Source organism: Mercenaria mercenaria, chromosome 6 (assembly GCF_021730395.1).
Source record: "Mercenaria mercenaria strain notata chromosome 6, MADL_Memer_1, whole genome shotgun sequence".
NCBI classification, from domain to species: Eukaryota; Metazoa; Mollusca; class Bivalvia; order Venerida; family Veneridae; genus Mercenaria; species Mercenaria mercenaria.
In genome coordinates, this window is record NC_069366.1 from 30,779,455 (window position 1) to 30,851,543 (window position 72,089).

A 72,089-nucleotide genomic window follows, 5' to 3' on the forward strand; every position below is an offset into this window, starting at 1 on the left:
GACAGTTAAACAGCACATTAAATATATGATATAATTGATATATAAATTATTTACAAAATGGTATGTACAATTCCAAACGACCCAATTTTAAGTCGAAGCTATTGCGTCAATTACTATGCATGTTTGACGTTTCGTCTTTTCTCTCACAGGTGATTACAAAGCTCTCCAGTGTACGTCTGCTCATTGCGTTCCTTGTAATATCCGGTTTCCCACGTGCACCGGACTTCCGGACGGATTGAACCCCTGGGTTGGTCGTGAATGGACACCAGATTACGTCATGTGTGAAGAAGAAAGGGTCACTCTCCAAGGACAATGCAAAAGTGAGAAGGAACCACGCGTTTTTCATCCAGATGAAAAGACATGCGTTGAATATGACGTCAAAAAGATTGTCGGATAAGAACAAAAGGACACTCTCACCTGCACCGAATCTCAACATACTCATTGAACACTTAAATTAAGTTTTATAATACTCGATGAATAAATTATTGTTCATAGATTCAAAAGTTTTATCTTTCTAATTCCCTTGCAAATCTATCATAATGTTTTCAATCTAAGACATGCTTATTTGTATAAAAAACTGTCTAACTTCAGGCGGTTTTATATTAGTACACAAGTAAAGGCCAACAATTTCATTACTCAAGCAATATCAAAAGTGTCCATTGCTGGTTGTAACCATCATCAAATTTTCTTGCACGCCAAGCAGGACTTTTCGTGTTTTACCTGTTCTGGAAAATGTGCTGTGATGTATAAACGAATGCGTAAATTCGTATATACAATAATAAGATAGTGTTTAAAACAAACATATTCATTTTATTTTATTATTTTTTTGTAATATTTGAACAATACGATATGCAAGAAAAAGAATATGTCCCTGATTGAAGGTTCATACGGACATATATAGCTCTCGGGTAACTGTTTTTGTGGTAACTCGTTACCGATAAACAATGGTATTTCAATCCGCCCCGTCGACGAGTGAAATATTCTTATAACCTTGATGTAACAATTGTTTAAAGTCATTTAAAGAATAGCAAATCTAATTATTTTTGAAAGAAAGATGTCTTTAAAGGCATCGATTACATATGTATATGATCTTTTTGCTTGCTGATATATGTTTTACAAAAGCATTTTTGTTGATTTACATACAGGTGACATCATTTAAATTGGCATCTTTTTTGTAACAAGGTATTGAGTTGATACAAAGGCAGAATAGGCACAGTAACTCTATAGTTACTTATATTGAGAAAGAACAAGGACCAGTAGTCGTTTTACATAATAACTTAAAAAGCCCAGAAGTTTAGCTCATTCATCCCAATTTTTGCAATACTTTAACATGTGAGCCGCGACATGAGAAAACCAACAAAGTGCGTTTGCGACCAGCATGGGCAGTCTGGTCAGGATCCATGCTGTTCGCTAACGGTTTCTCTAATTACAATAGGCTTTGAAAGCGATGCACTATGTTGGTTTTCTCATGGTGCGGCTCATATGTAGAAATACTAAGGTTATTACCTATCCGAGGCATATCTGTCCAGTTTTCATTTAAACTTATAACCAGAAGATACGTTAGACCGTTGAATTCCAACCAGACACTAGAAGGTGATGTTTCCCTTATAAAGAAGATGATAAACAGTACATGTAACATCACCAAATCTACATCAGAGTTTCAATCAGTATGTAAAATAAATATGAAAAGCTATGAAAAGAGTAACAAAAGATTAACAGTAAGGTGATTATCTTAACTAGACAACGTTTAAACAGTCAATTTCGAAATTAAATTTTAGGGCATTTCTCTTTGAAAAGGGAATATCTGAACGTTGTTTAAGTTCCTTCTGAAACAGATTTTTAGATGTCAAAGGGGTAAAAATGCTTTCTTCCTTACTTTTTTCATCTTTGATCCTTGTTATGGATAAAATATATCTACTGCACATGTAGTGTAAAACGAATGTAAATAAGTAAATCCACGTTGATGATAATATTTTCATTAAAAGTTAATTATATATTACATATTTTTGCAGCGTTCCTTCCTTCAGCTGTACATTTTTATATAATAAAAATATTAGGTCGTCTCTATGAAAATTCTTAGCATTTTACTATAGTTTTATGGCAGTAACAAACTGGTTGTACTTTTTAAATACATAACACCTACAGAGATAGAAATTATGAAAAAATGTTTTACTTTAATTCAAAATTACAAACATCTGTAATAGTATGCAAAATATCAATGGCATTATAGTTTTTCTTTCAACTACAATTCAGAACTATTTCCATTACAGTTATTCTTGTATGTATGGTGCAACAAGGCATGAGCGCAGACGAAAAAATAGCTAAATCCTTTGCTGAAAGCCTTAAAGATTTCAGGAATTCATGAAAACAGGGCTCTAGTAGACTTCCATAAACTAGAATGGTTTATCGCTTGCTTCTTTGGTGTCTCTTACTTTGAAAAAATACATAAATGTAGTTTTTGATGTGTACGTGAAGAATACACCCACCTGATGCAGACGTTTATGTCACTATAAACCCTATACGATTACAACAAGAAAACGTCAAAACCCAGCAATGAATATCAACAATCAACACCAACGTGGATGGTAAAACTTTTTCTATTTGGTTCCGAAAAATCACCAGTGATGAATATTTTAAATCATCACATTATACGAGTGCCATTCTGCAAATAATGACAATCGTGCTGGAATATGGTACACAGTCTGTGTACAAACTTCAATTTAGTTTATCCCTTCAAAGCATTCACCCTTGACTTCCACTTCTGCAGTCGAGAGATCTAAGAGGTGAATGCTGCAGAGTAGATTCCCCGTGGTATGGTTTAAGAAACTGTAAACTACCTCTTCCAAGTGCTATATTCGATAAATTTTTCCACCCAGCCAGCATCCTTTTTTTTAGTTCTTTTTGCGATTACTGGTCTACGGTCACTTTGTCGCAGCCACTGTCTGTTGTCGATACGACACTGTTGCTCATAAAAATATATCCAGGTCTCATGTCCTGTTAGCAGTTGTGACATTGTTCGATCTTCTAAATTTGAAAACCTTTTCACCGTTCTCTGGCACATTTAACCCTATTGGCCTTTTGCTCCTCTGTTGACATGTGAGGCAACAATCGGCCAAAACCTTTCTTAAACTCAAGTACTTGGTGAGAATCTTGTGAGTTCTCCCTGTTGACATGCCAAGAAAAGACGCTATCTCGGACACCGTGTACCTGACGTCTTCATCAATCACACGTCTTACAGCAGCAATGTTCTTTGACGACATTGCTGATTTGGGTCTGCCAGGACAATCCCTGTGTTTAAGGACTGTCTGACCATTTTCAAATTCACGTACCTAACTGTACACAGTTTTCTCTGATACTGCAGACTTCCCGTATGACCTAGAACTATGAAACTTAAATTGAATTTATTTCACTATAATGTGGTAGTGCACTCTCAATTTCATCAGGATCTCTTAAGTAGCTTCAGAGTTATTGCCCTTTATTTGTTTAAAAATCCACATATTTGTACATAACAAACTAACCAATTGGTATAATTTCATTAAATTTCTTTCATTTTTTTTCGAATGAACATTTATTATCAACATTTGAAGTTGTGTACCCACACCCGGGCACACCCTCCCCACCCCCACCCCACATTTTTTTTTCATTTTTTCTTCCTTTTTTAAAAATTTGTTTAAATCTTAAATGAATATTTAGCAATATGCAAGGTTGTACCCTCCCCCACCTCGCTCCTCCACCCAGTCACCCCCACCACCCCGATCATGTCCCCGCAACATTTTTATTTATATTTTATTTTCATCAATATTTGATATCAACATGTGAAGTTTTGTACCCTCACCCGGTCACCTTGCTCAATTGAGGGGGTGGATCATTGATACAGGACATAAATCGAATGCCTAAATAAGCAACTGTAAATACAAATGTCCCACTTTATGCTCATTGGAGTGAGTATATGTTTGTTGGTAAGGGTTTCTTTTCCTTTCAACCAGTTTGAGCTTCATCCTTCAATAATATCTTTGTATATACATCACGTTGAATTTCTGAAATGTTTTACCCAGAAAATTATGTATAAAACGTCATAAAAGATTAAATTAATATTTTAGCTAGGGATTGCATAAGGTACCATAAGTCGTGAAAATATTTTCCTTTCAGAATCTTGAAAAAAGAACCTTTAGTTATTTCTGCAAAGACATTTACCATTTCATAAGTGACTTTTCTCTGTGCAAACAAAGCCTAACTTATGAGAACGAAAACTTTAGCTTTGATACAACTACTCATACGCAATGAATAGTAATTATTTTCTTAATCATTTCAAGTCTGCTTGAGATTCGATGTCCGTAGGCGTACTATGATGGTTCTCCCCACCCCACTAAAGCTATAACGTGATTAACCCTTACCCAGCTAAATTTCTATTATGAACTCGTCCATCTTTCAATTTGGACAGTACCACTGACTATTAAAAGGGGTGCTTACCCAAAACATTTTGACTGAATGGCCAACTGTGCAGATCCTGATCAGACTGCACGATGTTCAGGCTGATCATAATCTGCACCCTTCGCAAAGGCAGAATCACTTGCCACCAGCTGGCTAAGGGTTAAGGAATGTAACGATTAATTTATATTTCTGAATGCAATTTTTAACTGATGTAAATAAAAGTTGTCATCGTAAGTACAAGTTATAACTTCCATAGGAATTTGATGACAGTAAAGTTGGTAGGCAGTTGGTAGTTGGTAGTTGGACATTCGAATAACCAACTACTTACTAGTTGCCAGTTGGTTATTCAAAATGTATAAGCAAGTCTGATTACCTTTTAAAACATAATGATAAAAAATCATTCTAATCCATGTTTTGTTCTTTAATATTAATCTTCATTTCTTAAAATGCATTCAGCAGTCCCTAAAAGTACCTTAAGAGCCAGTTGCCAATTCGCGATATGTTTCAGAAAAGCTTTTTTCAGTAACAAATGGATAAAATCATTCAATATGATATTTTATATTGTTTTTCATATAAATATCTGACACTTTCAACATAAAGATCAGTCTTGGAAACACTTAGGAGAGCCAGTTGCCAATTCGCGTGCGAATAACCAACTGCCTACTGGTAGGCAGTTGGTTATTCGACATTTTACTGACAGTCAGTGTTTTGGTAGAACATGATAAAAAAATTATTCTAACCCTTGTTTTGGTGTTGTTTTATGTTAGTATTTATTCTTTTAAATGCATTCAAGAGTCTTAAAATGCACCAGGAGAGTCAGTTGCCAATTCGCGATATGTTTCAGAAAAGCGGATTTTTCAGATACATATGAATAAAATATTTCAATTTTACATATATTTTGTTCTTTCATATCAATATCCAACACTTTCAACGTATAGGTCCGTCTTGGAAACACTCGGGAGAGCCAGTTGCCAATTCGCGTGCGAATAACCAACTGCCTACTGGTAGGCAGTTGGTTATTCGGCATTTTACAGACAGTCATAGTTTTGGTCGAAAATGATAAAAATATCAATCTAGTCCTTGTTTCGTTCTTTAATGTTAATATTTATTCCTTTCAATGCATTCAACAGTCTCAAAATGCACCAGGAGAGCCAGTTGCCAATTCGCGATATGTTTCAGAAAAGCCGATTTTTCAGACACATGCATAAAATAATTCAATTTTACATATATTTTGTTCTTTCATATCAATATCCGGCACTTTCAACGTACAGACCAGTCTTGGAAACACTCAGGAGAGCCAGTTGCCAATTCGCGTGCGAATAACCAACTGCCTACTGGTAGGCAGTTGGTTATTTAACATTTTACTGTCAGTCATTGTTTTGGTAGAACACGATACAAAATTCATTATAACCCTTGTTTTGTTGTTGTTTTATGTTAGTTTTTAGCTCGACTATTCGAAGAATAGTCTAGCTATTCTACTCACCCTGGCGTCGGCGTCGGCGTCGGCGTCGGCGTCACACCTTGGTTAAGTTTTTGCATGCAAGTACATACAGCCATCAATTAAAGGCATATAGCTTTTAAACTTATTTTTTCTTTTTCTAGGTCAATTACCAACCTCTCTGGGTCAAGTCCCATAACTCTGACATGTATTTTGAGCAAATTATGCCCCCTTTTGGACTTAGAAAATTTTGGTTAAAGTTTTACATGCAAGTGACTATCTCCAAAACTGATGCAGATATTGATTTGAAACTTCACATGTGTCTTCGGGGTTAAAAAACTAGTTGATAGCAGCAAGTCCCGTAACTCTGACCTTCATTTTGGCCAAATTATGCCCCCTTTAAGACTTAGAAAATTCTGGTTAAAGTTTTGCGTGCAAGTACATACAGCTATTTCTAAAAGGCATTAGATTTGAAACTTATTTTTTCTTTTTCTAGATCAATTACCAACCTCACTGGGTCAAGACCCATACTCTGACATGTATTTTGAGCAAATTATGCCCCCTTTTAGACTTAGAAAATTTTGGTTAAAGTTTTACATGCAAGTGACTATCTCCAAAACTAATGCAGATATTGATTTGAAACTTCCCACATGTGTCTTCGGGGTTATAAAACTAGTTTGATAGCAGCAAGTCCATAACTCTGACCTTCATTTTGGCCAAATTATGCCCCCTTTAAGACATAGAAAATTCTGGTTAAAGTTTTGCGTGCAAGTACATACAGCTATTTCTAAAAGGCATATAGATTTGAACTTATTTTTTCTTTTTCTAGATCAATTACCAACCTCACTGGGTCAAGTCCCATAACTCTGACATGTTTTTCGAGCAATTATGCCCCCTTTTAAACTTAGAATATTTTGGTTAAAGTTTTACATGCAAGTTATTATCTCCAAAACTAATGCAGATATTGATTTGAAACTTCACATGTGTCTTCCGGGTTATAAAACTAGTTGATAGCAGCAAGTCCCATAACTCTGACCTTCATTTTGGCCAAATTATGCCCCTTTGAACTTAGAAAATTCTGGTTAAAGTTTTGCGTGCAAGTACATACAGCTATTTCTAAAAGGCATATAGATTTGAAACTTACTTTTTTCTTTTTCTAGATCAATTACTAACCTCACTGGATCAAGTCCCATAACTCTGGCATGTATTTTGGGCAAATTATGCCCCCTTTTGGACTTTGAAAATTCTGGTTAAAGTTTTACATGCAAGTTTCTATCTCCAAAACTATTGCAGATATTGAATTGAAACTTCACATGTGCCTTCGAGGTTATAAAACTAGTTAAGAGCAGCAAGTCCCATAACTGATATGCATTTTGGTCAAATTATTCCCCCTTTTGAACTTAAAACTCTTTTGATATTTAACCTTTTTGGGTAATATTTTCCTGCTTCTGGGACAATATTTCGAATAGTCGAGCTTGGCTGTCTTACGGACAGCTCTTGTTATTCTTTTAAATGCATTCAACAGTCTCAAAATACACCAGGAGAGCCAGTTGCCAATTCGCGATATGTTTCAGAAAAGCCGATTTTTCAGAAACATATAAATAAAATAATTCAATTTTACATATAATTTGTTCTTTCGAACCAATATCCGACATTTTCAACGTATAGGTCAGTCTTGGAAACACTCAGGAGAGCCAGTTGCCAATTCGCGTGCGAATAACCAACTGCCTACTGGTAGGCAGTTGGTTATTCGACATTTTACTGACAGTCATTATTTTGGTAGAACATGATAAAAAATTCATTCTAACCCTTGTTTTGTTCTTTTATGTTACTATTTATTCTTTTAAATGAATTCAACAGTCTCAAAATGCACCAGGAGAGTCAGTTGCCAATTCGCGATATGTTTCAGAAAAGCGGATTTTTCAGACACATATGCATAAAATAATTCAATTTTACATATATTTTGTTCTTTCGTATCAATATCCGACACTTTCTACGTATAGGTCAGTCTTGGAAACACTCAGGAGAGCCAGTTGCCAATTCGCGTGCGAATAACCAACTGCCTACTGGTAGGCAGTTGGTTATTCGGCATTTTACTGACAGTCATTGTTTTGATAGAACATGATAAAAAAATCATTCTAACTCTTGTTTTATTCTTTTATGTTAGTATTAATTCTTTTAAATGCATTCAACAGTCTCAAAATGCACCAGGAGAGCCAGTTGCCAATTCGCGATATGTTTCAGAAAAGCGGATTTTTCAGACACATATGAATGAAATAATTCAATTTTACATATATTTTGTTCTTTCGTATCAATATCCGACACTTCGAACGTATAGGTCAGTCTTGGAAACACTCAGGAGAGCCAGTTGCCAATTCGCGTGCGAATAACCAACTGCCTACTGGTAGGCAGTTGGTTATTCGGCATTTTACTGACAGTCATAGATTTGGTCAAAAATGATAAGAAAATCAATCTAGTCCTTGTTTCGTTCTTTAATGTTAATATTTATTCCTTTCAATGCATTCAACAGTCTCAAAATGCACCAGGAGAGCCAGTTGCCAATTCGCGATATGTTTCAGAAAAGCGGATTTTTCAGACACATATGAATGAAATAATTCAATTTTACATATATTTTGTTCTTTCGTATCAATATCCGACACTTCGAACGTATAGGTCAGTCTTGGAAACACTCAGGAGAGCCAGTTGCCAATTCGCGTGCGAATAACCAACTGCCTACTGGTAGGCAGTTGGTTATTAGGCATTTTACTGACAGTCATAGATTTGGTCAAAAATGATAAGAAAATCAATCTAGTCCTTGTTTCGTTCTTTAATGTTAATATTTATTCCTTTCAATGCATTCAACAGTCTCAAAATGCACCAGGAGAGCCAGTTGCCAATTCGCGATATGTTTCAGAAAAGCGGATTTTTCAGACACATATGAATGAAATAATTCAATTTTACATATATTTTGTTCTTTCGTATCAATATCCGACACTTCGAACGTATAGGTCAGTCTTGGAAACACTCAGGAGAGCCAGTTGCCAATTCGCGTGCGAATAACCAACTGCCTACTGGTAGGCAGTTGGTTATTCGGCATTTTACTGACAGTCATAGATTTGGTCAAAAATGATAAGAAAATCAATCTAGTCCTTGTTTCGTTCTTTAATGTTAATATTTATTCCTTTCAATGCATTCAACAGTCTCAAAATGCACCAGGAAGCCAGTTGCCAATTCGCGATATGTTTCAGAAAAGCCGATTTTTCAGACACATATGATGAAATAATTCAATTTTACATATATTTTGTTCTTTCGTAATCATATCCGACACTTCGAACGTATAGGTCAGTCTTGGAAACACTCAGGAGAGCCAGTTGCCAATTCGCGTGCGAATAACCAACTGCCTACTGGTAGGCAGTTGGTTATTCGACATTTTACTGACAGTCCTTATTTTGGTAGAACATGATAAAAAATTCATTCTAACCCTTGTTTCGTTCTTTTATGTTACTATTTATTCTTTTAAATGCATTCAACAGTCTCAAAATGCACCAGGAGAGCCAGTTGCCAATTCGCGATATGTTTCAGAAAAGCGGATTTTTCAGACACATATGCATAAAATAATTCAATTTTACATATATTTTGTTCTTTCGTATCAATATCCGACACTTTCAACGTATAGGTCAGTCTTGGAAACACTCAGGAGAGCCAGTTGCCAATTCGCGTGCGAATAACCAACTGCCTACTGGTAGGCAGTTGGTTATTCGGCATTTTACTGACAGTCATTGTTTTGATAGAACATGATAAAAAATTCATTCTAACTCTTGTTTTATTCTTTTATGTTAGTATTTATTCTTTTAAATGCATTCAAAAGTCTCAAAATGCACCAGGAGAGCCAGTTGCCAATTCGCGATATGTTTCAGAAAAGCCGATTTTTCAGACACATGTGCATAAAATAATTCAATTTTACATATATTTTGTTCTTTTGTATCAATAACCGACTCTTTCAACGTATAGGCCAGTCTTGGAGACACTCAGGAGAGCCAGTTGCCAATTCGCGTGCGAATAACCAACTGCCTACTGGTAGGCAGTTGGTTATTCGACATTTTACAGACAGTCATAGTTTTGGTTGAAAATGATAACAAAATCAATCTAGTCCTTGTTTCGTTCTTTAATGTTAATATTTATTCCTTTCAATGCATTCAACAGTCCCAAAATGCACCAGGAGGGCCAGTTGCCAATTCGCGATATGTTTCAGAAAAGTGTTGTTTTCAGACACATATGAATAAAATAATTCAATTTTACATATATTTGGTTCTTTCGTATCAATATCCGACGCTTCCAACCTATAGGTCAGTCTTGGAAACACTCAGGAGAGCCAGTTGCCAATTCGTTTGCGAATAACCAACTGCCTACTCGTAGGCAGTTGGTTATTCGACATTTTACTGACAGTCATAGTTTGGTAGAACATGATAAAAAATTAATTCTAACCCTTGTTTTGTTCTTTTATGTTAGTATTTATTCTTTTAAATGCATTCAACAGTCTCAAAATGCACCAGGAGAGCCAGTTGCCAATTCGCGATATGTTTCAGAAAAGCAGATTTTTCAGACAAATATGAATAAAATAATTCAATTTTACATATATTTTGTTCTTTCATATCAATATCCGACACTTTCAACATATAGGCTAATCTTGGAAACACTCAGGAGAGCCAGTTGCCAATTCGCGTGCGAATAACCAACTGCCTACTGGTAGGCAGTTGGTTATTCGACATTTTACTGACAGTCATTGTTTTGATAGAACATGATAAAAAATTAATTCTAACCCTTGTTTTGTTCTTTTATGTTAGTATTTATTCTTTTAAATGCATTCAACAGTCTCAAAATGCACCAGGAGAGCCAGTTGCCAATTCGCGATATGTTTCAGAAAAGCAGATTTTTCAGACAAATATGAATAAAATAATTCAATTTTACATATATTTGGTTCTTTCGTATCAATATCCGACGCTTCCAACCTATAGGTCAGTCTTGGAAACACTCAGGAGAGCCAGTTGCCAATTCGTTTGCGAATAACCAACTGCCTACTCGTAGGCAGTTGGTTATTCGACATTTTACTGACAGTCATAGTTTGGTAGAACATTATAAAAAATTAATTCTAACCCTTGTTTTGTTCTTTTATGTTAGTATTTATTCTTTTAAATGCATTCAAAAGTCTCAAAATGCACCAGGAGAGCCAGTTGCCAATTCGCGATATGTTTCAGAAAAGCCGATTTTTCAGACACATGTGCATAAAATAATTCAATTTTACATATATTTTGTTATTTTGTATCAATAACCGACTCTTTCAACGTATAGGCCAGTCTTGGACAGTGATCGCTAGTCGTTTACCAAGGATATGAAAAAAATGATACCGTCAGTTGCTAAGCATTATTCGGATAGAACTGACTCTTCTCTCAACTAGTAATCTCGCATAAATGAGATGTGGAGATTGAACTCTAAAATTATTGAATTTTTGTTACGATTCACCTAAATTAATTATTGTAAAAATATCGGATATAGGATGTCATAAAATTACATTTGAACGAACTTTCTAAATGTTTAAAACATACTGAAGTACCTATTTTCACGAAATTAAATCGAAAACGGGCTTCATACTAGTGTTTTTTCTTTTTTTTTTTTTTTACAAAGCTAAGTTAGTATTTTGAATGACTGTGTGAACGGTTTGAGGTATGTACTAGGATAAAAAGTTAAAGGTAAACCGATAGTAACAGAAAAGACAACTATTCTTCAAGCTTTGAATTTTCATGTTAAAATCATCAATAGGAAATAAACAATGTACAGTATATTTTGTCCGTAAGTATTGACCTGGCAGTCATGAAAATTCCGTGTATTTCCATAAATTAATGTCCAGTGTCAGAACCTATATAGCGATATAACTATTACATATCATTATATTTCTTAAATGATATACTGTCGCATGTGCAGGTAGCTATGCGTACAAAGCGTTCAGCTGCCAATATCAGTGTTGTGTGTTCGAGTCCTACGTCTGACCATATCCCCAACACCCGCCCCCTGCTGCAATTTTATGTGCAAACTACCACTTATTGTATCAAACGTATAGATCTTATATTTATGGTTCATTTATTAAAAGTTATCATATTTAGATTTACCCATTTTAAAGAAGTGGAATAAAATTGTTTTATTTAAGTATCTTAGATAAAAAGACAAATTACTTGACACCAGCATCCCAGAAAAGAAAAAACAATTAAAATTTATGAAATATGACACATAAAATAATGTAAATATTGCGTAAATCAATGAAAACGCCCGGAAATATTTGAGAAGATTAATTAGTGCCAGGTCAATACTTACGGACAATCATGGATATATTGTCCGGAAGTATTGACCTAGCTGTCATGTATATTCCGTGTATTTCCGTAATTAATTCTCTGTGTCCGAATCTAAATAGCGATCTAATTATTGCGTAAATAATATCGCTTGTGCAAGTAGCTACGGGGACAAAACGGTTAGCCATCGATCTCGGGCTTGTGGGTCCAAGTCCTCAGTCTGATCATCGTTTTTTTTTTTTGTTTTTTCAAATTTCATCTCCAAATTTTACAGGCAGGAAAATTGATACATCTATCTCATCAAATTTTATGGTTCATTTATTGAAAGAAATACACTTGTATTCAAGATATTATGTTATGATAATTTTGTATTTTTATTGATATGGCATTCAAAGCGAAGGAAAGGAAAAATGCCGAGAGCACTCGGAACTGGGCGTTGCACGAAAAGTGACGTCAGGGGCCATGTTTCTAACACAATAGCAAAAATCTCGAACAATATGGCGACAAAGTAAAATCGGAACTCAATCGCATATATCCTGAATTTTGTACAGTAATAAACTTACTAACGGGTTGTTATTTATTCATAAAATGACGCAAGATTTTGGTTATTGCTTTGATATTTTCAATAACTAAATAGTCGAGTTGAAGTGTTTCAAATTCATGATTTATATATATTCTACATATCATAATGAGCCGCGCCATGAGAAAATCATGAGAGCCGCGCCACGAGAAAACCAACACAGTGCGTTCGCTAACGGTTTCTCTAATTGCAATAGACTTTGAAAGTGAACAGCTTGGATGCGCAGTCTGGTCTGGATCCATGCTGGTCGCAAACACACTATGTTGGTTTTCTCATGGCACGGCTCATATAACCATGTTTTTGTTTTACACATTCCTTCTAATTATTTCACACACTGTCCAGTGTAATTACCAAAGTTAACCACTGCCGTAATCTATAGTCCCGCTGCTGAGTGTTAATGTCCATTTTATTGACTTGGGAGTAATATTAATGACATGCATCGTCTTAGCAATCTAGGACCTGATATATGATGTGGTAAATGCACTTCCGAATTTGACCTATTTATACAAAGACATAACTACTCTATATAATGAACAATCCACTACGCATATTTTTATTTTTTTTATTTATTTTTTTTTGTCAAGTATCCGCTTTATATAAAGAAGTACTTACTTAATGTGATGGTATTTGAACGAAGTCCGTATAAACAAATATGTACTATATATAAGGATGAAACCACTTAATATAAAAAAAAAAATGTTTGCACTTTAAATAATGCCAAATCACTATATGTAAAGAAGTGTGCACTTTATATATATAACATAATCACCCTATTATAATGTATGCTTTTAATATAATAGCACAAACAGACAATACAAATGCATTTCACCAAGATAAGAACATGTCCGCACTATATTATATAAATATTGCATTCCTGAGAGGGTGGTATCAAAAATGTTCATCGCGAGATATATGAATATCGACCGAGGCGCCAGCCGAGGGCTATATTCATATTTCGAGGGGTGAACATGTTTCATATCAACCTCTCAGGAATGCATTATTTATTTTATTATATCGAAAGGATATAAAGGTCAAAACATTTAATGGAAAATCAACATAATAATTTAGGCCTAAATGATTTAATTAACATTAAAAAGTTATTATTAACCAAAATGAAGACAGAATTTAGGAATCTTTACTTGTTAGCACTGAGAAATTGTGGCGACATTGCTATTAATGACTTCTTTTGAAAGATTTAGCCGAAACGTTTACATATCACTGACCCCTACATTTATGCTCATATTTCAACATTGCGTCAGTGCTGAAATCGACAGCAGTAACATTCGAAAAACGGCGATAACTTTCTTATTTCTAAAGGAAACACATAAGTGTGACCATTCATTTTCTGAGTTAGATCATTTCCATTCTGATGGTAGAGCTAATGGTTTCAATTCAATATTTGATAAAAAGTTGTTTTCGAAATTTTTGGCACGTAGAACAAATCATTAAAAAAGAAGATCGGCCGGATTCACACATGCAGGAACATCAGAAAAGGTAATTTGCTGAGATTTTCAGTATTTTAATCAATGCGATAGTATCATTATCTCAGCGGGAGATATGAAAAAATAATATCACATGCGCAGAAAAATAAAATAGCGTTGTTGCGCATGTGATATGAAAGAGTTAGATATTGATATGTAAAAACAAGTTAAACGTTAAATTCAATGCTTTAACCCTTTTAGCATGTTTATTAGTGAAAAAAATCGAAATTGCAACTGTTTTCCTGGTCCTTACGACGAATGCATGCATTTAAACGGTTAAATGTTTTAAACATTTCAGAACAAACCAACAGTTTAATTGAATGATTTTTTTTTTCATTTTCAACAGAAAAACAGATATTTTGAAAAAATGTGAATAGGCAGTTGTTATCCAAAGGCGACTTTTTTATGAGGACCGGTAAATAGCGAAGAGAAATAGTACTTTAGGTTGGATTATTTTAGAGTCTTCGAAACAATCAGAAGACCCAGATGCCAATTCGGTCGCGAATAAGAAACTGTCTACTAACAGTTTGTTTTTCGGCATTTTTCAGGAAGACCAGTTTTTTGTTTATTTATCCTTTTTTGTCTTTTTTCGTTTTCAACATTTTTTCCAATTTGGAAGGTAAATTTTCTCGCGGGTTGAGCAACTGATTTGATCGGCCTTTAACTGAAAATCTTTCAAATTTACAATGCCTTTTAACCTGTTCGAAATGAACTTAGACATTTTAACCCCAGTCAGATGTTCGGCCCTGATGAACTCTGCACAATGTTTACATTCCGATGCGTAATATCCCCATTAGCACAACCGATTTATGACCTAAGATTCCTCGTCCAGCTTGATTTATGACTTGAAACTTCTTGAAACTCGATCTCATGAACGGGGTTATTGAACTTGATCTGCAGCTTTGTTTTCCCGAGGATTTTCATTGGTGACTTGCTGCCATGTGAATATATCTACTGGTAGGCAGTTGGTTATTTTACATTTGTCAAAAATTCACTATTTCGGTCGAAAGTCATAGAAGTATTCAATATTAATAGAAATATCCATTTAAACATTTAGTGTTTACTTACAAATCAATATCTGACACATTCATTTGGAAACATTCAGAAGAGCCTGTGGCGTGCAAAAAAACAACAACAACAAAAAAAAAAAACAAAAAAAAACTGCCTACTTGTAGTCGGCATTAAATCTCACGCATTGAGTTTACGCATACATTGAATGTACACTAGTAAAACCTATGTTAAACCTAACCATAACCTTTAGTCAGTATATAGAACACAATAGAACACACAATAGGTGCGTATATTAAATATAGGCGATTTAATGTTGACGCGTACATGTAGCAGTAAGATTGTTGATGCCATTTACAGAAATTCATTTTTTCAGTCGAAAATTAAATATAAATATTAATCCGTTTAAATACATTTCCTAGTCTTTGCAAGACCAGGAGAGCAAGTTCTCGTTTCATAAACAATTTTTTTCGGACATAAGGCGTAAAAATGCCGAATAACCAACCGCACTGGCTCTCCAGAGTGTTTCAAAGACAGACATATCCGTTGGAAGTGTAGGATATTGATATCAAAGAACGAAATATATGTAAAATTGAATTATTTTATGCATATGTGTTTGAAAAATCGGCTTTTCAGAAACATATCGCGAATTGGCAACTGACTCTCCTGGTGCATTTTGAGAATGTTGAATACATTTAAAGGAATAAATATAAAACAAGGACTAGATTGATATTTTTATCATTTTTGACCAAAACTATGACTGTCTGTAAAATGCCGAATAACCAACTGCCTACCAGTAGGCAGTTGGTTATTCGCACGCGAATTGGCAACTGGCTCTCCTGAGTGTTTCCAAGACTGACCTTTACGTTGAAAGTGTAGGATATTGATACGAAAGAACAAAATATATGTAAAATTGAATTATTTTATTCATATGTGTATGAAAAATCCGCTTTTCTGAAACATATCGCGAATTGGCAACTGGCTCTCCTGGTGCATTTTGAGACTGTTGAATGTACTTAAAAGAATAAATACTAACATAAAACAAGAACAAAACAAGGGTTAGAATGAATTTTTTATAATGTTCTACCAAAACAATGACTGTCAGTAAAATGTCGAATAACCAACTGCCTACCAGTAGGCAGTTGGTTATTCGCACGCGAATTGGCAACTGGCTCTCCTGAGTGTTTCCAAGATTAGCTTATACGTTGAAAGTGTCGGATATTGATACGAAAGAACAAAATATATGTAAAATTGAATTATTTTATGCATATGTGTCTGAAAAATCGGCTTTTCTGAAACATATCGCGAATTGGCAACTGGCTCTCCTGGTGCATTTTGAGACTGTTGAATGCATTGAAAGGAATAAATATTAACATTAAAGAACGAAACAAGGACTAGATTGATATTTTTATCATTTTCGACCAAAACTATGACTGTCTGTAAAATGCCGAATAACCAACTGCCAGCCAGTAGGCAGTTGGTTATTCGCACGCGAATTGGCAACTGGCTCTCCCGAGTGTTTCCAAGACGGACCTATACGTTGAAAGTGTCGGATATTGACATGAAAGTACAAAATATATGTAAAATTGAATTATTTTATTCATATGTATCTGAAAAATCCGCTTTTCAGAAACATATCGCGAATTGGCAACTGACTCTCCTGGTGCATTTTAAGACTCTTGAATGCATTTAAAAGAATAAATACTAACATAAAACAACACCAAAACAAGGGTTAGAATAATTTTTTTATCATGTTCTACCAAAACAATGACTGTCAGTAAAATGTCGAATAACCAACTGCCTACCAGTAGGCAGTTGGTTATTCGCACGCGAATTGGCAACTGGCTCTCCTGAGTGTTTCCAAGATTAGCCTATACGTTGAAAGTGTCGAATATTGATACGAAAGAACAAAATATATGTAAAATTGAATTATTTTATGCATATGTGTCTGAAAAATCGGCTTTTCTGAAACATATCGCGAATTGGCAACTGGCTCTCCTGGTGCATTTTGAGACTGTTGAATGCATTTAAAAGAATAAATACTAACATAAAAGAACAAACCAAGGGTTAGAATAAATTTTTTATCATGTTCTACCAAAATAATGACTGTCAGTAAAATGTTGAATAACCAACTGCCTACCAGTAGGCAGTTGGTTATTCGCACACGAATTGGCAACTGGCTCTCCTGAGTGTTTCCAAGACTGATCTATACGTTGGAAGTGTCAGATATTGATATGAAAGTACAAAATATATGTAAAATTGAATTATTTTATGCATATGTATCTGAAAAATCCGCTTTTCTGAAACATATCGCGAATTGGCAACTGGCTCTCCTGGTGCATTTTGGGACTGTTGAATGCATTGAAAGGAATAAATATTAACATTAAAGAACAAAACAAGGACTAGATTGATATATTAATCATTTTTGACCAAATCTATGAATGTCTGTAAAATGCCGAACCAGTAGGTAGTTGGTTATTCGCACGCGAATTGGCAACTGGCTCTCCTGAGTGTTTCCAAGACTGATCTATACGTTGAAAATGTCGGATATTGGTTCGAAAGAACAAATTATATGTAAAATTGAAATATTTTATTTATATGTGTCTGAAAAATCGGCTTTTCTGAAACATATCGCGAATTGGCAACTGGCTCTCCTGGTGTATTTTGAGACTGTTGAATGCATTTAAAAGAATAAAAACTAACATAAAACAACAACAAAACAAGGGTTAGAATGAATTTTGTATCGTGTTCTACCAAAACAATGACTGACAGTAAAATGTTGAATAGCCAACTGCCTACCAGGTAGTTGGTTATCCGCACGCGAATTGGCAACAGTGGCTCTCCTGAGTGTTTCCAAGACTGATCTATACGTTGAAAGTGTCGGATATTGGTACGAAAGAACAAAATATATGTAAAATTTAATTATTTTATTTATATGTGTCTGAAACATCGGCTTTTCTGAAACATATCGCGAATTGGCAACTGGCTCTCCTGGTGTATTTTGAGACTGTTGAATGCATTTAAAAGAATAAATACTAACATAAAACAACAACAAAACAAGAGTTAGAATGAATTTTGATATCGTGTTCTACCAAAACAATGACTGACAGTAAAATGTTGAATAACCAACTGCCTAACAGTAGGCAGTTGGTTATTCGCACGCGAATTGGCAACTGGCTCTCCTGAGTGTTTCGAAGTCTGATCTATACGTTGAAAGTGCCGGATATTGATATGAAAGAACAAAATATATGTAAAATTGAATTATTTTATGCATATATGTCTGAAAAATCGGCTTTTCTGAAACATATCGCGAATTGGTAACTGGCTCTCCTGGTGCATTTTGAGACGTTTGAATGCATTGAAAGGAATAAATATTAACATTAAAGAAGGAAACAAGGACTAGATTGATATTTTTATCATTTTCGACCAAAACTATGACTGTCTGTAAAATGCCGAATAACCAACTGCCTACCAGTAGGCAGTTTGTTATTCGCACGCGAATTGGCAACTGGCTCTCCCGAGTGTTTCCAAGACGGACCTATACGTTGAAAGTGTCGGATATTGATATGAAAGTACAAAATATATGTAAAATTGAATTATTTTATTCATATGTATCTGAAAAATCCGCTTTTCTGAAACATATCGCGAATTGGCAACTGACTCTCCTGGTGCATTTTAAGACTCTTGAATGCATTTAAAAGAATAAATACTAACATAAAACAACACCAAAACAAGGGTTAGAATAATTTTTTTATCATGTTCTACCAAAACACTGACTGTCAGTAAAATGTCGAATAACCAACTGCCTACCAGTAGGCAGTTGGTTATTCGCACGCGAATTGGCAACTGGCTCTCCTAAGTGTTTCCAAGACTGATCTTTATATTGAAAGTGTCAGATATTTATATGAAAAACAATATAAAATATCATATTGAATGATTTTATCCATTTGTGACTGAAAAAAGCTTTTCTGAAACATATCGCGAATTGGCAACTGGCTCTCAAGGTACTTTTAGAGACTGCTGAATGCATTTTAAGAAATGAAGATTAATATTAAAGAACAAAACATGGATTAGAATGATTTTTTATCATTATGTTTTAAAAGGTAATCAGACTTGCTTATACATTTTGAATAACCAACTGGCAACTAGTAAGTAGTTGATTATTCGAATGTTCAACTACCAACTACCAACTGCCTACCAACTTTACTGTCATTGGAATTTGAGGTATATTTTATATTCTCGTACCGGTTCCGAGCAATCAAAAATGTCAAATATCATATTCAGTAAGAATAATGTAAGTAATAAATAAATAAATATCAAAGGTATTACTTTTTCAACAATGTGAATGTGACTTTTGTCCGCTTAATCTCAAGCACTAAACGTTTTTCCATTAAGGGTGCAGCCATGTGGAATAGTTGATGGTGTATCTGCCTTAAACAGAAACCATATTTTTTCCTGTTATCTTTTGGACTGTATAGTGCAACTTATTACATACTCGTTTCTATTTCCCGTTAAGTTACACTGGCACCGGAAACGTCAATATTTTTCCATACACTGACGCCTGAATTTCATATCGGGTGCGTGACGTAATTCAGTACGTGTTGTTGCACTATTTTTTCTGTTTAGTTCAGTATTGTCAATCCTATTCAGGCTATTGAAAAAATTTATGATATTTACATTATATTTATACGTGTAGATGCGTATGTAATAAAAAGGTTATTATCTTTGCATCGGGAAGTATGCACTCGTTCTTCGGCGGAAGAATACTGCGCTCCTAAAGTCGCGCAATATTTCTGCTGAAGAACTTGTGCATATTTCCCGATACAAAGCTAATAACCTATAATTATATCTCATGCAGACGACATTAACTGGTTTGATATCCGTTTTGTTTTCATCACTGACCATTCCAAAGAGGTGCCCTACTGTGTTCCTTTTATTGTTCGAGCAGTATGTTTTGCTTAGCGTATGCCTTTTGTGTTAGTTTATACTAATTTGTTTTAGCTCGATTGTGATGAAAGCTTCAAGCTTATTGGAACCACTCTCGAGTCCGCTTTCTGGAAAAACCAATACTGGTGTCATATGAGAAGTCGTTTTGTGTTCGTACTTGCGTATGCGTGTTTTATGTGTATGTGTGAGTGAATATACTTGGACTCAGTGTTGTTATATTTTCTGGTCCTTTATGATCATGGGAGCCAATTCAATATTTATAGATAATAGATTTCCGCTTAAACCGGTGCTAGGGGGCATGAGGGGTGTTGCAAATTTCATCACCTCTCATGAACAGACTCAATACCACCGAGTCTGAAATTATCTTTGCTTGGTTGCGTGCTCTGCTAAGGATCGTTTTAAAAATTTTATTCATCAGATTTAAATTAATTTTGATAGCAATCTTAGCGGTGCTGAGTTATCTAAGTTTCTATTGCAGGTCATTGCCTCCAGTTTTTACAGACTTGTTATAATTGATCGTTTCGAAATATTTATTCTAAATGTTTTTGCAAATGTTCACAATTGACTACAAATACTAGTTAAAACCCTTACAATTCGCGCATTTTAAATTAGAATTACATTAGTGTGATACTAACTTTTTGTGAAATTTGATATTTTACATTTAACTATTGTATAATTTAATCGTAATAAATACTTTCCGTGAAAGGTAAAAGATCATAAATGTTCTTTTGAATCACATAGAGCGTTTAACCTACCAGCTATGTATTTACCCAGTTTGGATGGAGGTGGTGATTTAAGAACTTTTCTGAAATAGCCAGGTAAGGGATGGGTGGTGTTTTCTGCTCGGTTTACGTTTGGGGAGTCTGTGTTTTTAGAACGTGGCTTTCCCTTTTGGATATTCATCCTTGTTTCTCTGTGGATTCATTTGAAATTGTCATTGCATCATTTGCAATTATTAAAAAACCGGTTATAATTTTGCCAAAAACGATATCAGCGGTGTAGTATTTTAAGTCTTGCAGAAACAACTGGAAATTTGCAATTTTCGGCTACTTTTGTAAACAAGTTAAATTTAGTAATTTTTCCGATGAGATCAGGTTTTTTTCATGTTTCACCCTCATCACACTTCTAGTGGTGAAATTAGACTTTTTGGGATTAGTGAATCGTTTCTTTTAAAACCCTTTGATAACTTTTAGCTTCCCATAAGAATCAGTTTATAAAAACGCCCGTCTGCAAAACTATACACATTTGAACAACAACAACTTCCTGTTTGACCAAGGAAAATACAAACAGCAGATTTCTCGACAGATGTACAGAAACTGGTCACTCAACTTGAAAAATTTCGGAATTGAATTAAAAATGATATACAATTAGCTTAAATTGATGAAATGTAAACACGCAGTTTCTATTTATAGAAAGTATTTGAAAAACTATATGCGTCATGTTTGACACACCTATGATTCACCTTATCAAAACGATACGAAGCACAGTACAGTGAATCCATTAACTGAATTATGATATTAACCTTTACCCTTCCTAATTTCTAAATTGACTCGTCCATCATTCAGTTTGGACAGTACCAATTTTTTATTAAAAGGGGCGGTCACTAAAAAATTACTGGCTGAATAGCGAACGGTGCTGACCATGGTCAGCCTGCACGGCTGATCTTGGTCTGCACTAGTCGCAAAGGCAGATCACTTGTCGTCAGCAGGCTAAAAGTTAACATATTGTTCAAAACTGACCTTTCTAAGAATATTTGAGAATCTGAAATGAATTACAGCTTCATAGTTCCTAAGACGTCAGTAAGCGCAGCTTCCAGTATGGCTATTTCAGTGCGCATTTAGTTTATAACTGTTGAAATATAACACCTTCACCGAAAAAAATATAACTCTTTTTGAATTTGAAATATTGATCAGTCCCGGTTAACGGAGCATTAAAAATGCTTTCATTACATTTAAAGAGTTCATCATGCGATTTTCTTTGTCTATTTGTTTCTTTGTTTCAGATGATGTAATGCATGAAGTTAAATAAACTGATATATTACGGGAAATGGTGTGGCACCGCAATGAAAACACAACTGCATTCATTATCCAATCCATGCTCCACAGTTACAGAACAGTGAAAAATAAAAGTTATCCCCACCAGGTGAATCCCTTGCAGACATATTGGTAACTAGATGCACAATATATAAAACAATAAAACACAAGAAAAATACTTGTGTAATAAGGTAAATCTTAAGTACCAGATACACATGCACTCTATATCTTTGTAAAAGGCACAGCAACCAGGGAATACTATCAAGGGTCCGACCAAACAGGCAAAAAGACAAACGTTATAGCAGCTCTGTCCCGGAAGGGTTTCAGAACTGCCCGTCATGGGAGTCCTACGCCTATACCATTAGGAAAGCGTAGCTTCCAACTAAAAAAGGGCTGCATACCAAACAGGCGGTGTAGGTTAAAACAATATTTTCATACTTTTTATAACTAAGACAAATTTCGATACCCTAGATACTTACAAAGTTATGTGAATAGCAACCCCATATCACATGTATTCAAAAACTACGAAATTTGTAAACCAAATCTGAATTCCGGTCGTGAAATTTAATAAAATATTTACAAAGCTTACGATAGCGTAGCGTTGAAGGAGCATTTTGGTAATATATTGATTACGTTCGTTGATTAGAAATCTTCAACATGACTATAGCTCTTGCAAATCTGAACCCACCCGCTTAGTTCAGTAGGTAGAGCGTCGGTCTGTGGATCGCGGGGTCGTGAGTTCGATCCTCGGGCAGGGCGTATGTTCTCCGTGACCATTTGATAAACGACATTGTGTCTGAAATCATTAGTCCTCCACCTCTGATTCATGTGGGGAAGTTGGCAGTTACTTGAGGAGAACAGGTTTGTACTGGTACAGAATCCAGGAACACTGGTTAGGTTAACTGCCCGCCGTTACATGACTGAAATACTGTTGAAAAAAAACGGCGTTAAACCCAAAACAAACAAACATGCAAATCTGATTACTTTGAAAATATATAGATCGGGTAAGATGTACATTCCCATCTACACTCAAGAACTTTCAGATCGCTTTTACTTAATCCCCTTTCTTTAATCATTCCGCGGCCAATATCGCAGTCAGAATTTACCATATTTATCGATCGGTGCTCTTTTCAGGTACAAGCGATTAGAGCGTAATATATACTTGTATGTTTGCGTGTAGCTTTGTGCTGAGTGTTCCTGTACTTAAATGTCAATAACATTACAAACTCGTGTTTTGCAAGATGCTTAACCTTTAGACTGCTGGCGGCAAGTAATTTTGCCTTTTCGACCAGTGCAGACCAAGTCTGATCATGGTCTGCACTTTTCACTATTCAGTCAATTTTCAGTGAACATTCCTTTAGATAATAAATGGTTACTGCCCAAACTGAATGATAGAACAGTCCATTTAAAACATTTGGCAGGGTAAAGGTTAAAGCTTGACCACTTGTTGTATTAAATATTTTGATGTCATAGACAAGAATTAAACTATAGATATTCGGGGAAAATCACACACAAGTGTGTAACAATTACAATAAAATATAAATTAATCCTCAGTCAAAATGTCATAGAAAACATCCGTATCGCGATTTTTTTTTGTTGTAATACTTTACAGTAACATTTGTTGAATACAAGAGGAATGGAATTTAAAAGTATAAACAGTTTGTCTTAGTAGATATGTAACATGGATATCAATAAATATTGAGCAAGTATTGTGGTCTCTAGTTAGATATTATTAAAATTGTTGCTGAGACATGATCACAAAAGGTCTCCTTATCACAGTTAATTAGATAATTTTGATTAAGTACAATTGAAGTGTACAGATATTAAATTTTGAATTTCTAGAACGTTCCCTAAACTGATCTGACATCGCAAAATAACACGATTCGTAAGACTTTACTTCGTCAATTTTTACTTTCATTATATATCATACCAAGCATTACTCCGTTGTTTAGATTTTAATCATTAATCGGAATAAGCCTCCATAAAATAAATACAGGTAGGTCATTTGCAAGGGATGCAGTTAAGCTGCATCGCAGATTTCACACTTGTGTAATCACTAGTGCATCCGATGACAATGCTCAATTGAGGGGGTGGATTATTGATACAGGCATGTTCTGAATTGAAAATTTGGAGAAAGTTTAGCTATCTTAATTAATTATTACACTCCTTTGTTAAAGAAAAGGTGTGGAATTTTCGGAAAGTAGGCGTACGTGTACTAGTTTTTCAAATGGTAGAAAAAGAACGCATGCATTCTTAATTCAGTATTAAGTCTCAAGCAGTATAATAGAATTTGTTAATTTAATTTCTTTTGAACATAAAGTATTTCTCTATCTTATTTTCAAAATGTTTAGAATGGAATCATCGCTTGGCATTACTTTTGCGGTTTTACTTTCATGTTCTTTTGTTCTGTCAGAATTATGTGAAAAGACATTGGACACTAATATAAAATGGAGCCGCCATCCGGACGACTGCTCGACAGCGTATATGTGTTTGCTTGGAAAAGTTGTGTCATATAGGTGTCCTGAAGGACATGTCGTTGGTTTAGACGAGGTGACGTGCATCCCTGCAGGTTCACAATTTGACGATTGTAAGTATGTTGTTCAAAATCCAATAACATTTTACAAAATAGTTTAAACTACTTTCAATTAGGTTAGGTTTCAAGGGTTAACTCTTAGCCTGCTGGCGGCAAGTGATTCTGCCTTTGCGACCAGTGCAGACCAAGATCAGCCTGCACATCCGTGCAGTCTGATCATGGTCTACACTGTTCGCTATTCAGTCAGTAAATTTTTAGTAAACACCCCTTCAAATGATAAATGGTACTGCCTAAATTGGAAGATGGACCAGTCCATTATAGAAATATAGCAGAGTAAGGGTTAAAGTATCTCAACTTGAACCTTGTCAAATATTTTTCCGTTTTAGCTATTGCGATAAGTCGATGTAAACACACGTTATAGTTAGTAGTTAATATATGTTATTTAGCTCTATGGCATTATATGGAATTTATTGGATAGTTATGGAGTTATAACTGTATCCAGTGAAATGACGTTGCTTGAAGATGTACCTAGTAGCAGAAGATGTACATAATAACATCAAAACGTACTTATATTTACATTTTTAAGCTCTTGAAAATTATCTTTTTCCCATTGCTTAAGAAATTGACGAAAAGCTTTCTGACAGAAAATGAGAGTCACTCTTTATCAATAGTGTAATTAATCACAGCTTGTATGCCTGTGTAATATTTTGTCTTATTCTCCATTTAAGGTACTGAACTAGAACGTATTAATTTAGAAGACGTTGAAATTGAGCCAATGAATGTTGCGTCATCATGTAAAGAAGGGGAGACGGTGCCTGACGAAAATAATTGTGCCATGTATTTCGAATGTATAGCTGTTGCGGATGGGAATACCACGATGCTCTCTCAAGAGTGTGCATACCCGTTTCTGTTCGATAAACAGTCCAGAAAATGTGAGCATTTCAAAGATGTAGACTGCAAACCAGGTCAGACTGTACCAAAAAGTCCATGTAAGTTCATTTTCTAGCCGATATACATAAGCCCAAAACATTTGTTATAACTTAATTACCTATAAGGCAATTCACGCTCTATTCAATTCCTCGGATAGTATCATCAAAAACGGGTAAGCGTTAGAAAACTATTTATAAAAGTCTTTTTATATATATTATTCCGAATTCAAACCGGCTTGTAAATTACAAAGATACATTTTCTGTAAATGAAGCAATAAAGCACCAGAGCACTTTTTCAAAGTTGAGTGGTAAGTCAGATGTAGGGATTTAAGAACTGAATACATGTCTGTACTTAGGTGCCGTTTTTGCAAACTTTAAGGTTTAAATTCATTACCAAAAGTAATATCTCTTTAGCCTGAATTTTGGAAAAAATAATTTGCAACCTCGAAACTTGTCAGAAAATCTGATCTTTGAAAACAAGCATTATTATTGTTGATAGAAAACAGGTCTGATTGTTACATTTAAAACACTTAAATAACGCATCCCAATCTTAAATTTTGCAATGAAACACGTTCACAAAAGACAAAATTTTGTCGTAACCAGATATCAAGAATGGCTAAAATTTGATTTTAAACCTCCTGCATCAGGAGATACCATTTACACATATGCCACAGGAAAATTATATATTAGCATACGATCTGTTTAGTCCTAAACGACCACACTTTTCATGTTTTGTTATATAAATCGTGTCACATATTTATTGTGTTGATCAAACCGTGTGTTTGAATGTGTCCACAGGTGAATACAAGGCCCACCAGTGTTCGTCTGCCCATTGCGTTCCTTGCAATATACGATTTCCCACGTGTACCAGACTTCCAGATGGAAAGAATCCCTGGGTTGGTCGGGAATGGTCCCCAGATTACGTCATGTGTGAAGAAGAAAGGGTCACATTCCAAGGGCAATGTAAAAGTGAAAAGGAACCGCTCGTTTTTCACCCTGAAGAGAAGGCTTGCGTTGTTTATGACGTCAAAACGATTGCTGGATAGGAGCAAAGAAACAAACTGACACTCATACTGGCATGGAATCTCGTTATACTCACTGAAACACTTAAAACAGTTTGTAATACTCGATGAATAAATTATTGTTCATATCATCAGATTTTTAATGTTTCTAATTCCCTTGCAAATCTGTCATAAGTATTTGAACACACAAACATGTATATATTTTCCCATAGGAATAAAATCCAGGTTTATTTCATATGGATTTCTGTGCGTAAAGGCCAACATTTGCACTACTCAAAATCTTCATCACAGTTCACTGATGGTTCTGACCAAATACCTTGATTTAACGATGATTATAGTTCAGAACTAAAGTATTTTTTTTTCAGAATTGTACAATGAATTATAGTTATAGCCCTACCGGGCTCGGGCACCAACTAATCCCTCGGTTGTTATAACACGAAAAAAAAAAAAACAAACATGCGGTATCCCAACATCATCATTCCCTAATGAAGGCATGTAGTCGAAACATTGGAATGTTAGTAAATTGTAAATTGACGTAGTGTCTGTTTTTTTTTATCTACTACCTTATTTTTAATAAATCTCAGAAAGAACAGAATAATGGAAAAATAAGATGTTGCTTAAATGTTATTGACCACCTTTTTTTAGCCAAAAAGAAAAATAAACTCGATCTTACCTGCTGCCTGACGTGTGGCGAGCAAATAATATGTAATGTCGCAAAAACGTTAACAGACACTTGCCTGTAACTTTATTTATAGGGGTAGTCTGCTTGCAAGCAATCCATACACCAGCTAGATAGCTAAGCTAAATGGGTTTAACTAAGTCGAATCCAAAAGTAAAGGTTAACATTGAAAGCACTCGATCTAACACTAGCAGCGAGAGGCAGTAACAGTGAATAGTGAAAAAAAAAATGCCATGGGACTGTTTCGGTTTCTTAAATGTATCTGAAATTGGGTATAATGAAATCGTTTATTTGTATATTTAGACGACCAAAACTTATACCAGTTTATATTAATATGTTTACAGATTTAGAAGAAACTTAAACGCTTAGAAATATAAAAGGTGGTGCTTAACTCGAACAGAAAATAACATTTCATAAAAAAAAAACGGTTATCCGTCTTTATTGTCGTATTTCATAGAAGCTTACTTTGAAGTACATGCGCAAACCTTTACATTAATCATATACATATATTATTATATTTACAACTGAAATTGTTTGACAATGGTCCTGCATCACTAAGTATCAGTTTACCTATTAGCGCATGCAAAAGCTTTAATTTTATTCAAATGATAAAAAGAAACATAATAAAGGGGTAACTGTACATTTTTTAGTAAAACATTTATTCTTTTTTATTCAATTGTTTATTGCAAACAGAAAGAGGTTGCTTCCTCGACGAACGCCGTCTAAGAACGAATTCGTGACCTGAACTAACCCGTGCCACGTGACTGAAGTTTGCAAATCAGACTACTTGATAACGCATTATAGATAATTTATCAAAATGAAAGATTTATACAACACTCTGCCTGACTGGACGAGGGTGTCTTTTCTTTTCACTCTGCTGATGGTTCAACGCTGAGTGAAGTGACAGACGAAACGTTTGTCCTTGTTTATAGTTAAAATCCTGTTCAAATACCAACATATGTCAATTTAACGAAACAAAACTGAATACGGTCTGCACCCATTCGAAATCTTTGTGAAAAATTAAAAGAGAACAATTTAAAGTGTAAAAGTGTGGTGCTTAGTTTTGCTATTTGAAAAATGTTAGATAGATGACAGGACAGAATAACACAAACGATATGTGAACCTCATAAACTTCTTGTGTTATTACAATATGCCGACGATCCTATCTTAAAGATATTTTTTTGTTTGGAATTAAATCTAGCTGTAAAGGTCGATATAAGATTACATGTGAAGTCGCGAAAACACATAACAAATCGACATGAAAAAAGTCTTACCATCAAACTCGAATCATTTAATTATCTTATCTTGTCCGTTGTAAAATGAGTAACATTTAAAGATAGAGAGAGAGAGAGAGAGAGAGAGAGAGAGAGAGAGGGGGAGAGAGAGAGGGAGAGAGAGAGGGAGGGAGAGAGAGAGGGAGAGGGAGAGAGAGAGGGAGAGAGGGAGAGAGAGAGGGAGAGAGAGAGAGAGAGGGAGAGAGAGAGAGAGAGAGAGAGAGATGTTGACTGTTACATTATATATTACTTTTTTTACTGTGAAGAATTGACCTACACTGCACATGTTCCATAACTCTGTTTTGCTCTATTACAAAATTATGCCCCCTTTTCGACTTATATTTATTCAAGTGACAAAGAGGCTGATTAGACGAGCGTTGATTTCCTATCAAAGTAAAGTTTTGATATTTGAGCCGTGCCATGAGAAAACCAACATAGTGGCTTTGCGACCAGCATGGATCCAGACCAGCCTGCGCATCCGCGCAGTCTGGTCAGGATCCATGCTGTTCACTTTCAAAGCCTATTGCAATTAGAGAAACCGTTAGCGAACAGCATGGATCCTGACCAGACTGCGCGGATGCGCTGGCTGGTCTGGATCCATGTTGGTCGCAAAGCCACTATGTTGGTTTTCCCATGGTACGGCTCATTTATTTTAGGTGTATCCACAAAGAATGACTACTCTTGCGTTAGGCAGGTGCTTAGGCAGAGATGTCTATTAGTTTACTTCCTTTCTAATAATTTTACAGTTGAGTGGGACATGAAATCGTTTTAAGACACAATACCATATTTTTTTTTCAAAATTAAAAGCAGTTAGGATATATTCATATGTGTTTGATTCACTCCTCAAAAACTGTTTCAGATGCTTTTGCCTGCTTATTTATGGTGAAAATAACTTTTGACAAGCCGATAATAAAATGAAATATCAGTTACATTTGTAGTATTTTATAGTAAAGATAATGCACATTTACTTGTATGAGAATGTCATATTTATGGACAGCTGTTGTAATGCTTGTCATGTACGATTAGGCTTGGCACGTACGATTAGTAAAGGTGCCTGGTTCGCGATTTAAAAGTGACAAATTTTATTTGAGACCACAGTGTACTTACTCTTTAAACTTTGGCATAACAGGTATTTATGAAACTTACATACCAATAAAATTAAATGTCATTAATCAACCTGATTATTCTTTCTTTGGAAATGACACAAAGCCTTTAAATGTACTAGTAAATACTAGAAATGAATCATGGAGAGTCGGGGTTTAGTTAAACAGATTTGACAAAAGTATCTTATATTTGTATACTTCATATTTATCATGAAGAAATATTATGGATAATATTTTATAACAGTTTTTGTAATTTGCGTCTTAATGATGTGTTCAGGCATATTGATGCTTGCGATTTTATGAGATTTTGTTTACTAATTTATATTCATATCAGAACAGTGAAAATTATATGTAGAGATTTAAAGAGCCGAACAGGTGACGCAGGCAAATTTTATTCTTGGAGTTGATGATATAATTGTAACAACATCAAGAATGGGTTTATATCTGTTTCTTCAAAAGCTAGTGCAACTTATTCAATATAACTATGTAGATTATACTAAACTCATCTTTAACGTTCGCCTGAAAACTGGATTTATACCATCGATACCTGACAATTTGTACTGTCATGGACAATTGATTTGCCCTGGTGTGGTTGTACATGTAGATGATAATTTCACAGTTTAGTACTCCTCTTTATGATATATTTGATAATAAAATCTATTCACTAAATCGCATGATACATCTGCACGTTAATAGGTTGTCATGGTTTGAAGCTCATATATTAAAGAGGTAAAATCAATGATTCGTATAGAAAAAAAAAAGAATAATTTAAATAAGAAAACATATCTTAACATGGTTGTGACACAGTGATGACACAGTATACAAAATAGATATATCAGTTGGTATTCTCAAAAGTACTCTAACACTGTGGGTATTAACTATAAATGTATTCATTGTTTTCATATCTCTTATTAAGCAAGTGTTTGGTAAGCATTAACGGTTTAAAACAATTGTGTGGAGGTGTTTTTGTTTGTGTGATGAGTTTTGCGCCGTTTTTTTTTCAGTAGTATTTCAGTCGTGTAATGGCACACTCTTAACCTATAGGTACCGATCTGCTGTTACAATTTTCAGAGGAGTTATCAGAAGTGGAAGACGAATGATTTAAGACATACTGTTCCCGAGGAACATACCTCACTGCCGAGGATCGAGCTCATGTCCCCGAGATCCGTAGACCTGCAGCCTGAGTGGCTTGCGGACGTCGGTGGTTTTACTCCTTTATTCCTGCTTATGTCTGAAATCATTTCCAATGGGGCCACTTCAGGGTGTCCTTTCACCGTTTAAGTGTGTTAAAGAGGTATACATGTAATAATAAGTGGTGTACTTGTAAATTATTTATACAGATAACCGAGATGTATCTGACCGTGCTGTTGATGATGATCATGTTGTTGCCGGGTTGCTGCGGTTACGCAGGTGGTGCGCCTTCTGGAACTTGTAATGCCATGTCACCAAAGCATCGCGCTAGTGCTCAAGACAGTGCGTCTTCTTATACCATAATGCCATCGGCAAATACGTATGACTGTGGTGATACTATCAATGGTAAGCTTTAGACTGGCCTTTTATGAATGCGTCTTCTCTCAGCAATTGTTTAAGCGTCAACGTTTTTGATGGCCGAATTACAGAATAACGTTTTGCGTGATAATTAAATAGAATTATGTTGGTCTTCTTCGTTCATTTGCTACTCGTTTTATTTTAAGTAAAACGATTTACTCATAGCGACATTTGTTATTTATGTGACAATGTCGCAGCACTTATAGTTACTTTATCATTTTATGAGCATGCAACTTTACTAACCAAGCCATTGGAATGAGCATGTTCATTTTACCAGGTATGCCATTTGTTACTTATGAATGTGACAATGAGTATAATGACAGAATAATAATTCATGTCATTTGTTACTTATGAATGTGACAATGAGTATAAATGTGACAATGATAGAATAATAATTCATGTCATTTGTTACTTATGAATGTGACAATGAATATAATGATAGTATAATAATTCATTGTCATTTGTTTTATTTTCTGAGCCACTTTAATGGCAATAATGAAATGTGTATTCATGAGCATTTCAGTTTAATCAGTTACTGTACTTTTTAAGGCGAACCGTCATGTTTGAAGAAAGATATTTGTTGCTTGGATGGATGAACTTAAATGTACCTTATTTTAGTAAAACAATAGATTTAAGAAGTAAATGGACAAAGTAATGAAAAGAAAACAAATAATAGGTAAATATTTTACCGCTTCGATTTTCTTAGTTGGTTTCTTCACAAAATCAGTATAGTTTATACTAATACATTAATAGTAGCTACTTTTTTAGTCATGAAATTCAAATGAGCCACACCATGAGAAAACCAACATAGTGGCTTTGCGACCAGCATGGATCCAGACCAGCCTGCGCATCCGCGCAGTCTGGTCAGGATCCATGCTGTTTGCTTTCAAAGCATATTGGAATTAAGGAAACTGTTAGCGAACAGCATGGATCCTGACCAGACTGCGCGGATGCGCAGGCTGGTCTGGATACATGCTGGTCGCAAAGCCACTATGTTGGTTTTCTCATGGCACGGCTCATATACGCATTTAAATCCGGATGTCAGATGCAATATTTCGACGCAGTTTAGGTATTTACATAATAACTGTATGAGGTATTTAAAAGAAATATGTAACGATGTTGTAATGTACCAAGCCTGATCTTTGTTTAAAAGTGGGCAATGAATAAACATTTCCGCACTACATCATAAACTAACGTTGTTTCATGACTGAGTCCATTTTTACCGTAAACTTATTCACATTCTTTCAGGTTGAGGTGAGGTGGGGAATACGGGGGATGAGAGGGTTGCGTTTTGGTTTTGATTGTATTACATATGAAAATATCTACTAAATGTTTCAATCTAAGCTTCTGATTATTCAGCAAATAATATGACTATACCAGACTATATTATAGCGCCCTTTTCATAATAAACACATTCAAAAGCGTTTACATACATGGGAAGTCACATAGGGTGTCATTAATACCCTACTAGTGCAGACACAGAGTGATCTGACCAGAGGAATAGGGCGAAAAAAAGACCCGTAATAAAGAAAGAGAATTTCATTAGATGCAGGCCTGTCTAGCTCTGTGCGAATAGACTATCTGGATCTTTAACATGCACCGTGTGTAGAAGCCGTCTTTTCTGGGAAGAAAAAGTACTAGCCTCTTAGAAAGGAGATACTAAAAAAGGTCTCACAGATTTCCAGTGTCTGGACCGGGATTTGAAGCCCCGACCTCTGGATTGACAGTCAAGTTTGTTACAACTAGACCATCGGGTCACCATGGGCAAACAGGCCATTATCTTATAGCTTATGGCCCTATGCACATACATTTAACTCTAACCAAGCGTCTGTTTCATTTTTCAGTAACTCTCAGTGGAGCAGACTTTAAGGGGTTTCTGTGTCAGGCTCGCTCAAATGTGAGCAGGTATTCAACGGTCGGGTCTTTGACCGATACAGACAACTCGGTAACAACGTCTAACAACTGTGATGGGGTACCTTTTGCTATTTATAATTGTAATTTAAAATCAAAGCTATATGTTTTAGCCAATCAGGTAACTGAATTTTTAAGTACCGGCCATAATAAACACGTGACTGCAGCAGTAAATATCATTGAAGTAGAAACTTTAGTCAATCTCTGCAGTGCATCTATCCAAGATGACACGGTTATACCATTCAACACCCCTTGAAGCAAATCAAGAAAATAAAATGGGGTGTTGAATAGAATGAAAAGAAATGCAAGTCAGCTGTAGTCAGGTACTCTCATATTGCAACCGGTTTACAGGTGCAATACCGTAAACAACTTGAAACTATGCAGATATAAAGCATGGAAAGTGTCTTATAATATAAATTCCATGGATGAAATAATACCGCCTTGGCCCCATTATTACGCACAAGTGCGCTAAGAATGGAAAATTATGATGTATTTTAGGGACTTTTTTCGACACATCACGCAAGCATAATCTCGACCAAATTACTGCTGTATAACAGTACGAGTAGTATTTTGCCACCACTAACAGGAATATCACATGAACCGTCTGCAATGTGCCGGACACGAAAACAGATGCAGATTTTGATTCCTGAATTTGTACAGATTAATACTTAAGACATATTTAAACATCATATACTGTTTTATACTATTGTATATTGGTTTAGCAAAAATTGAAATAGAGACGTTGTAAAAACCCTATTTACATGTGTATGTGCGATGTTTTAGGAGGCTGCATTAACCCATACCGAGAGTGGAGTTAAGTCGTCCTTCCAGTTCTCCTGGACCCATAGTGGTGCATCAACTGAAAACATCTACATCGTGTATGTATTATTTTTGGTACATTTCCGTCTAGTGTTTAGCTGAGGTGACGTGCCTGTTCTCTGTGTCTTCGTTTCATTTGAAAGAAAGAAAATACTACAATTACTGGTGTTCTAATTACTGTTGAAATGCACGTTTGAGTTTTTAGCTCGACTATTCAAAGAATAGTAGAGCTATTGGACTCACCCATGCGTCGGCGTCGGCGTCGGCGACCGCGTCTGCGTCGGCGTCCCGATTTGGTTATGGTTTTGTATGTAAGCTGGTATCTCAGTAACGACTTGTGGGAATTGATTGAAACTTCACACACTTATTCACTGTGATAAACTGGCCTACATTGCACAGGTTCCATAACTCTATTTTGCTTTTTTACAAAATTATGCCCCGTTTTCGACTAAAAAATTCTTGGTTAAGGTTTTGTATGTAAGCTGGTATCTCAGTATACACTTATGGGAATGGATTGAAACTTCACACACTTGTTCACTGTCATGATCTGACATTCACTGTGTAGGTCACATAACTCTACTTTGCTTCTTTTTTTAAATTATGCCCCTTTTTGGACTTAGCAGTTTTTGGTTAAGTTTTTGTATGTAAGCTTGTATTTCAGTATCCACTTATGGGAAAGGATTGAAACTTCACGCACTTGTTCACTTTATGAGCTGATAAGCACTGTGAAGGTTCCATAACCCTTTTTTCCATTTTTACAAAATTATGCCCCTTTTTCCACTTTTGTATTCATTCAATTGACAAGGCTGTTGAATAGTCGAGCGTTGCTGTCCTCCGACAGCTCTTTTTTGGAAGGTTATTAAAATTAACTGTTTTGATCTTAGTCGAGGCACAATATGTCCTATTAATAATTAATAATTTAGTAATTGTGTTGCAGATAAAATGTATTGTATCATTTTTCTTACCTTATTGATCTCTTACCTTATTGATCATTTATCGACGTCACTATTTGGTACCACAAACATTTTGCATATCAAAATTTTGCATACTTGCATTAATTTTGTGTATATTGCATAGTATCTAGTTTATCTGGCTTTTTCAGATGCACGGTTGTCCAGCAGAGAGTAACTTACTGGGAAAAGTTGACTTCAGCCGCAATAACATATTCAGGGTCAGCAACAACATGTTCAGCCTCAGGAACTGGTCACATTGTGTCGTCCGTGCTTGTGGTGTGTGCATGCATCCTTCTGAATATAATGAAACTGCAGTAGTTTAATGATAGAAACCTTCATCGAAAGACTGTTTGTTTGATTAAAGCTGCTCGCCCTCAGTTTGGTCGAAAAACTTAAATTTCTCAAAAGCAACTTTTTTGTAACAAGAATATAAAATGAAAAGGTATAATCAACAAAATAAGCGAAAATCTATGTAGCGTTTTGAGAAAATGGCTGATGAAAACAAGTTTACGGATTCACAGCACTATATATGGCTATATTGAAAAATAATAAACCGTTTGCAACGCGTTACTTTTTCCTACATAACCATATAGTGCGGTGAATCCGTAAATTTTTGTGAGGGCGAGCAGCTTTAATAATAGAAACCTTCATCGAAAGATTGTTTGCTAGATTAATAATAGAAACCTTTATCGAAAGACTGTTCGCTTGATTAATGATAGAAATCTTCATCGAAAGACTGTTTGCTTGGTTTATCACTTTCGGCAATGAAGAACATTATTATCTGATATTTCGACATTTTGATTCATTTTGAAATTTTCTATATCGCGCTCTTCTACATGCATTTAAGCTCTTCTGTAGGTAAGGAAAAAAAGAAAGAGAATAAAATCATGGCCAATCAAGCTAGGGGACAGGAAATGTGTTGCACATTGCACCACTTCTAATGAACAGACCGAGTATCCCATTATTGTGCTTGGTTATGTTGTATGCTTCCAAAGGATCCTCTTACATTTTAATTACTATCACAACAGCTGTCTGACGAATGTTAAAAGATCCACCAATGTATGACTTAGGTGTTGTTATATTTCTGATCCTTTTGGGATTATGGTGTCAACCTAATGTGCCTACATATCAGAATTTTTACCTTTCATGAACTCACTCGCTCAAACCAAGTCTGCTATCCGTTTAGCTTTGTTGTGTTCTGTCCTCACAAAGGATCTTCTATGACTTTATTGCTTCCATAATCGTCATCAAATTATGAGTTTATCAATATTACTAAACATCAATGAACCCGAATTTCAAACATTGCTATATTCTTTACGTTTATTTTTGTATTCAACCTTCATACATTTATATTCTATATATACACACTTTTGCACAATTGTAAGTAAGTAAATAAGTCATAATGCAAAATTAAGCTCCATTCAATCCCCTTTTTCGTGCATTAAGATGACACTAAACTTTCCTTTATTTTATCAACACACTAATTAGTAAGAATGCGTTTTGGCACTTGGTGTCATTTTAAAAGGAGTCAATATTATCTTTTAAATTACCTTTAATCAATACACATACGTTCAAACATAGGTTGTATGAATCATTTATTACGATAGATATATGCCAGTTTTACATCTGCTCATTTATGATGTCTTATATTGTGTTCTGTCTTTTGTCATGTTCTAGAATGCAAACAATAAAGTCCACCAAATGCTATAAAGCATCGTATTGCCTCTTATTTTATCAAAATTTTATCTGCTGTAACGTATTGAATCGTTTCCCTAAACCAAAGTTAAATCAAAGTTAGTCAAACGTTTTAGAAACAATCCGGAAACTATTATACCAGTTTTCAATAGCGAAACGTTCAAACGTACTTTACATATAAGGGCAGCATAGGGGGAAGGAACGACACAGTGGCACACCGCCACGGAACGAATAGACTGAAAATCTAACTTCTTTAAATAGGTTACTGGTCAAAAATGACGCGCCATCTCTGAAGATAGCAAAGCTTCCGAATATGATTCCGTGAATAACGTTCACCTATCCTTACTCAGTATTGACGTTAATCATCTTTAAGTATGTTATCATATGGAATATGGTGTGACACCTCAGAGGAATGCGGGATCGCTGAAAATGAATCCATTAATATTTGTTCTACATACTTTTACTCCTTTGACGCTGTTTCCAGGCTGAACTTGAATTGAACATCTTTTGAGAGGTCATTACGTCAAAAAAAATTGTCATCTCGTAAAACGAGGAGTCGCTGCGTAAGAATCTGTTAATATTTTACCTACATTTTATTCGTTCTTGACGTCGAATCCAGGGAATGTGTTTTAATTAAATAGGTCGTATGACGACACTGGCGGAAGTTTGGCCGCTAAGTACGAATGCTTCTATTCAGTCTTGACGCGAAATCGAGATTGAATTTATCAGCTTATTAGACCAATAATGATTTGGAATATGTGTATAATCTACGGATGATATTGATCGGAAATTTCTGTTAGCAGCCTGTAGTCAGCGTGTTTACAAGAGTCCGCACTTCCAGAAAATGGGCAAATACAGATCAGGCAATACTTTTCAGCGTGTATTAAAGTCAATGTCGCACAATTACCAGCTAGTGTACGGAACAGTTTGATTACTGTATCCTTCCAAATCATCAAAAGAAGTGTTAACTACACAACTGGAATGATCAACTAAACATCAAAATTTGAAATAAGAAATACAAATAGGAGGAAGGGATGTGTGTATGTGGGGGGTGGGGGGGGGGGGGGGGAAGGGGGAGCCCGGAAATTGATGTATTTTGAGTACAAAAGGGTGTTTTCAAGATTAACATACATAATTTGTTATGGGTATATAAATGAAAGCTAGATTTAGATTTAGATAAAAATTAAAATTGTTTATTATTCTTTTACAGTTTGTAAGTAGTGCGAAGTTGAAATAAAATAAACAATGGCTTTTAGGCAAAAAAGTCCATAAAAACGGCGGAACATTGTCAGGAAGTTTCTCAGTCATGATGTGGCTTGTTTTATTTACAACCCGTGGACGAGTGGTATATTCCGGTGACCTCTCCAGCAGTTGTTTTCGGTATTTTCTCCAATACAATGATATTTACAAAAATAAGGATAAATATTCAACAGAAAAAGCCAAGTTCCATGAGCACAAGTCTTGCAGTATCAGGTGTGTTTTGTTGTCATGTTTAAAATGCAAAATGTAAACTCCAGAATATGGCAATTACTTGCTTGAAAATCACGAAAATTGATTATCAGGATCAACTGTTCCTGGAAATTTAGTTCCAAAACTAGAATTGAAGTTTAATATGTTAGAACTATATAAACAACACTGATGCGGCATAATATCAAATATTTACATTGAATAAGTCACGTGACATTCAAATTAAATTCCTTCGAAGTTAAGTCAATCGTTGCAGTTCTTAATAATTGTCACATTCAATCTAATAAGATAAATGTAAAAAGTATTTTCATTCCATTCAGCACTCACACTTTACTCATCAATCCTGAAACGATAGGTATAATATTTTACAGAGCAAACTCTCGGAATTATGTATTAGTTTTGGGTTACAGTGAAATCATTAAATTTCGTGGGCATGAAATTTCGTGGTTTTGGTCAAAACGGCAATTTCGTGGGGATTTGAATTCGTGGATTTCAATTTTTGAACATAAAATGAATGGGAATTTTACTTGTTTGTTTGGATTAAATTTCGTGGATTGACATAACCATGAAATCCACGAAAATTAGTAACCCACGAATATTAATGATTTCACAGTAAACGCCGTTTTTAAACAGTATTTCAGTTATATGACGGCGGGCAGTTAAAACCCAACCAGTGCTTCTGGATTCTGTACCAGTGCAAACCTGTTCTTCGCAATTAACTGCCAACTTCCCCACATGAATTACAGGTGTGTATGTACAATGACGAGATAAAACCAAACAATCACGAACTTGCAAATGTTGACCATTTAAAAATAAACCTTAAAATGCTAATTCTTACAAGATTAATATTGTTCATAATCATTCGTCCTCCGCCTCTGATTCAAGTGAGGAAGTTGGTAGTTACTTGCGGAGATCAGGTTTGTACTGGTACAGAATCCAGGAACACTGGTTAGGTTAATTGCACGCCGTTACATAACTGAAATACTGTTGAAAAACAGCGTTAAACCCAAAACAAAAAATCTATGCTCTTAAAGTACTTCAGTGGCAAGTGGCTAGTCTAGACTGATAATAAAGATATTTCTATATTTTTGTCTAATTCCATTTCATAGAGACAAAAGCCTGTCTGTTCTAGAGATTGTCTTTGAGGAATGATGTTAAATGACATTAGACTTAGGATAAAGACTGGCTCAGTACACTACATTAAATCATAAAAGTGTAAGTCTAGGAGCTAGTCTACTATGTGACAGAAAATGCGCCCAGGAAATCAGTATTAATATATGGAATCATAATGTCCATGCAATCTATCTGTATAAAAGTATTCCGCTTTAGCACATTTTATTACCTCTCATGAACAGACTCATTCAATTATATTACCTTGATTGTTTAAGAGCGTTTTATAATGCTTCAAGAAGAATCATTCTATAAAATTAGGTTACCTTTTTTCACATAATGTATATGTAGCAGTGCTAGAACACGCAGTATCTGCCCACTTCCTGTTACGCCCCTCGCCAAACATTACACAATTTTGAGCGGTTGTGTTATCGGGCTCACCGTTACCCCAGTCACTGAAGGTGGATATAGGTTGCCCAGAAAGTCTCCATTCCCAAATGCCTTCCTCACGTATGTCTGTCAGTCCATGCCAGATTTTATATCCTGTAAGACTAGAGAGAATTAACCCTTACCCTGCTAAATTTCTATAATGAACTTGATCCATTAACTGTTAAAAGGGGTGCTTACCAAAAAGATACAGACTGAATGATGAACAGTGCAGATCATGTTGAGACTGCACGGATGTGCAGGCTGATCATGATCTACACTGGTTGCAAAGGCAGAATCAATCGTGTTCAGCATGGTAATGTTAATACGAACATTTTGTTGTTTTACCACAGTCGTTTACAATTTTTGTCAATGAGAGTAACACACAGACAAACTGTGTGGAATAACGTATGTGTGGAATAGATAATTTAACGAAACGTTACTCCCTACAATCTGTGCATGTAAAAGTACAATCAGGTCTGCGTATATGAGTGTAAACTAACATAGAACACACTCTTGTCAGCGTATGTGACTGTACATCTTACATAGACCAAATGTATACTTACATAGAACATCGTATCTTTGTATGTACATGAAAACTGACATAGATCAAAATAGTGTTTGTGTTTGTTTGAGTGTGAGTCTGCACTAACCTAATCAAGTTAACACTTACACATCAAGTGACGGGTTTGAACGGCTGATAATACTTAGAATGCAATGCCGAGTTATCATGCAACTAATACAACAGCTTTCAATTAATACTTGTTTGACAATCTTCTTTGTTACCAGAACAATAAAGTGAATTCAAAATTGATCCCGCCCAGGTTTATTGATATTTCACATCAGATCAATTCCAGCAGGAATATACGTACAATTTTTTGTGGAGCTTCTAGGCCTGGTGTTCCTAAGACGCCATAAAGTATTGCACAACACTCGGACCTTCCCAAATGGCGTCATTAAAGTTATTGTGAAACGGATTTATTATAAGTAATGACATACAACCCTGCCTTAGCAACGGACCGCTGCATGCCTGGTACCCATAGTACATCAATGTAGCGATTGCACCACCGTTTTATCATTTACTCAAGACCTCGCCTTATAATAAATTATAACTGCCTGCAGCCCCTATGACATCACAACAGACTTCCATAGACACATAGCCCAATCTTTCTTTTATTGCACTACAGGGTCGTATTTTTTTTATTTGTGTTCGGGTTTAACGTCGTTTTCAACAATTTTTAAGTCATATAAACGACGGTGTCTTCATCTTCTGATATATGCCCAACTTTACAGAGAAGTTCTATGCAATAAATAAAGTAATTTCAGTCTCTTTTTTTTCATTTTAATAAACTCTTCCCGTAGTTGTATTTCCAAAAGCACAAAGATGTATACTGCATTAACAAGAATAATCAAAGCACTGAAAGTACAGAAAGACTAGCGATCACAACTGTGTGGCAATGATAAGTTTGCAACATCTGAAAGGTTAAGGATTTTCCTTATGAAACTAAGGCGAACATTTTTGGGAACTGTTAAGAAGAATAATCTTAATACATTAGACAGTGGTAGTGTAAGGATATTACTGACTATGTGTCGTGGAAAAACTTTGCAGTTGACACAATCAGTGAGACAAGTAATTTCCACTCAGGAATTTTAAAAACACAAGTATTTATACCAACAGGAACAGCCACATTCTAAGAACGCAGTCCCCCAGCTTCAATACTACAACAATGTAAATAAGTATGTGTACAGGAGAGGCATACACATAAAAAAATATATAAAGTAAAACATATAGACAACGAAGAAGACAAAACAAACAAGCAAGACTTTTTCCAAGCAATAAAGTCTCTCATAGAAAAGGACATTTGTTATATTTGAAATTAACAAAGGCTTTTTCTTTTACGACTGATTGACAGACAGACAGGTCGAATGGACGGAAAAAGGGACAAAAAATCATCTGTATATTCTATTGCTTTCTATCTATGTCCCAGGTTTCATGAAAACATTACATCGCTTGCACATTTAAACTTATAACAGAATCCGCCATTGTGGCAGACAGAAGGACCGACAGATGACTGTATGGCTGGACAAATGACGAAAATAAAGTGATTCGCATGTACTCTACAAATATATATTGTTTTTCTACCTTTTTCGCATTTTTTTGTTCCCATACAAACAGAATAAAAAGACGGGCATTTTCTCAATATTGCTCGTCATGTAATTTTTTTAAGTTTTCGTATGATCCCACTTTACAACTTTTCGTCATATAGGGGATTATTACTTGCATTATGCAAACATATTTTTATCAAAGCAATAAGATATATCATTGGCGTATTCTCAAGGTTGACCTTTATCCATGCACTTAGTTTCATGAATATATCATGTACTTTTTGAGTATCGTAGGTCCATACATTGCGTAACCGACGAACAGACAGTCGGGGCGGGGACGCAACCCATATGTCCTTTCTGATGAAACATTGCTAGGAACAAAGTCGTGCAATACATTGGAACGGTCAGTGGTAAGCAACACGGGCGAATTTTAGTCAGTTGAAGACGTGCTGTACACCTAACCTCCTTTTTAAGCCCCCTCCTCACCATGTTCCAGTCTAGGACTTTAGCGTAATGTCATATGTTTTGTTATTGTAAAAATAGATCATTTATGTATATATCGTCATCTTGAAAACTATCGAAAAGATTATAAAATGGCTTACATTGTTAAAGTTGTAACGGATATAATACTCAGACAAGATAATGATGTATTGCAAAGCCATACAAGGTCTTCTACTAGATAGGAACATTGCAAAAAAAGTAATGAGAAACACAAGGAAGGATGTTGCCAAATTAAACCTGCGACTATTGCTAAACTCCCCGTTTTTGCTCTTGAATATTGATCATGAATCTGCAGTTTAGATTGTGCTCATTCCACAGAATATACTAGTATTTTTAAAAGTTCAGATAAAGAATGCAAAAGGTAAATTAAGTCACCTTTAAGATATTTAAAGAAACTCGCTGCATCCATTCATGATTTTTGTAATGATATTTTACATTTTAAATTTTAGGGACATAATATCAGAAATATCATATTAATATCATATTATCTAATTGTTTCAATATGACGTGAGACACATAAAACAGGTTGAATATTACTGTGAAATCATTTAAATTCGCTGGCATGAAATTTCGGGCAAACGTGAAAAAGGACTGTTTCGCGCGGGCTTTAATTGGCGCATTTTCAATTTTAGAAATGAAAAAATAAAATAAAAAGATAATAATAGAAATACGCGAAAATTCGTCCTACGCGAAAAAAAAATGATTTCACAGTAATTGTATTTTATCGTATACCAATTTTTGGCACAGGGTTACTAGATTAACTATTCTTTACGTTTTATGGTATACCAAAGTACAGTCGTTATTTTTTCTTGGGAAGATAGTGATAATTGTGAAATAAGAATTAAAAATATCAACGCCTGAACTTTCGGTACTTTGTTCTGTTTTTGTCTTGGACATATTTCGGACATAAATCATGGTCGGATTAATCCACAAGGATGCAAACATCACTCATTCTGCCCTTATAAACCTCCATATCTAAAGACAATAGCGTGTTATTCTCTATGTATTCGCCGCAATCCTGTACGTTTCTGGTAAAATTAGACCAGAAAGACTAGTTTAGCTGTCAGGAATAACTTTCTTTGAAGTAGCTTGTGCACGTATTTCTTGAAAGATAAATTGGTCGAGTCTGAAGATAGTTTTATGGGTATATGACTTAGCACTTTAGCACTTAGTATAATTCCATAGGGAAATTCGAAATAGTCGGTATGGTATGATTATAATCATGACAGTGGTTTAAACATTAAATTATGTAAATATACTGTCTGTATCTACATATCAAAAACAAGTTTGCTGTTTGAGGCTGACAGGATATGAAACTAATGTGCTGCTGTAATAAATGAGAAGTCGGTGATGGGAAACTAATTATTTTGTCTGATAAACTCGTACAAGATCGCAATAGATGATGCTATTTGTTTATACGTCGATTTCAGTTTTACGAGGATTTTAATTATCCTGGCCACTCATTGCATGTATGCCATAGTCTTATTTGCTGTTCATGATAAAATGTGACACATGACATTACAATGATATGCCACTTAAGGTTTAATATTTTAATATTGCTAACAGGTAAAACTTAAAACATGAAATAGATATGATCATTATTTTCCATCGTCAAAGAAAATTGTTTTGAGCTGTTTACCTTTGTGTATTGACTTTGCATGCAACAACAAACTTCTAAATTGAATTAGATTCGCATAAAAAATACAGAGAATATTCTACCGCAAACGATTCTTTGAAGATCCATATAGTTTTACACAACTCACGTCAATTGCAAATGAAAACAATTTATTTATTTATTTATTTGGGTTTTACGGCGCACCAACACAGGTTATATGGCGCCAAACAGGATTACAAATTTTGGTTTCACATCTCATTTACATCGAAATAAAAACTTGAGGTATGGAATCAAAATTTGCATACCTGCTGGAATCACAGAGTTACAGCAAAACCAAGTGTTAAGACCCTATTAGTCGCCTCTTACGATCATGCAAGGGTAAGGCAGTGGTTCCAATTCTTTTCATACATAGATCGTCCCAGAACCACATTAAGGGATATGGATGACCCTTCGAATTTTTCAAATATTATATACTGAAAGGTTTTAAACGTAAACATGTAATTTACCCTCAAATGTTATTTCTTTTAGAAAAGAAATGTTTTACGAAACGCCATCATAAAGTTTCATTCAGTGGGAGACGCAAGTATCTATGTGATACAGTTCAAACGTATTTATTATCTTTTTGTAAAATTATATAAAATGTTTATAGGGTATGAAAGCCAGCCAAGATGTTTGTTTTTTATAGTACAAAATAAAACAAATATTGAAGATTATATTCTTAGTTGGGTTAGCAAAGTTGTAAATACGTAACAAAATTATCTGTACATATTCCTGTATATCTAAACTTTAACGAAATCTATTGCAGTTGATTCTGTTTTATATTTTCGTATTTTAATGGTTGGTTTTATAACACGTTTTGCTAACTAATTGAGCACAAGAAAACATCATTTTATACTGTGTATTCTCCAGTTCTAGAAATTGATATGTTTGCATATAATATGAGTCCAAACGTTATCATTATGGAACGTCTTGTCGTTCGAATCAATGCATTGAGCGGTATCCACTTACAGATAGTCCATTAGTTCCATTGCCTAAAATTGCTTCATGGATTCACTAGATAGATTTAAATCCCGAACATTTCCAGGATGTTCTAGCATCTCATAATGTGAAACTGTCAAAGAAGCTAATAGTATGGATATAAATCCACACTGCTCCGAACGCTACCAACGTTACCGAAAATGGAAAAGACATAAGCTCTCAATATAGAAAAAAATGAAATACAGTATAATTATCGAGTAAGGCTCAACATCAAATATTTTTCATAACAATACAAAAATAAAGCTGCGACATGTGTGGTATGATATCACTTTGAATACCTTTGTCTGCTCTAAAACTTGACATAGATATTGTAAAACATTTAAAGTGACTTAGACTGTCACATTTCATCACACATTGAATATAATCAATTACCTGATAAAGGTTGACTGAGAAAATAGTCTTTCAGGAACGTGTTTTCCTCAGACGTCTCTGCTTGAACAACATGTGCGTTGTTTTCCTCACAATATGCCTATAGCAACAATATAACATAATATTATGAGTAACACACAACACTAAGAAAACAAAACTTAAAATAACAAAATTCTGTTGCCGAACATCATGGATAATTATATGTATATCTCTTGTTTGTTGAAGAAGAAGGGGATATAGAATAAAATATTGAACAAAACAATTACATCGTAGGATAAATGGAGCATCGAGACCGAACATCCGGTCATATTAGCCAGACAAGTTAAAAAGGCGTACAATGTTGACACTTGAAAGTACATAAATATTATCTGTAACCGTTTAATACTTATTCACAAAATCTCTTATGACCAAGAACGTTTTAATAAGTCAAAGATATTATCACACTCTTTAAACATCATTACCACAGCTTCTTCGAACGTTAAGCCTGTTGGTCCTGTAAAGTAACACGAATCTCCTCGTTTGATGGTTGCACCATCAGTAACTGTCAAAACAAAAAGAAGAGCCTGAGACGGTTAAACGTTAATTTAGTGCTTACTAATGAATTAGCAGTTTAAAAGCGTGCACTATATCCCGCAAGCAAACAGTCAATACAGGAAAGTCAAATATTTCTACTACTACAGTATTTAAAGGCGGTTTTGTGTGCATGAGAGGTCACCTAAAGATCTTTCTAAAGTAGTGTAGGTGGTTATCTGAGGTGCAAGAAAATCGAGGGTGATAATCTCAAATCATGGTGCCTTCCGAGAAATCCAAGATGGCCGCCAGCAAGGCCGTCAAAATTTTCAGTTGCAGAAAACTCCATATATTTGCCAATGCTGTACACACTGTGTGATTGAAATGAACTTTTAATGGCTCAATTTAACTTATCATCCGACAAATATCACAGTTGTTGAATAATACACAATTTTTCATCATGGAAACGGTAAAAATATTGAAACAATCAGCAATTTTTTGGGGCGCATCAGTCTTCAATGTTTGGACCAACTACGAGAATAATGCCACGTACATTTCAGGTAAGTCTTTTAGTTATTTTTAGTATGATCTTCCATTTTAATCCATTAAATACTAACAAGATATAGCTTACCAAAAGGTTCCTTCTAGCGCATATAATATACTGGTATTCTTTTGAAGGGACATTGTTTTAGCATAATGTTACAAATGTTTAATAATGCAATGAGAAAAAATATGTTCTGTGAGCTAATCTAAGTATTAACAGTTTTATCATAAACCAAAGTTGTTTTTTTTAAATATAATATTTCACTTCCGGATATTTTCATCACGCGACTACACCAGCGAGTACCTGCACACTTAACACAAAGAAATTTCATACATGCATTTACGATTCGATAAAAAAAATCAGGAAGAGTAAAAAGTACGCTAAAGAAAGCAACGTTAGAAGCTAAAAAAATCACGTGACCAGGGACAATTTCATTACGTAAATGTTTTTGGCGGGAGTCTATTTTTAGATGATGTATATTCATTTCATTAATCTCGATTCTTTACTATGATATATTCAATCGAGGAGTTACATGATTTAAACTTTATTATTGTGTCTTGTTGTTCTGTTATTTTACGTAGTTGTATTGCCCTAAAGACTGAAATAAAGATTGATTATGCGTAAACACATATTGGGCTAGAGGCTATTTAATGAATATGCATGAGTCCAAGATGGCGGCGCCCTACGGGAAATCGGATTCCTTTGACGATACCCTTGTATCCATTACATGCTCAGTCAAGTGTGACATGTTCACCATAAGTGTTCCTTCCCTTGAGAAGGAACAATAAGAAAATTGCACCACAATCTCCCATGTACCTATCAATACAAATTTATTTAGTGTAAGTCCAGTTTACATTAATTTTGCAATGCTTGACTGTCCCTAAAATGTACATTCATGATGATCGTATGCAAGAAATTTCATTTGAATGATCCATTTGAAGCTGTGGAAGAAATTGGATCCAATAACTCTAAGGTGCAAAGTGTACACTTTTGTTTAAGGAGGTAGGTTACCTAAACATTTGTGTGTGCGCATGTCCAACCGAAAGCTAACGTGACGATTTACGACGACGTTTACGACAAACTAAATGTGTTTGTATATCCATTCTTCTGAAAAGAAATCGTGGATTTGTCTCCGATCTGATGCTTAATGGTTTAATAATGCAGAAATGATGAATAAATTGCCGCAGAAACGCTTCAAAACATTGTTGCCTTAAAATGACGTCATGACGTAACGTGTCAGTTACCGCGCAAAATTAATAGCTTTTATTTTGAAAGTACGTAATTTTGTGCATTTTCTTTATTTGAGCTATTGTTTAAACAGCCATTATTTACTGAGTCTTTCGCTCTGAATAATTATAATATTTTGCTTCTTTTATGAAGTTATATTGAAATGTTATGCGGAATGTAAGAAAATGGATGATGGTAACTGATGTTATAGGGAATATAGCTGGGTGAAAGGTTACCTATTGCGGTCATTTTCAAAAGGAAATTGGGCAGTTTGATTTGTAATACCTATTTTTCAGTTTCCGTTGATAATTTGTTACTTATATACTAAAACTAAGCTGTAGAATTGTTCAAATTTCAGTAGAAAATTGTGATTTCTTAAATTAAATTGATGTTACCATGGAAACGAAGCCCGTGACCTATATATCTAAATGCAAAATTCAAAAGCGTTGACACTGGTCTATTTAAGGAACACAGCTTTGGCTTTTTATTTGCATTTCAACAACATCCATGAGAAAAATAACAGCATGCAGAACGATTTTTCCATAAAAAATGTCAGACAAGGGGTACTGCTAAAAGTATTTTAAGCTGTGAAATTTGTTTAAAAAATGCAGATAACGCGAAAATATTACTTACGTTAGAAATAAGACGTTTTAAAGCTACATTAACAAGAAAGGTGATTTTATTTAATATTTTTTTATAAGAAATTACGATTAAAAGCAAGATATCAGCTATTTTAAACATCTCTGTTGCCATGGTTACTTTAAACGTTCAGAAAAATAGAGTACCATGTAAAGTGCTTGGTATTTTGCTAATAATTTTACCAAAATAATCCATGTTGATCATGAACAGAATGGCACTAAAGCCGTCGAAAAGTCCGTTTTCATACATAGTTGTTTAAAAATGGGAGAAAATGCGTTACCATGGAAACACGAGCCCCGCGACATATACATTTTAAGCTTATATCCTTTCCGCAGCCTTAACGTACTAAAACGTATAAGCGTCTGATGGCCCTTTCACACTTCCGTAGAAACAACATTTATTACACGAAACTTATTTTGAAAATATTTCTGAAATGTCTAGGTCTGCAGCTCTCAAATACGGTTATATCTTACATCTGAGGCATATACTGACACTCTCAGACAACATCAAAAATGACATTTTGAGCGATTTGATGAAGTTCCAAAATTATCGATGTACCCTTCGTCCGTTACGGATCCCTGTGGGATTTCTGTTTATCCAGAGCTCAAATATTTTTTCATAGATTAAAAGCTGACATGCTGTACTAAAGCCCAGGTTATTTCAATTCGTAATAAAGTGTTGAAAATTGGCTCCCCAAAAGTCCACGCGCATACATTTAGACGGGGTGACCCCTGCGCGTGACCCCTGACTATCTACGAATCAAAATGCGGCTTTCGTTTTCAAGTTCAGCATTTCTACTTTCATTTTATTTACTTCCGGAGATAGCTGAAGGTCGAGTGACGTCATTTTCTGTGTTGTCAGAAACATACATGTACCTGGCGAGATTGCATAAATATGTGCTGGCCGTCCTAAGGATATGAGAAAGCTAACGTGCATACTAGTAACATTATCAATTATCCAGACTTCTACGGATAACTATGAAACCAAAATGCACTGAAAAGTGTTAAATATCCGTATTTTCCTTCTTCTTTCACTATAAAATACCTTTTGAGGGTCATGTACTTCAGACCTGGATAAAAATTATACCTGAAGGGACAAAGATGACCGAAATTGAGATTGTAGCAGTTAAAACATTAAATTACACGAAATACAAAAAAAAATTGCTGCGGTTCATTTAATTTGAATTTACCCTGGTAACAAGGTAACCTACCTTCTTAAGCCTATTGGGCGTTACACTCAAGTGCTTGGACTGACCCTGAAAAAATATCTCATACACATCAACACTACGTATAAAGTCTCATTGGAAGTCCTTTTAAATTTCCCCCACAAACCTTTTCAAATAGTCTTACCGACGGACGGAGCAACTGGAATACTCCTATATATTTTTTGCGATAGTATAAATAGCATTCATTTGTTAAAATTTGAAATTTATCAGAAATCCTTTGAAAATAGAATGTAAGCAAGAAAATCAATGTCAGGCTCGGTTTGAATGAGTCTGTTTGTGAGAGATAATGCAATGAACAATACCCTCACGCACCCTAACGGCTGAATACAATTTAGTGAACGGACTACATGCCCCAAAAAAGACCAGAAATTATAACAACACTGAATCCAACTACGGGGATACTTTTACAGCCGCCACAAGGCCGCTGTGATAGTTAATAAAATATATAAGAAAGTTCTTTGGAAACATAGAACGCAACTAAACAAAGTAATAGCAAGCTCGGCACCTCGCAAGCCTTCTAGCACCGGCTTAAAACGGAATTTTATTGTAGTAAAATTGAATGTACTCCTTTATCACATTATCAAAGTGTTCCAGATATATGGTTTTGGGATACACCAACACAATACAAGTCACACTACGTCTTTCCAGCTAATGATGGAGGAGGAAGAGCCTTGTTGCCCATCAAGAATTTGTTTTGAGGCAGGGACGAGCACCTCGGTAGAACTACCGATCTCTCTTAGGCTAGCTTGATGGCTCCCTCATACGAAGAATTCTACATCCCAGATGAGATTTCGAAACCCCATCAGTGGGGGACAAATTAGCCAAAGTCAGTGGTCTAACCACTCGGCCAAGGAGGTCCTCATTCAAATAAAAGTTTCAGATATACGGTCTTACATATGTAGAAGCTGTAATCATTTTTCACTTACTGAATTTAAAATTTGAATCATTCATATTGTTTCATCTAAAGTTAAATTGTCATTTTCAGATATTTGATAAATTTCAAAACGAGATATGTTTTAACCAAAAGTTTGCGGGTTTCTTTTTATATATAGATATTAATAAAAAAACATATATTTTTGTAACGTACTTTTGGAAGTTACACCAAGAATGCATTTGAGGAACAATAAATGAGCATCCGCACAGTCTGGTCAGGATCCATGCTGTTCGCTTTCAAAGCCTATTGCAATTAGAGAAACTGTCAGCGAACAGCATGGATCCTGACCAGACTGCGCGAATGCGCAGGCTGGTCTGGATCCATGCTGGTCGCAAAGCCACTATGTTGGTTTTCTCATGGCACGGCTCAAATGGTGTTTATGAAAATTAGGTTTAAATGTTTACAATACTTTTAATTTTGAAACTTTAAAAGTATACAAATATATCTATAAATTTATATTTGATGTGGTGAATGTCAAACACAATTTTCTACAAACAAATAATATGATTCTCTTTTGAATCATCTTATATGTTTTGTAATACATGGCAAAGATTTTGATATTTCACATTGATATTTTATGTCAGAACAAGCGAAACAAAGTTTTAAATTTCAAATATAAATTGGCAAATTATACTTGGAAATGTAACATTACACAGTTTAGAAACGTTATACAATAAACTCTATTAGAATATAAGTTGTTGTGTGAATATTTATCGTATTCAATGATCTTTTTGTACACAAATTACAAAATACATTAAGGAAATAAAATAATAAAACACTACATTTTTTTTACTTCATTGGAACTCATTACTTTTTAACAACTATGGGATAATAAATATTACCAGTCTTTATAAAATGAATGTAAGCTAATTTTGAAACTTTAAATGAAATTTAAATAGATCAACCTGCACGTGATAAGGTGACTGTCAAACACATATATCTATAAAAACACTTTTGCCAGTCTTATTTATATCAATATCTTAAATTTTGACCTTGACTCCGCATCCCTTATATTGTAAACGTTTGATACACGTACAATTATATCAAAATTATACATCTTACCTTCAAAATCGTATTCGTAGGCCATATCAAAACGTTTCACTTACAATATAAATGTAGGTTATACGTGTAGATATATCAACTAGACTTCTTACTTCTATTTGTCTATTTATCTATATTGTTTTCGGTTGTTTTGCCTCCCCAAATGTAATCGTTTCTATTACAAGAAGCCGGGAAGCAGAATATATCTAAACGGCAGCAACGGGCGTTTGTGTTTTATGACAGTCTATTATTAATTCGAGGGTGTTTCACGAAACAATGATGTAAATCAATTACATATATTAAGATTTTATTGAAAATGAAGATCGTTTTATTTCTGACTTTACATATTTCATGTTATTTTAGTTACTATTGTAAAGAAATTATTGACATCTATACCTGTCATAGTAAGCACACCCTGAAATTATGTAATCTGCCAAATGGGTATCTCAGAGGAAAATTTGCAGCCAATTTTTAAGCTTATTGTTGTGACCGAATCCGTAAGTGTTTAAAAGGGTATATTTAATGGTTAAAACATAAAAAAACTTTATACAACTTGATTGCTACTATATACACCACAGCTAGCCAAGCCACTCCTTTTCAAAAGGAAACTTTATTATTTATTTTGTTGGGTTTGACGTCACACCGACACAGTCAAAGGTCATATGGTTACTCTCGAGCTTCGATGGCGGAGGAAGACGAGCGAGCACCTGGCTAGAACCACCGACCTTCCGTAAGCCAGCAAAGAATTCAACGCCCCTAGTGTGGGCCGAACCTACATCGGGTGAGAGGCAAGTGATTTGAAATCAGCGATCTTAACTTCTCGGCCATGAAGGCCCCCATCTTACCTTCTAAATCGTTTCCCTTACAATATTAATATGTTAGGTTTTTCGTGCAGATATATCAACACAAGACGTCTTACCTTCCAAATCGTGTCACTTATAATATACTTATATATTATATACTTAGGTTATACGTGCAGATTAAATCAAATCTCTTCCTCACATATAAACGTAGGTAATATGGGCAGATGAATTAATTAGACTTCTTACCTTTTAAATCGTTTACCTTTCTATACAAAAATACATTATTCGGGTTGATATATACTAGACATTTTACTGTCTAAATCATGTCCCTTACAACAAAAACGTAGTTTATACGTACATATATATTAAACGTTTCTCATATATTTTGAAATATAGATAGTCGCATAGTATCTTCATGGTTTTGAAGACATATTTATTTTCCTGTTGTGCAGCTTTATAAAAAGATACATTAAAAATTCAAATAATTTCAACCATAATATAACTTCCGAAAGTACGTTTTACAGATTAATATTTCCTAAGTGAATTAAGAAAAAGGAAAAAAAACAACATTGAAATAATAAAAATTAAATTACCCCGTTTTTTATAGTACAATGAACCAGGCAGTATTCCCTTTGCCTCATTTGTTGTGTACGAATCTTTACATCCGTAACATTGGAATGTTGATGGTTCGTAGAATATAGTCAAACAAGCGGCAAGCATTCCACAAAGAACGGCGCATCCAGATTTCCCCTGGCTTATGCTTTGTGCAAACGCAAAGTCATCTGTGTTACAGTTAAAACCATCAAGAGTAACATTTCTTTTGAATGACGTCCAAACATTTGTTTGACAGCCTTCGAACGAAATAAGAAAAATGAATACCACAGAAATGCGTTTTGCCCTCATTGTGTCGCGTTTTGATTTGCTTGTATCACTATGCCGTTTGATTCACGTTCATACAATTGCTTCATTCGAGTACAAATACGAAACGAGTTAATTCAGTTTCATTTATATTTAACAGCCCTTAAATACCCAAGCCAGTTCATGCGCAGTCGATAACAAATGTAACTCATGTATCGCAAGTTAACGGAACTGAAGCAATGCTTCACTTCGCTTATGAAAATAGTCGTGTAAGAAAAGTCCAATCCAATATCCACTGTAACTGAAGATCGCTTTAGACTACAGGTGTCAATATCCATAGGACGATTACTTGATGTCAGTAGAAGACTCCTACAGTTTTATGGGTCAGTTGGTCAAAGGGCAAGGTCGAAGTGACATTGAGAAAACGGTTTTGGATCGATAATTGATTTAAATGTTTAAGCCTACAGGCGTCAAACTTCACAGGATGATTGCCCGTGGTCAGAATATGATCCCTTTTTGGGGTCAGTAGATCAAAGGTCGCAGTGACATTGAAACCGGAAACGGTTTGCGACTGATAACTAAAGAACGCTTTGATCTACAGGCATCAGACCTTATAAGATGAATACCTGTTGTCATTAAATGATTTGGTCTCAGTAGGTCAAAGGTCAATGTCACAGTAACCTTAAGATTGAAACGAACTGAAGAACGTTTTTGCCTACAGCCGTCATACGATGATTGCCTGTGGCCAGTAGATACATGCTATAATTTATGGGGTCAATTGCTCAAAGAGCAAAAGTCTTAGTGATCACGGCGAGGGACCTGCGTGTATTAAAATTATTTCTTGTTATTTTATCTATTGTAGTAGAAAACAAAGTTTTTTTCTATTGTTTTCAGGGTAGCATTTAGGCGACCATATAGGTCCCTCTGCGCATGTTAACTGGAGGCGGGGGTGGGGGGGGGGGCGGGGGACAACGACAAAGTAATTTGTTGTGTCGTTTGGTTGGTGCCCAACCAGGATGACTACAAGACAGAACGTTACTTAGTCATATCCTTATGTTGCCGCGTGGCCCTAACATGTCAAAATGATTTATTGATTTATTGGACTGTTATGTTCTCGATCTTCAGAGGGTACCAACACAACTTAGCCATCAAAGATTTATACGTTTTCATTTGAACTCACTCAACATTGTCTTCAAACATATTCACTAAGCAATGTTATATAATACGTCATGATTAGTTCTTGCTGCCACGAGATTTAAGAGTGACACTATTAAGTAAAAATATATTATTTTTTCATGCATTATCAGACAGTTTATCATCCTACTTTTAGAAATGTTTAAACATTGCCTTTTTGTAAATATCCAAATGTTGTATATAGCATACACATCGTCCACGATTTTCAGAAGAATTCAATTAATAGAGCGCAAAAGTGCAAACCGACGGGTAATGAGTCTCAAATCCAAGTGAGGAAAATGTTCTCTGTAATGACTGACTCATACCATCTCTGATTCATTTGTTGACTAGGGAAGTTGTCAGATATATTTGCGGTCTGTTGTGAAATCAAGTAAGGCTACTGCAACTTTAAATAAAAGAAGTTTTGTTGCACAATTGCCTTAAAGTTTAGTCATGTTTTGTTTGACTCTCTACTGGTCGTGGCTGTTGTATTGCTGGACTAATTACCTGAAGACAAAATGTGTTCTCAGGACTATTTTAGTTATAAACCCAAAATAAATGAACATTTATGACCATATACAGATAAGTTAGCTGTCAGATATTTGTTTTAAATTTATGCAGGAGATTGTAGAATATATTCAACACTTTATTACTGTGTTATCACTTAATTTCGCGATTTTGGTCCAAAATGTCATGGTGATATGAATCCTTCAAGTGAAAAGGATTTTCACTTGTTCGGTTTAAATTACATGGAATACACATTGGTTATAGAAGAAGTGCACTTTACATTATGGTTTGTGTAACATCAAAAACTGTGTATGATTTGATGATCATTAAATTGTATGAAGCATATACCTTTACAACTTCGTTACAGTCAACACAATGTCCCATTTGCCTTGTAATATGTACATTATACATATAATAGAAAAAGTTACAGAGAAAAATAGAATAAATGCAGTAACATTTGAAGATAATCCAAGGTGTTTACAATAAATTGTAATATATATAATGTTTTGAAAGAAAGCTTTACTATTTAAAACGTAAAGGCATTCGTAAGAAGTATATGTCTTCAAAACGTTTGTACATATCATTTTCTTAATTAGTAAAAGTTTTCTGACCTGAATTGTGAATCTGTTTACTTAACAACAAATGTGTGTTCATCAAACTAGAAGATACTTCGATATTAGTTTTACACTTTCTAGATAATTACTCTATTAAGATAGGCTGTTTGTGAAAGATTTATTTTAGTCCCTAGTATAGGATATAAATTATCATTTTGATATATTTTATAATGGCATTCAAAAACAACAGGAAAGTTAACACAATATGGAAGCCTGGGTGGCAATGTATGCAGAAACATGCCCTATGGCATATTTTAATGGTGAGATATCAAACCTTTGTGTTCAGGAAACGAAACGAAAAAGCGGAAAGCACATTACATTATTTGATTTATTACCTACTGATTTAGGTTTGAAAAAGAAAGTGAACGAGATTATCTACGATTACCCTTCCTTTCTACCTAAACATCTACAGAATTCTCTTCACAAGCAGTGCTGATTAGTATACGGTAAAATAGTCCTGTGAACAGTTGTTAAAAGTGACAAAGATCTCACGAAGTTCAAAGAGTCAAAAGGCTACAGTCCCTGTGCTGGTTTTATAATCAAAAGGAAAATCCTTAAACAAGAGGTACAGTATAGCAAATAGACTATGGCTGGGACTGGATTGTACATTGCTTGTGAGGGTATTTCTTCGAAAGAAATAATTGGAGTAGTATGGAGTTCGTTGAATTAAGTATTTCAGGACCACAGACTTTGTTGGGGATAATCCTAGTAGTGGTTTGCCAACATCTTCGACGGATATTGAAATCTCAGGCTTTTTAGTGGGAGAAGTGATCTGAGATGCCTAGGCTCGGGACGTTTTAGTGTTGTGAACTAATGCAGGAGAATTTGTCAGAAAGAGATCCAAAATTTTCTCAATCCTTACGCCAGGGGATATTGACCACTTATTGTAAGTTCAAGGAGTTTGTCCTATCAAGGAAGTCCTCATACAATTTCTTGCATTTTAGACTTCATGGCCTCGGATAACCAAGAAGTATCTGTGATATGCAAATCCCCTTACAACCATATAATACTGGTTTAGGTATTCTGGACAAACAATATTTTTTTTATGAAGTTAACATACTTCGGGAGTTTGACCTTTTCTTTTACATAAGTGTGGGGGGGGGGGGGGGGGGGGGGGGGGGGGGGGGGGGGTGCGGGGGAAAGATATTCTGGGTGGAGCAGGGTCTTAAGTGGTTCTGAAAGATTGCTTCTGATATAAATTTACAATGGCATTTTTGTGATTTGTATATCATGTTTTCTGTTGCCAATGCGTGTGTTAGGGATTCACCTGGCGGGAAAGCTTTTCTTTACACTGTGACTTTGAATCATGGGGGGGGGGGGGGGGGGGGGGATAAGTGAGGTTAGGTGCAATATAAGGCGGTTTCAGCACTGAAACCACTGTGTTCCTTTATTTCTTCGTTTTGTCCTCGTGAGTTTGCTTTGTGTGTGTATGTTTGTGCGTGTACGTATGCGTGGGTGCGTGTGCGCGCGCGCGTGTGTGTGTGTGCTGGGTCCCAGTTTAAGAAGGTTTAGGAAGGTTGCGTTTTTGTAACGTGTATTTCCCTGTTGGATATTTGAATTGCTCTCACCTTGTATATTGACTGGTGACTCGCGTTAATAACCTGGGAACTTGGAGAGATGGGTACAGATTCAAGGTTGGAAAATAAATTATGGTCACTCAGGGAATCTAAAGATTCGGTAAGTGAAATGAGTAGTTTGCTTGGAAAGAAATGACAGTGCCAGGCAAATCTGAAGTCAGAAAGGCAATCATAAGTATTTTCACCAATTCCATGGCAATCTGTGTCAAACAACTGACTGCAGCTATCACAAAAGATGCCCTTTTGGTCCCAGGTTACTTCGTTATTTAACTGTCCACAGTCGATGTACTAAGTCAAGGGTTCAGTTGTATGTCCGGGTATTGGGAGGCCAGCAAGCAGTGTATAAAGACAAGATTAATGTTACCTGAGGGTGGATTAAAACGAGTTTTAAACTGTTATAGTTCTTGGGTACTTCCTACTGTGTGTACGACGTGACAGTGTCCGAATAACCTTGAGGCTACAACGACTACAAAAGAAGCAAGGGGGACAAAAATCTTGAACAGAGCCGAGTGGAGAGTAGTACAAAATAATTCTACGGTGAAAAGACCAGTACAAGTGTGACGGCAAGTTAAAACTACTGCCACATACAGCATTCAATATAAATACTTACAAAAACGTAGACAGGAGGTAGGGAAAAACTTTGCTGTGGTTGGAAAACGAACCGGCAGGAAACACACCAGAAATAGTTTCAAAGTCACACAAAAGAAGGTATATCTTGGTTTACAAGATGTAGTTACGTATACGGTGCCTTTGAATTGTTAGTTTGGACATTAATTTTATCGATCACCTAAAAAGGAGAGTGATGTTTGACAAAATATTATTTAATGTTGGCGGAAGAAAAATGTGTGAAAGTGTAACAGAAGCATGCGCAATATTTTCCATTAATGAAACGAAAGACACATTTCTGGTATTTTTCTTACCTTTAATTTGCGGAACTCCTGATAATCCAGATAATCCTGGTCTGAGAACAATCACTTTCAACAATCACACTTACTGATATTCAATACTTGTTGTTGTTGTTATTCTTTATCCAGCTTTATCGGATTTTGATTATGCTTCTTGGTATGATGAAATCTTTGTCAAATATATATTTTGATAAAGCTGCAAGTCCGTAATTATGACATTTCATTCTATGTCCAACTTTCAATGTTCTTTTATTTAAATATTTTTATCTTTTTACGAACACGATAATCTTTGTCACCCGGACGCTTGATGATCAAGGAAAACAATCCAATCAGGAATGCATAGCAAGCATCAACAAGTGTTGCGCCGCCTTGCAATATTTGTAGTGCTGAGATATGCTTAGTTATAGCAATTGCATAGGTTGGCAGTTTCCCGGCGTCTCTAAGTCTCTAAGAACATTTTTGTATATATTTATTTCGGCAAAAACAAACGGGATAGTTTATAAATTTCCGGTTTGTTTGAAAGATAGCATGTACACAGATAGAAAACATATTTACTTAAAAAAAAAAAGAGAACGACGTAACATCATAATTATGACACTCCATTTGTCAAGAGTGCAGATGAATAAAGCAGCTGATACCTTTGCATAAAGTACTACATTCTATGAAGACTACTTTATTAAAATTATTTCAAATTTGCGTGTTCAATTTAAAAGTGACATCGATGTGCAATCTGTTGTTACCCGAACTGTAGACGCAAGGTCTAGCATTGTTTTAAATGTAAGTTGATCAGCTATTTGTTGTATCGTACTCGGATAGAGTAGCATTCGTAATTAAAAGTACATATGAGGTATTTTATCAATGTCTGAAACATGACATAGCATTTCATTTAAAAAAATATTTCTTCATTTTCCGATCTTAAGCTGATTTATCTAAACATGAAAAAGATGTAAATTGTCATGTAAACGTTAGCCGCGTCCGGGGACAAATTCGTAGACAGTCAAATTACCTTGAAACTATGAGAAACTTCCTTATGTGTGGCGAGTAAAAAACTTTTATCTGATTTGAAGACTTCAACTGAGTTATCTATGCAACAATTTCTGTTCCTTAAATACGTGTTCAGTTTCATTGATTTGTACTAAATTCTGTTTTCAAAATACGAAGCAACTTAGCACATGTTAATTTCAGAAATGTTAGTGCTTTGCAAAACACCAATTACATCAGTTTGAAACATATGGCTAGTTTATAGCTGTTGCAAAGTAAATGTCTTGTACATTTCAACTATTTAATGTCGTTGTTATTGACAAGCTTTTCATCTTTCGAGAGACATTACGCTTTGACATAGGGGGAAATGATTTTTCTGAAACATCCCGAATGGTTTAAGCTCCCCCGTGGTGTTTTTGCCACTGACCATTCCAAGGTGGTGCCCCACTGTGTTCCTTTATTTGTTTGTTTTGTCCTCTTGTGTTTGCTTTGTATGTGAGTGTGTGTGTGTGTGTTGGAAGTATGCACGTCTGCGTGCTGACGGTTTCGTTTTTGGGAGGCTGCGTATTTTGGAAGGTGGCATTCCCTGTTTGATATTTATCCTTGTTTTTTATGATAGAAAATTATATAATATTTCCCAACTACAGCAATTTTATCCTACCACTAAGCATTTATCAGGCCGATATCTGCCTGTCGTGTAAATTTGGGGTTTATTCAGTCAATAGAGGTTTATACCACCAATACAACTGATGGACTACTTTTTCAAGTATATGTACTATAGGCAGTGTAAACTGGGTCAAGAGTTCGAAGCTCAAACATTAAAAAATTGGTTGACTCTATCCTAGTAAACCTCCCATACGGAATGGTACGGTAACGGTTTTTAAAGTCTGGGTGAATCGACATTGACTTTCACTCATTTTTGGTTAGAAATTTACACAAATAACCAGATTTAAGCAGTCGTTAATTGTAATTATTGGATCTAAACCATTCATGGTGGAAGGAATTTCATTTACCTCACATTATCTTGTAAGGAAATGGAGTAAATTTAAGGTATAGACTGCGGGTATTTGAATTCATCTCAAGCGTGGTTTTCGGCTGTATTTTATCCGAGTAAAAACCACTCTGCTTGTTTTGTACACGAATGCCCTGTTAGCACCGATGATTTATAATACACAAAACTTCAGAAGGCAAAGCATGAGGTACGAAATAATGTTTTATTGTAAGGAATCGTGTGTAACTGGATCAAGCAGTAAAGGGCGTAGGAATTTACAAGTGAGTGAAAATCTGTTTTATTTTTGTATAGAAAGATATTTTAAAAGTAAATATATGTTAAACAGAGATTTTATTGGCTGCAGGATAAATAGAATATTAGGTTACTGTCTTTCTTAACTTAAGTTTATCCACCTCGTCTCCGAAAGGTTTATCCCCCTCGGCAAGCCTCGGGTGGATAAATCTTTCTCCAACTCGGTGGATAAACTTAAGTTAAGAAAGACAGTAACTTAATATTCTCTATTTCTTAACGTTCGCAAATGACCTTTAAACTATCGAGAAAGCCTTGATGATGTATTAGAAGATTTATCTATTGTTTGACAATGTTCTCCTATTTTGCGTTTTTCGTTTTGTTCCATTAAATTGTCTGGTGAACACTAGAATTACTAGATATTGCTAAACGGTATGAATAACGTTGGTATATTTTTTGGTTATCTAAAAAAAATACAGAAATAACATAAGAGATGCAGCTGTACACGCTTTTTTGGCATTTCCTCCCACAAGACTGGGAAAATGAAAGAGATTAATATATGAGATGTTGCAACTGATTATTCCTTGTCTAATCATGCACGTTATTCGGTGCAAATACACAGTAAGAGTGCGATTAAATGCATTTTAGATAGGTAATATCCACTGTACATCAAATTGACGTCGAATTTGCTTGGCATCTGAGTGTTGAATTCTAGCTTATAAATTCAACTTTAAAATATATTTCTGACAAATATTCGTTTCTTATACGTCTACCGTACTGGAAAGAATGAAAATATTTTAAACAGGTATCGAACACGAATTGATTCATTCATCAAGACTTAAATTATATATTGCTAGTACTCTTAATTTATCTTGCAAAACAACTTGAGATTGACTTACCCAGTGTTTAACTCTTGAAAACAATTGCTTGCCTCTGGTAGTTACATAGAATTAGTTCCTACACTATAACATTTTATCAACCCTAAATCTGTAAGAAAGTGCTTTCACCAGGTTTGAAGATTTCTTTGATTGGAATGACTGAATTATTTATATACCTATTTCTGTTGCAGTGCATTGAATTCCAATTGTCATTGGCAAGAAGTTTACTTTTACTGATTTATAAGGATGTCTGTTTTCGAAATACGAAGTGATAATCTCATTGATAGATTCTCCAAATGTTGGTACTTGCATAAACATTAGTTATACGAGCTTGAAATTAATGGCAGTTTCACCAGAAACATTCTGCATTTTTTTTTTCTGTAACAGCTTTTGCTATCGTGTATCAGTGAAAAGATTTTTTATCCTCAGTTCCCTTTTAGAATTCAGTAATTTGTGGAATTAGGCTGTGGTAATCGGGGGAAATGTCTATCGAAACAACCTTACGCGATACATTGCACAGACTGTGTATTACAATTTACAAAATATAGAAAATATTATAACGCAAATATTGAAACCTCTAACATACTTGTGCGACTTGCTGGTTAATCGCAAGAAGGCAATCCTATTTAAATCTTTTGATGTTATAGACAATTCACTTGTAAGAATTAAACTATCACTATTCGGGAAAATAATCAGACACAAGTGTGTAACAATAATATAAATTAGTCTTCATTTAAACTGACGTAGAAAATATAAGTTTTGTTTCAATACTTCACATTTACATTTGTTAAATACAATAGGAATGGAAGTATAAACAGTTTGCCTAGTTGGTATGTAGCCCTGATATTAAGTAATATCGAGCAAGTATTGTGACTTCAAGAAACATAACAATTTAATATTTGCTGGGACACGGTGGAAACAGGGCAATCACATCTTGGGCACATTTTAATCAGGTGATACCAAAGGAAAGAAACAGTTACTATGATGATTGGATGATTGTTTGTTACGTTATAATTTAATTCATTGAAATGTTCAGATATTAAGATTTTACATTTCTAAAACGTTCCATGAATTGACCTAACGTCGCAAAATAAAGTGAATCTTTAAAATGTATCTCGTCATTTTTACTTTTCATTATATACATTTTTTGTATCATACCAAGCATTACTCTGTTGTATAGATTTTAATCATAAAGCGGTATTAGACATCATAATATAAACACAGGTTCGTCAGTTGCAAGGGATGCAGTAATGCTGCATCGCAAATTTCACACTTGTGTGATCACTAGTTCATCCGAGGACAATGCTCAATTGAGGGGATGGAGTATTGATACAGGCTAATTCTGACTTAAAAGTTTGGAGAAGGTTTATTTTAAGTACTTATTACACTCCTTTGTTAAAGAAAAGGAGAGGAATTTTCGGAAAGAAGGCGGAAAGAAGGCGTAAGAGTACTAGCTTTTCAAATGGTATAAAAAGGTTTCAACGCCCCGAGTAAAGCTCGAATCCACATCGGTGAAGGGCAAGTGAGTCGAAGTCAGCGACCTTAACTGTAATATAGTTATTCCGATAAGTCGATGAATCATATTAAATGATTCTCTAATATACTCAGCATTGTTGTTAAAGGTGTTTAATCACAGGTTGTATGCCTGTATAATATTTATCTTAATCTCCATTTAAGGTACTGAACTGGAACGTATTATTTTAGAAGACGTTGAAATTGAGCCACTAACTGTTGCGTCATCATGTAAAGAAGGGGAGACTGTGCCTGACAAAATAATTGTGCGACGTATTTCAAATGTGTAGCTCTACCAGACGGGAACTCTACAATACTGTCTCAGGAGTGCCCATACCCGTTTCTGTTCGATACACAGTCTAGAAAATGTGAACACTTCAAAGAAGTAAACTGCCAAACAAACCAGACTATACCAAAAAGTCCATGTAAGATTTTTCTTGCCGATATACACACAAAATCTTGTATAGGCCAAAAACATTAGACATTACTTAATTACCTGAAAGGTAGGTATCGCTGTATTCAATTCCTCGTGTAGTATCATTAAAAAGCGAAAAGTTTTTATATATTATTCCGAATTCGAACCGGCTTGTAATTGACGAAAATACATTTTCCATAAATGCAATTGTGCATTTTAATTTTCAAAATTGTGTGGAAATTAAGGTGTAGGGGTTTAAACTTGTACTAAATATACACGGTGCCATATATTACATAACAGTGTTTAGGTTCCGTTTTTTGAAAAGGTTTATAATCTTTATCAAAAGTAAAATCTGGAAAATAGCTTGATATTTTGGAAAATAATTTTGCAACCATGAAACTTGTCAGAAAACCTGATCTTTGAAAACAAGCATTGCTTTTGTTGAAAGAAAACAGGTCTGATGATTAGGTTAATTACACTTTTATAACGTACCCCACTTCCAATGAAACACATTCACAAAAGTCAAACTTTTGTCGTAACCAGATAGTCAGAATTGTTTGATTTTAAATCTCCTGTATCTGAAAATACCATTCACACATATGTGATAGGAAATTTATGAATTCGGATATGATCTGTTTAGTTCTAAACGACTAAACTTTGCAGGTGCAGTTATATATATCTTTTTACATATCTATTGTCGGCCAAATCGTGTGTTTGAATTTTTAGTATTTGTTTTTTTAAAGGCGAATACAATGCCCGCCAATGTTCATCGGCCCATTGCGTTCCTTGCAATATACGGTTTCCCACGTGTACAGGACTTCCAGATGGAATGAATCTCGGGTTGGTCGAGAATGGTCCCCAGATTTCGTCATGTGTGAAGAAGAAAGGGTCACTCTCCAAGGACAATGCAAAAGTGAGAAGGAACAACGCGTTTTTCACCCTGTTGAAAAAAAAACATGCGTAGTGTTTGACGACAGGCGGATTGCAGGATAGAACAAAGGAACGAATTGACAATCTTACCCTAATCTTAACATACCCATTGAAACACTTAAATCATATTTGTAATGCTCGATGAATAAAGTATTGGTCATATCTTCAGAAGTTGAATACTTCTTATTCTGTTGCAAGTTGAATCTAAAAACCTGTATATTCGTATAGAAAATCCCAATTTTATTGCAGAGGGATTTCCGTGCATTACATTTCCTGACTGAAGGCCAACAATTACAATTGTTCATTGATGGGTCTTACTACAACCTCAATTTAACAAAGATTTATAGTACTAAAGTCCTTTTTAGAATAGAAAACAAATTAAAATCTTAATAATTTTGACAATACTTTTTTATACAACTTTGGAGAGTGTTTGCAAAGGCATTGGGTGCATGCCTATATGATTCTGCGGTTTGCATATCGTATCGATTGTATCTTTGTATAAATGTCATTCATTTACACATCCATATTGCTGTGGAGCTTCACTTTGGGCAGGTGTGTTTTTTGGAATGTGGCTATTCGTACTGGATCGTTGTCCTTATCATTTCGGCAACTGTAAGACATTTAAATGAGAATTCTGTTACATGATCACTTTAGATAAAAAAGTATTTTCATCGACAAAAACATAATGTCCAATTGTCTTTGACCTTTACCTGTTTTTAAATTCCTCAAAATGTCGTGTTTTGACAGGTTAAAACATCGTACAAATTGCACGCTACGTGTCTTAAAAGGCTGTTTTACTCTTACTTGGGAAAGACAGTTAAGAAAGTTACACGACATGTAACAAATTAAGATATATACATTATTCTTTAAAAAAAACAACAAGCAACGCAATGTATTAACAAGATGATTTATTCATGTAATACAGGGCAGAAAATTGAGAAAGCATAGAATTAAATGCTAATAATCTAATATCAATACAAGAACAAAAACTGGAAATATACATCAATTTATTCTCGTTACAATATGTACAAACCTGAATGATAAGAAAACAAGCATTGTAAGTATGCATGGAACGGAGTTGATTTCAAATTGATGCTCATTTCAGTTGACTACATTGCAAAGAAATGTGTATCTTTCAAGGCTGGAACCGACATTACACAGACATACTAACTACATGTACTGGGAAAATGTAAGGTGTATTGAATTAAATTTTAACTGCACTATTCTGCCTGCTGAAAAAAAATGAACTAAAACTCTTAGCGAAGTAATTCCAGTTAATAATCATTTCTTTCATGTCTAAATTGTTACACGTATATGACGTCTCCATGTTGATTAAAAATGATGTATCCTTAAAAATCGTCTTGACTGTAAAGAAGTGCTACAGTACGTAACTGGAATGATCAACACTTGCAACGTTATTTGGACATCAAAATGGGGAATAAGTACAGGGTAAGTTAAGCCCTAACATGATATTGTCGCACATATTAAAAGGGTATTTTTTAAGATCAACACACATAAGATAATTTGATATAAGGTTACATTTTTATTGGAATAAAGACTATATTCAGATTTAGAAAATGCTAATTAGGAATGGAAACAACATGCCTTACGCAAACAATACGTCTATAAAATGTTAGAACCTTGTCTGGACATTTCTCAGTCAGGAAAGGTCTTTCTTTATTCACAACGCATTAATATTGACAAAAAAAACAACAAAAAAACAACCAAATATACATATCCATCAGAAAAAGCCAGTATCATATGTGTTGAATGAGGACAACTGTTGTCACAATCAAAATGAAAAAAATCTATCTGTAAACATCAGGACAATACGGCGACTATTTGCTTGAAACTCACGACACAAATAATAGTAGAAATTGTTACTGGAAGTAACACTGAAGATATAAAACATTTACTCTAGATAAGTCAAGTGACCTTCAAAATCAACCCCTCAATAATTTGTCATTCGTCGCAGTCTAAAATATTCGTGACATTCAATATTGAAAAAGTAATGTAAAAAGTACTTTCATTCCATTTGGTCAGCGCTAACACTTTACTCCTCAATCCTGAAAGATACAAAACTTGTTGATATTACATATTACAGAACAACCTATAAGCATGTGTTACATTCATTGGCTTGAACTGTCCGTTTGTGATTGTCCATAAAGTCTGTAAAAACAAATACAATGGAGTTTATAAATTTTGTTTTTCACAAATGCATTAAGCTAGAAATAAATTTCATTACATTCGTTTTTAAACTATAAACAGTCTAGTTTGTACAAAACTGAAACTATTGGCTAGTGCCATAAATAGCCATTTTAACGCGATGGCGTTAATATGGAAAACTATGAACGTTGACATGTCAGGTTCAATTATAACGTAACGGAGAATAAAATAAAAAACGGATATTTGATTACTAGCACTACTAACCTCTGTGGAGATCGCACACACAGTTGTATATGCGTATCTCAACATCTTTTTGATATGTCTCAAAATGTCTCATTCTTCAAAGTATTTTTATCATCTTTATATTTATAAATGTGTACCAACACGAAACGTCATACACAGAACCGTATGTTAATGTTGCGCATAATTGCAGGTAACTTCAATTAACCTCCACGTGTATGGTGCAATGCTTAGATAAAGCACGTGTATGGTACAATGCTTAGATAAAGCACGTGTATGGTGCAATGCTTAGATAAAGCACGTGTATGGTACAATGATGAGATAAAACCAAACAATCACGACCTTGCAAATGTTGACCATATAAATAAGAAACCTTAAAATGCTAATTCTTACAAGAGTAATGTTGTTCATAACAAAATGAACTACAGATATTGCAACAAACTACAATGCATTGGAACGTTGTTCACGTTATAAAAAGCGTCTGCTGATCGTATCAAATAACTTGAACGTTATTTAAATATGATAAAAACTGTTTCTGAAAACATATACAAAACCGATTCGAAGACGGCATGTTTCCAAAGCTTCAACATTCAGAATAAAACAAAGTCATACAAATTTTACTCTATCTTTCTAAAGGCTGTACATCCTACAAATCATTCAGTACCTAAACCCGCCCGCTTGGCTCAATAGGGAGAGCGCTGATTTAGTAATCATAGGGTCGTGAGTTTGATCCCCGGGAGAGACGAATGTTCTCCGTGACGATTTGATAAAAGACATTGTGTCTGAAGTCATTTGTCCTCCACCGTTACATAGCTGCACTATGTTGAAATATAGTGCTTAATGCAAAACATACAACACACACAAATAAAGTAATTAATGTGAAACAAGGCGATAACATCCTAGGAACATTGAGTCTATTCAATGTAACCGTATTATAGAATCCCTTTTAAAACGGCACAAGGGAGACTTAAAGACTATTTCACATTTTATTACCTCTTATAAACAGACTCTAGCAAAGCCAAGTCAGGTCTTATTTTTGCTTGGGCGAGTTCTGTGCTCTCAAAAGGGAGAGCGCAGATCTACGGGTCGCGAGGACATGAGTCCGATCCCCGGGCGGGGCGTATATTATCTGTGACGATTTGATAAAAGACATTGTGTCTGATACCATTCGTCCCCCACCTCTGATTCAAGTGAAGAGAAGTTGGCAATTACTTGCGGAGATCAGGTTTGTACTGGTACAGAATCCAAGAACACTGATTAGGTTAACTGCCCGCCGTTACATAACTGCAATACTGTTGGAAAACGGCGTTAACAGCCCCCCCCCCCCCCCCCACCCCCATCACCAAAAAAAAAAATCTATGCTCTTAAGGGATATTCTTATAGTTCATTGTACTTCAGTGGAAAATGGCTAGACTAAAGTGATAATAACGATATTTCTATGTTGTTTTTTTTTTCAAATTCCATTTCATAGAGACAAAAGCCAATCTATTCTAGAGATTGTTTTTTAGGAATAATGTTAAAATGACATTGGACTTAGGATAGACTTGCTCAGTTCACTACATTAAGTCATAAAAGTGTAAAAAATATGTATCATAGTCCAGGGGCTAGTCTTTCATGTGACGGAAAATGTGACCACGAATTCAGTGTTGTCACATGTTTTGGTCAGTCCATTCAACCTTTCTGTATGAAAGCATTCTGCTTAAGCCGGGTTTTTGGACTTACACATTTTATTGATTCTAATAAAAAGACTCAGAACCAGTGTAACATATTTTTTGCTTGTTTAAAAGCTTTTTTTATAATGTTTCCAAAAGAATAGCTATGTTACCTCTTTTCACATAATGTAAATGTATCAGTGCTAGAACACCTATTATCTGCCCACCTCCTGCCACGCCCCTCGCCAAATATTGCACAACTTTGAGCTGTTGAGTTATCAGGCTCACCTTTACCCCAGTCATTGAAGGTGGTGATCGGTTGCCCTGAAAGTCTCCATTCCCAGATGCCTTCCTTACGTATGTCTGTTAGTCCATGCCAGATTTTATATCCTGTAAGACTAGAGAGAATTAATACGAAAATTTTGTTGTTCTACACGACGTTTACAATTTTGCTCAATGAAAATAACACACAGACAAACTGTGTCGAATAACGGTTGTGTGGAATAGATAATTTAACGAAATGTTACTCCCTACAATCTGTGCATGTAAAAGTACAATCATGTATGCGTACATAGAACACACTCTTGTCAGCGTATATGACTGCACACTCACATAAAACATAATTATGTTTGCATCTTGATCAGAATAGTGTTTGTGTGAGTCTGTACTAACATAATCAAGTTAACTCTTACTCATCAAGGGCTGATTATATTTGGAATACAATGCCGAGTTATCATGCAACTAATACAACAGCTTTCAATAAATACTTGTCTGACAATCTTCTTTGTTACCAGAACAATAACGTGAATTCAAAATTGACCCCGCCCATGTTTATTGATATTTCACATCAGATCAATTCCTGCAGGAATATACGTACAGTTTTTTTGTGGAGCCTCTAGCCCTGGTGTCCCTAAGACGCCATAAAGTATTGCACAACACTCGGACATTCCCAAATGGCGTCATCAAAATTATTGTGAAAAGGATTTATTATAAGTAATGACATACAACCCTGCCTTAGCAACGGACCGCTGCATCCCTAGTACCAATAGTACATCAATGTAGCAATTGCACCATCATTTACTCAAGACCTCACCTTAATAATAAATTATAACTGCCTGCAGCCCCTATGACATCACAACAGACTTTCATAGACTCATAGCCCAACCTTTCTTTTATTGCACTACAGGGTCGTATTTTTTTGTTTGTGTTTGGGTGTAACGTCGTTTTCAACAATTTTTCAGTCATTTTTCAGTCATATAAACGACGGTGTCTACATCTTCGGATATATGCCCAACTTTACAGAGAAGTTCTATGCAATAAATAAAGTAATTTAAGTCTTTTTTTTTCATTTTAATAAACTCTTCCCGTAGTTGTATTTCCAAAAGCACAAAGATGTATACTCCATTAACAAGAATAATCAAAGCACTGAACGTACAGAAAGACTAGCGATTACAACTGTGTGGCAATGATAAGTTTGCAACATCTGAAAGATTAAGGATTTTCCTTCTGAAACTAAGGCGAACATTTTTGGGTACTGTTAAGAAGAATAATCTTAATACATTAGATAGTGGTAGTATAAGGATATTTCTGACTATGTGTCGTGAAAAACTTTGCAGTTGACACAATCAGTGAGACAAGTAATTTCCATTCAGGAATTTTAAAAACACAAGTATTTATACCAACAGGAACAGCCACATTCTAAGAACGCAGTCCCCCAGCTTCAACACTACAACAATGTAAATAAGGATTGTACAGGAGAGGCATACACATAAAAAATATATAAAGTAAAACATATAGACAACGAAGATGACAAAACAAACAAGCAAGACTTTTTCCAAGCAATAAAGTCTCTCATAGAAAAGGACATTTGTTATATTTGAAATTAACAAAGGCTTTGTCTTTTACGACTCATTGACAGACAGACAGGTCGAATGGACGGAAAAAGAGACAAAAAATTATCTGTATTATTCTATTGCTTTCTATCTATGTCCCAGGTTTCATGAAAACATTACATCGCTTGCACATTTAAACTTATAACATAATCCGCCATTGTGGCAGACAGAAGGACCGACAGATGACCGTATGGCTGGACAAATGACGAAAATAAAGTGATTCGCATGTACTCTATATTGTTTTTCTACCTATTTAGCAAATCTTCTTGTTCCCATACAAACAAAATAAAAAGACGGGCATTTTCTCAATATTGCCATTTATCGTCATGTACTTTTTAAGTTTTCGTATGATCCAACTTTACAACTTTTCGCCATATAGGGGATTATTACTTGCAGTATGCAAACATATTTTTATCAAAGCAATAAGATATATCACTGGCGTATTCTCAAGGTTGACCTTTATCCATGCACTTAGTTTCATGAATATATCATGTACTTTTTGAGTATCGTAGGACCATACATTGCGTAACCGACGAACGGACAGTCGGGGCGGGGACGCAACCCATAAGTCCTTTCCGATGAAACATTGCTAGGAACAAAGTCGGGCAATACATTGGAACGGTCAGTGGTAAGCAACACGGGCGAATTTTAGTCAGTTGAAGACCTGCTGTACACCTAACCTTCTTTTTAAGCCCCCTCCTCACCATGTTCCAGTCTAGGACTTTAGCGTAATGTCATATGTTTTGTTCTTGTAAAAATAGATCATATATGTATATACCTTTATCTTGAAAACTATCGAAAAGATTATAAAATGGCTTACATTGTTAAAGTTGTAACGGATATAAGACTCAGACAAGATAATGATGTATTGCAAAGCCATACAAAGTCTTCTACTAGATAGGAACAGTGCAAAAGAAAAATAATGAGAAACACCAGAAAGGATGTTGCGAAATTAAACCTGCGACTATTGTTAAACTCCCCGTTTTTGCTCTTGAATATTGATCATGAATCTACAGTTTAGATTGTGCTCATTCCACATATATATATATATATACTAGTAGTTTCAAAAGTTCAGATAAAGAATGCAAAAGGTAAGTTATACCCCAGTCACACATACGGCGCGGATAGCTACGTTTAGCCACGGATAGAAACGTAGTAATCCGTATCGATCCGTACCTGTGCCGTACCTCAAAGTAGTAATCCGTATCAATCCGTATTAACACTTGGTCAAAACGTATTCAAGACGTACTCCAAACTTGCACGTTTCTCCAACTTTTGAACATGCACAAAAGTTTGAGCGATCCGTGACCATTTGAGCGTGACTTAGTCCAACTTGGTCGAAACTTATTCATCCGTAGTTCAACGTATTAAACGTAGTTATCCGTACTGAAACGTACCTTGTCGTAGTTTGACATGATGTAAAAGATAATCGTAATAAAAACGCTGGCTACACGTGGCTTATTTATATGTAACTTAGCGGCCCGTTGCTAAACCTTAATGCGAACGTAGTCATGCGTATTGATCCGTAGCTTAACATAGTTATCCGAGGCTGTCCGTACTTAAGCGTAGTTCAACGTAGTTAACCGCAGATCCCTCAACGCGCCGGGCAAGTTGTCAGGCGCAGTAAAGCGTAGTTCAACGTAGTACGCCGTACCTATCCGTACTTATTCGCGTCCTGTATCTTTTGTTTCCCGTTTCTTCACCATTATTCCGTACTAAGACGTAATGCTCCGTACTTAATCCGTGTCTCACTCCCCCACAGATCAATCCAATCCGCAACCGTACCAAGAGGCAATATCGTATGTGTACTGTTGCATTAAAGTCACCTTTAAGATATTTAAAAAAAACTCGCTGTTTCCATTCATGATTTTTGTAATGATATTTTACATTTTTAAAGTTTAGGGACATAATATCAAAAATATCATACCAATAACAACAACTACATTTATCTAATTGTTTCAATATGACGTGAGACACATAAAAGAGGTTGAATATTAATTGTATTTTATCGTATGCCAATTTTTGTCACAGGCTTACTAACTATTCTTTACGTTTTATGTTATACCAAAGTACATTCGTTTTTTTTTGAGAAGATAGTGATAATTGTGAAATCAGAATGAAAAAATCATACGCCTGAAACTTTCGATATCTTGAGTTCTGTTTATTGCTAGGATTTTCGGACATATCCATGGTCGGAAAATTAGATCCACAAGGAGCAAACATACTCATTCTCCCTTATAAACATCCTTTCTTAAAGAAATAGCGTGTA

General features: G+C 35.1%; 3 protein-coding genes across 3 annotated transcripts in view; all 3 read left to right on the plus strand.

Moving 5' to 3' along the window:
• LOC123550220 (uncharacterized) overlaps positions 1-496 on the plus strand; it is a 2,674-nt gene extending 2,178 nt beyond the window's left edge. The window contains exon 3 of the mRNA XM_045338652.2: positions 150-496. Coding sequence (XP_045194587.2) covers positions 150-397 — 248 coding nt within the window. The 3' untranslated portion in view covers positions 398-496. The remainder of the gene's footprint in view (positions 1-149) is intronic.
• Positions 497-24,517: 24,021 nt separating this feature from the next.
• Positions 24,518-27,136, plus strand: LOC123550219 (uncharacterized). The gene is made up of 3 exons (XM_045338651.2): positions 24,518-24,846; positions 25,521-25,781; positions 26,520-27,136. Exons 1-3 carry the CDS (start codon positions 24,603-24,605, stop codon positions 26,765-26,767), a joined length of 753 nt encoding a protein of 250 aa, XP_045194586.2. The 5' UTR covers positions 24,518-24,602; the 3' UTR covers positions 26,768-27,136.
• Positions 27,137-31,148: 4,012 nt separating this feature from the next.
• Positions 31,149-34,179, plus strand: LOC123549266 (putative defense protein 3). The gene is made up of 3 exons (XM_053546741.1): positions 31,149-31,335; positions 33,192-33,319; positions 34,042-34,179. Exons 1-3 carry the CDS (start codon positions 31,149-31,151, stop codon positions 34,177-34,179), a joined length of 453 nt encoding a protein of 150 aa, XP_053402716.1.
• The last annotated feature ends 37,910 nt before the right edge of the window (positions 34,180-72,089 follow it).

Excerpts from the sequence above, each read along its gene's own strand:
- LOC123550219 (XM_045338651.2), top strand. The coding sequence starts at position 24,603 with ATGTTTAGAATGGAATCATCGCTTGGCATTACTTTTGCGGTTTTACTT. Across the intron at positions 24,847-25,520 it reads AGGTTCACAATTTGACGATT|GTACTGAACTAGAACGTATT; the intron begins GTAAGTATGTTG and ends TCTCCATTTAAG. Across the intron at positions 25,782-26,519 it reads GACTGTACCAAAAAGTCCAT|GTGAATACAAGGCCCACCAG; the intron begins GTAAGTTCATTT and ends ATGTGTCCACAG.
- LOC123549266 (XM_053546741.1), top strand. The coding sequence starts at position 31,149 with ATGTATCTGACCGTGCTGTTGATGATGATCATGTTGTTGCCGGGTTGC. Across the intron at positions 31,336-33,191 it reads CTGTGGTGATACTATCAATG|TAACTCTCAGTGGAGCAGAC; the intron begins GTAAGCTTTAGA and ends TTCATTTTTCAG. Across the intron at positions 33,320-34,041 it reads CGTCTAACAACTGTGATGGG|GAGGCTGCATTAACCCATAC; the intron begins GTACCTTTTGCT and ends GCGATGTTTTAG.